This window comes from Pan troglodytes, chromosome 13 (assembly GCF_028858775.2).
Source record: "Pan troglodytes isolate AG18354 chromosome 13, NHGRI_mPanTro3-v2.0_pri, whole genome shotgun sequence".
NCBI classification, from domain to species: domain Eukaryota; kingdom Metazoa; phylum Chordata; class Mammalia; order Primates; family Hominidae; genus Pan; species Pan troglodytes.
Window position 1 is genome coordinate 30863377 of NC_072411.2, and position 68922 is coordinate 30932298.

General features: G+C 51.2%; 3 protein-coding genes, 1 long non-coding RNA gene and 1 pseudogene across 23 annotated transcripts; 2 read left to right on the forward strand and 3 right to left on the reverse strand.

The window, feature by feature from the left end:
- Positions 1-1938: 1938 nt before the first annotated feature.
- On the reverse strand, positions 1939-30591 carry LOC104004656 (sphingomyelin phosphodiesterase 4). 19 transcript variants are annotated; one of them, XM_054679730.2, is made up of 19 exons: positions 30300-30361; positions 26431-26514; positions 24770-24856; positions 23382-23524; positions 23147-23222; positions 22658-22766; positions 22496-22548; positions 22220-22371; positions 16993-17123; positions 14811-14899; positions 7697-7842; positions 7040-7130; positions 6491-6591; positions 5557-5720; positions 4864-5069; positions 4233-4466; positions 3850-3981; positions 3574-3702; positions 1939-3415 (listed from the first exon to the last, which is right to left on the reverse strand). In XM_054679730.2, exons 2-19 carry the CDS (start codon positions 26467-26469, stop codon positions 3086-3088), a joined length of 2412 nt encoding a protein of 803 aa, XP_054535705.1. In that variant the 5' UTR covers positions 26470-26514; positions 30300-30361; the 3' UTR covers positions 1939-3085. The 19 variants fall into 19 exon arrangements, with proteins under 19 accessions (XP_054535705.1, XP_063646487.1, XP_054535693.1 ...); XM_063790417.1 differs by lacking the exons at positions 16993-17123; positions 22220-22371 and having other exon boundaries at positions 14811-14882; positions 30300-30591; XM_054679718.2 differs by lacking the exons at positions 16993-17123; positions 22220-22371 and having other exon boundaries at positions 7040-7268; positions 14811-14882; positions 30300-30591.
- Positions 30592-30886: 295 nt separating this feature from the next.
- Positions 30887-39445, forward strand: LOC749210 (mitotic-spindle organizing protein 2B). Of its 2 annotated transcripts, XM_054679733.1 has the most exons (4): positions 30887-31231; positions 31411-31559; positions 32532-32711; positions 39201-39445. In XM_054679733.1, the coding sequence occupies exons 1-4, from the start codon at positions 30909-30911 to the stop codon at positions 39356-39358; spliced, it is 810 nt and encodes a 269-aa protein (XP_054535708.1). In that variant the 5' UTR covers positions 30887-30908; the 3' UTR covers positions 39359-39445. The 2 variants fall into 2 exon arrangements, with proteins under 2 accessions (XP_054535708.1, XP_054535709.1); XM_054679734.1 differs by lacking the exon at positions 32532-32711.
- A 1042-nt stretch (positions 39446-40487) lies between these two features.
- On the reverse strand, positions 40488-47299 carry LOC107973630 (tubulin alpha-3 chain). The gene is made up of 5 exons (NM_001328304.2): positions 47214-47299; positions 45031-45253; positions 43961-44109; positions 42669-43349; positions 40488-40871 (listed from the first exon to the last, which is right to left on the reverse strand). The coding sequence occupies exons 1-5, from the start codon at positions 47214-47216 to the stop codon at positions 40575-40577; spliced, it is 1353 nt and encodes a 450-aa protein (NP_001315233.2). The 5' UTR covers positions 47217-47299; the 3' UTR covers positions 40488-40574.
- An 8824-nt stretch (positions 47300-56123) lies between these two features.
- Positions 56124-59114, forward strand: LOC134807975 (uncharacterized). The gene is made up of 2 exons (XR_010149727.1): positions 56124-56228; positions 58364-59114. It is a non-coding gene; the product is annotated as an uncharacterized LOC134807975 (long non-coding RNA).
- Positions 59115-61692: 2578 nt separating this feature from the next.
- On the reverse strand, positions 61693-62583 carry LOC104004146 (rho-related GTP-binding protein RhoQ-like; annotated as a pseudogene).
- Positions 62584-68922: the final 6339 nt, after the last annotated feature.

Sequence of the window (68922 nt, forward strand, 5' to 3'; positions counted from 1 at the left end):
CATGCGCCACCACACTAGCTAATTTTTGTATTTTCAGTAGAGATGGGATTTCAGCATGTTGGCCAGGCTGGTCTCAAACTCCTGACGTCAGGTGATCTTCCTGCCTCAGCCTCCTAAAGGGCTGGGATTACAGGCGTGAGCCACCGCGCCTGGCCAAAAGTAGGAATTCTTGACTGGGAAATAATTTGATATATTTCGGCACCTTGTGACTTGAGAAAATTATGCTAGGAATTCTGGTTTTGGGAGTCAAGGGAAGCTAGCTTAATTTTTACAGTGAAGGCTACATAAGAGGCCTCTCTCCAGCGTGGTGGCTCACACCTGTAACCCTAGCACTTCAGGATGCGGAGGCGGTCCCATCACTTGAGCCCAGGAGTTCAAGATCAGCCTGGTAACACAGTGAGACCCCGTCTCTACAAAAAAATTTAAAAATTAGCAGGGTGCGGTGGCGCATGCCTGTAGTCCTGGCTACTTGGGATGCTGAGGCGGAAGGATTGCTTAAGCCCAGGAGTTAGAGGCTGCAGTGAGCCGTGATGGTGCAGTGCACTCCAGCCTGGGCAATATAGCAAGACCTTGTCTCAAAACAGAGAGTTCTCTCTCATTTATATTGGAAATGTCAGGGTTATTGGTGAGAGCTAGCCTTTAGGGGATCTAACTTGCTCTTGGATGTCCAAAGGGAAAGGTATGGATTTCTCCTGACTGCACAGGGCCTCTGCTTGTGAGTTGCTTGCACAAGATGATCAGAATCTGACTTACCTCGGATCACGGGGGCGCTGGTATATCCTAGCGGTAGATCATGGAAGGGAGTGGGCCACGAATGGGATCCAGGGAACGGGATTGCCTCGGGGCAAGGAGGCCGATGCGGAGGTGCAGGGGGCAGGGGTGGTGTCAGGACAGCCTGAAGCTGCGCTGCCAGGGGCTCTGGGCCACGTGGTCAGAAAAGCATCAGATTTGGCCTGTTAGCAGGGGAGTGTGGCCCAATGGCAAAAAGTCAAGGGCATCCTAGGAGCTGAGGAGGCGGTGGCAGTGGCAGTTAGGGCAAACCACTCTGGAAGCATCCAGGGGTGGAGACGAGAATGTGCAGGAGCTCCTGCCTCCAGCCTGGCGTCCCTCCTCCTTGTGCCCCAGACAGAACTGCTTCCCGAGTTGCTCCAACTCCAGTCTTTCCCCGGAAGTCCCTCACAAGTGCCTCCTGGCCGGGCCCCCCCAACTGCATTTTGCTCTCGTCCCAGCAGTCCCATTTTCTCTACAATGAAAGTTCTTGGCAAAATTTAAATCCCATTTTATTGGCGAGGTCCCTACCCCCCTACCTGGAAGTGGCTGGAAGCTAACTGCCCGCTGCTGCCCGCTGCTGCCCTTGCTCCCCAGGCAGAAGCCACTGAGCACCAGCTGGCCTTGTGGCCATCGCTGTCCAGGTCCCAGCCCCCAGGACCCTGACCCCTCACTCAGCTTTGCTGTTCTTGGTTCTCAATGCATTTTTGTCTGCCCCCCACTCCTGGCCAGACAGTTCAGCCGCCAGCAACTCCCGCAATCCTCGGAGCTTCTGGAAGCCATAGACTTGGCGGCACATGTTCCCGGTGGTCAGCTTTTCTTTGAGAACAGGGTCTCACTCTGTCACCCAGGCTGGAGTATAGTGGTGTGATGAAGGCTCACTACAGCCTTGATCTCCTGGACCCTGACGATCCTCCAAACTCAGCGTCCCAAGTAGCTGGGACCACACATGTGAACCACCATGCCTAACTTTTTGAATCTTTTGTAAAGGCAGGGCAAAGTCTACTGTGCCTCTGAGAGAGGAAAGCATAGGAAGCCTGAGGCCCAGGCCTGTGGACACTGGGGGGGAGGGGCCGACAGGGTGCCCAACAGTTGTTTCTGCAGCCCCCATGTGCTCAGGGACTCTGTACAGGTGAACCTCCTAGAGACTGAGCCCAGGTGCCAGAAGACTCAGAAGCAAGGACAGGTTTATTCAGATCCATGGTCGTTACAAGCTTGATTTTTGGTCACAGGCCCTAAAATGCCATTATTCTCAGTTTACATCAAAATACAAAGCCCAACATTTACAATTTTAAAAACATTAAAGCAAACCCCCAAAACCCCACACCGAAAACAAAGGCTTGGTTTGGAAATCACCACTGAGATGCTGTTCTCCCTCGCAGGTCGTCTGTGGGGTGAATGAAGGTGAAGACCCCGTGCTGGTTTCTGTCAGAGAATCTGTAGTTGTATATTTTGAATACTTAAGTACCACTGAACGGTTGCCATGTCTTTGAGCACTTGATGTTACTGAAGTGACAATGCTTCTGACCATCTTTGGCTGCAGAGCAGAAACTGGCAGAATCCGACCCCATCGACCCAGCAGTGTCCCCAACGCCTGAGGACCAGCACCCATCTGTGACAAGGCACAGGGGTCCGCGATGTTGGCCACTGCTTTGGGTGATGTGCTCAATGGCTTGGGGTCTGTGGTGAAGCACCTGGGCTCTGGGAGGGTCTTAGGCTCCTGAAACATGGAATTCTACGGCCCAGTCTTGGAACAGCTGGGAGAACACGAAGAACGCCCCTCACGGTGAAGAATCAGGACAGCCACTCTCTAGTTTTCTCACAACTCTAGAAACTTTGATTCTTTCCTGGAGTGGAGACTTGAGCCACCGTCCTGGTCCCACACAGAGAGAGAAGGCGCCACAACCCACTCTGCCCACCTCAAGGCCAGCCAGTGGGGAGGCCAGGCCCAGGCGGGTGTTGGCAGGCTGGCTCCCAAGCTTGGTGCAGCAGAGTAGCCAAATGGGCACTGGAAAAAAGGCCCCGAGAGCTGGCTTGGGCATGAGTCCTTGGCGGAGGGAGGGAAAGGCCGGCGCTGAGCTCTGCACTGTCACAGAGCGTGGCTGTTGAGCCCTGGTAGCCACTCCTTTGCTGGGGCCCACCTGCCTTCCCTTCTTGGTTGCGTTTCCTCCAGATGCCTCTGTGGCTGCAGGAACCCCGCTCCAGAAGCCCGAGGATGACCGTGTTCCCTCCTGGAGGGGCTTCCCAGGTCCTCTCAGCCCAAGGGTGGGGCTGTGTGGCAAATCCCTCCAGCCTGCTCTGAAGGCAGCTGACACCTTCAGGGCTGGTGCAGTTTCCCCTGCTCGGTCAGCAGTGGCATGGCAGAGGCGTAGAGGACGTAGCCCAGGGTGAGCAGCAGCGTGCATGGGAGGGGCCCGACGCAGAACAGAGAGGCCACGAAGAAGGCCAGCAGCAGCGAGACCAGCGTCCGGTAACTGCCCAGGAAGCGCAGGCTGAGCCTGGGGCCGCGGGTGTGGCCGGCCACCTGCCTCCGCCCCACAGGGCTCAGCAGGTGCCTGCTGGCCAGCCCAGGTTCTGTGAGGTGGTAGCGACAGAAGCTGCCGAGGAAGTCATCCCGGGAACACAGAGCCGCCATCTGTCCTGCAAACTGAAGCACAGACAGAGGCACGGGGGTGTGGGGTGGTGGCACCACAGGCCTCAGGACAGCAGTACCCCACCCTCACAGGCCACCCCAGGACTGCACCCCAGGCAGGAGCATCGAGAACCCTCTCTGAAGACGCCAGGCCAGCCCTCCTGCCCACTCACTCTGTGGTTGATGGCAGACGACAGCCTGAAGAGTGTGCGGACCAAGCTGGCGATCTCATAGCTCTGGATGGGCTGCAGTTCCGCATCCCCCTGGTACTCAATTTCAAACCTTCGCAGCCCACTGATGATCTAGAAAGCCAGGCCATGGGGACGGGTCAGAAAACACAGCCCCGCACACAACTCAGAGAAGCCTGATGGCCTCTGCTCACGAGGGAGGAGGGAGCTGGGGACGGGTCAGGGCCCAGCCCATGCGCCTCTGAGACACGGGCCTCTCACCTGGTACCGCCCCAGGGGCGTAAGGATGAGTCCGTTCTCACCCACGATGCAGTCAAGCAGCTGCTTTTTTCCATTCTCATCCTGGGTGGTGCCCAAGGCGAGTGTGAACTGCCTAAGCTGCGCTTCGCTGAGCTGCCAGAGAGAAATGCCACTGCCCTCAGCATCAAGATGAAGAGAGGGGACCAGTCTTCACCTCACCAGCCTACAACAGTGGCAACAAGGGGACCCAGATATGCCGCTCGGGGTGTGGGCCTGCCTCCCACAACACTGGGTCCATATGTGTGGGGCCTGGGACTGGTACGTGGCTGACCACAGGCTGGGTGGAGTGGATCCTTCAGGGAAGGGGACCCTGATGGCGGTGGGGCAGGCCCCATAGCTCGTACCCGGAATATCTGGCGCAGGTACTCCAGGGCCTTCTCCAGGTATTCATCTGTCTTCCGGACGCTGTCTTGCCCCATCTCGTCCAGGTCGTTGGCTGTGTAGGAGCCGTTGGTGTCCATGGAGCTAAAGCCCAGCCATGAGAGGAAGGAGTGGCCAGCCGGGGTCTCCGCACACTGGTCGGAGATGGACTTGGCTGTGTGTTTGGCCTGTGTGATGAGCTGAGCCAGGCGCAGGACCTGCAAGGGAGGCGCGGGCAGGTCACCAGCAGGACAGGCCTGTGCTGCCACAGGACCTGCAAGGGAGGCACAGGCAGGTCACCAGCAGGATAGGCCTGTGCTGCCACCCAGGCAGCCCCAAGAGCAATGCACAGCCAGACTGCTGAGCGTCACGAGGAGTGGCTTCTGCCAGAGGACTTTTAAAGACTAAAGGATGATCTTCTACATTTGAAATTTCCCAACAAACACTGCCTTCGTTATCAGGAAAAAATTAGACTTTACTAAAACGGGGGAAGGAGATGTGGCGTCAAATCTACACCCAGCCTCCCTCCTTCCTGCCGGATCATAGCACTTCCCGGGTTCTGCTCAGCCCCATGGCTCCAGGGGCCCTGAGGACAGGCACCGCCGACCCACTCACCAGGGTGCGGGCCTCGGGCCCAAACATCGGGGTGTACTTGCAGTCCTGGCCCTCCAGGCTGTAGACGTGGCTCTTCACCTTGAAGGAGGCATCAGTGACCACTGGTGGCCAGGGTGACAGGAAGCTCCCAGTGAATGTGGGGGCCGTGAAGAGTCGGTGCTGGCGGTGGGGGATGACCAGCTCTGGCTCCAGGAATAGCTGCTCACCTAGAAGGCAGGAGACGAACCTGGCACCCACTTCCCGGGGGCAGAGTACCCAACTGCTGCCCTTAGGATTCTGGGGTGTCTAGCAGTGTCTGCAGGAGATAAACAACAGGAGGATCGACACAAACCAACGCCCAACCCAGCCAGGATGAATGCAAGGCAGAGACCAGGCTCACCTCCTGAATCGGCCACCACGAGTTGCCAGGGAGAAATGGCGGGGTCATGGGGCCGCAGCTTGGACCACGCAGCCCCGCTCTGTGGGCACACCTGCGATCCCCCACCCAGTGCCTGGTGGCTGCAGGGCAGGCAGGATCCAGCCAGTTTCAGACTTCACCGCACAGATGTGTCCCAGGAGTCTCCACAGCACCCTTTGCCGGGGCCCACTCTGGGCATGTGGGTCCCTCTTAAAGACCAGCCACCCCCAGCTAAGGGCCTGGCCCTGGTCTGGCTGGGCTGACGTCTACCCGGCTGGCCCAGGCTGTGGACTTACCTTTCTGAATCATCTCAGCCAGGTTGGGCTGGGCAAAGACTTTGGCCACTCGGAACACCATGAGTGCGTGCTTGGGGCTGACCAGGTCTGTGCGGAGCGCGCGGTTCAGGAAGCCCACAAACAACTTGGTGTACATCAGCAGGTTCTCCTGGACAAAGGGCGCCCTGGGGACCAAGGTGGCAGGTTGGCGCCAGCCTTCCAACTGGAGGCGGGGTCTGCGCCAGTCCATGCCCCTAATGCCCTTGCTCACCCTTGGGCTTTCAGACTCTCCCTGGCCAAGGTGACAAGCTGTCACAGATGACAGCTCAGGGGGCCACGGGCAGGCAGGGAGGGCAGGACAGAGGCAGGTAAGACCCAGGCCCTCTGAGGACGCCACATCCTTAGCAAGGCTGAGGCCCCTTTCCAAGTGGATGGAGGCCACCATGGCAGAGGCCAGCCCAGAGCCTGAGGGGGCTGAGGGAGGATCCCCCAGAGGGTCCAAAGGGGAATGCCTTGGGCAAGGAGGGGAGGGGTCAGTGGCCATGCCAGGTGCCACAGAAGCCTGGGGTCTGCTGTGAGAATCAAGCAGGGGATGAGGGGAAGACGGCTTCCCTCATCCCCTGCTTGATCACTGCTGCTCTGCTCTGTGCTGATGAAAATCAAGGGATAGTTTCGGGGTGGCTGAACACTCATCTGGGACAGAAGGGAGAGGGGACAGGGCAGGATGGGTCACCCATAGCTTCCATGAGAAACCAATTCTAGGGCCTGGCAAAGTTGAGCCTAGAAAGGGCTGGTCTGTGTTCCATTCGGCAGGGGCTGGGAGAGGACTTCAGGAGGCCACGGGGGCCAGGGCCAGGCTGACCCCAGCACAGGCCGCTGGCTTGGCCTCCACCCACTGGAAAAATATCCACCTGGGGGAGCCGGTGGCATGTCTGTGAGAGGAGCTGAGGCTCACCATTTCTCCAACACACACCAGGGCTGGGAGTCGCTGCCCGGAGCCTGCTTGTCAGGTGCGTACCGCCACGGCTGCAGGTAGCTCAGCCACATCTCCAGGACCTGTGGGGAAGGTGTGTGCTGAGGGCTCAGTGGCTGGGGGCCAAATCCTCCGGTGGCCTGGAGCCCAGATACCAGGCGGCAGCTGGGTGGGACTGACTCTTCCCACTTCCCCCAGAGGGCGCAGGAGAGACATGCACAGCCCTGTGAGGTTTGGCTCTCTTGCTGGCCCTCCAGAAGCCAGGGTGGGCTTTTCCCAGCCCAGGGGTCAGAGTACTCCCTGGTCAGGTAAGGGTAGGAACCTGCCCTGCACCAGACAGGTGGGACAGGGCAAGCCTTTCCTGAGAGTTGGATTTGGAAACTCAAACAGAACAATGTGGCCCTCCAAGACCCCGTCCTTGCCAAGGCCTCTGTGATAACACTTGCTCTCCTCCTTTATCTGCCCCAGAGGACCTCCCACCTCAAGGCACACAGAGGACACAGGCACATGTGTGACGGAGCCAACACTCACAGCTCTGAATGATGCGTCCAGGGGCCAGTGGCCAAAGCAATGCTCCAAGAAGAGGTAGAGTTTCTGCTGGACGAACCTCGGGACAGCAGCCCTGCAGGGGATGGGGAGGGTCACCTGCTGCTTGCCCAGTAAGGAGGCCCTGCTCACAGATGACCCCAGGGCTCCCATCAGTGAGGGTTGGCTCCGCCGGTGGAGAGCACTGGGCACCTCCGGGAGGTTCAGCCCCATTCTTTAGAGGAAGAAACCAAGGTTCAGAGAGGCTAGGGAACATCCCAAGGACACACAGCACGCAGGCAGCCAAGTCAGTGCAGCTCCTGCACACACCTCACCCTCAGTCCCATACAGACAGCCCACTCTGCTGGCCCTGGTAGTCAGGGCCACCCCAGCTCTTCTGACAGGGTTGAAGAATATGAGATGCAAGAGATGGCAGCACAGTGGGGCCTCTCTGGCCAGTCTAGAGAGAGAGGCTCTGGGAGCCAACTGGGCGGGGCGAGAGGACACCTGCCTAGGCCTGGAGAGGCCTCACGTGCTCTGTGAACAGAAAGGGACTCCCCTCACCCTGCCCTCCATGCCCTGGGGAGAGGTCGCTGTGGGCGACACCTTAGGAGGGGAAAGTGGGGGAGACGGCAGCGGTGGGAAGCCGCAAGGGCCACCCACCGTTTGAACTCCTCCAGGGGGCTGGTGGCGTGGGAGTGGGCGGAGGGTGACGCCTGCTCTGGCTTCAGGCTGTTGACAAAGGCGTGCAGGTGCTTCAGCAGCAGGCGCACCACCAACACATGCTCCTCAGTAGGCGTGAACGACTCCTGGGTGGAGAAGGAGGGGTGAGGGCCTGGGAAGGAGCGCGGCACCCATAGCACTCGGCCTCCAGGTCTGACCACATCCCGCCCCGAGCCAGTTGCTCTGCTTCCCCACGGGAGGCACGAGCCAGGCCGGGAGTGGGGCCACCCCATGGGGCACCACTGTGCCTGGCACCCAGCAGACGTGCCTTGCACTGCTTGGTCTGAACTGTGACCAGCTTGTGGTATGGAAGTGCTTGGCCCAGCGCCCACACAGCCCACCCTGGGGAGGCCTCACTAAGACAGTCACATCTGCAGAGGGCCTCCCAGCCCTGCTTCTGCACCGCTGCAAATCTGCAGCGGGTGGCACAGGCTGTGCCCTTGGGCACTGGTGCCTGTCTTGATCCCCAGGGCAGGAGAAAGCCAGCATCACCCACAAGCTCTGGATCCAGGGTCTCCCACCTGCCTCCCAAGTGTATGCAGAAAGCACATGGAACCCAGGTGTGGTGCCTCAGACCTGTAATTCCAGCACTTTGGGAGGCCGAGGTGGAAAGATCGCTAAGAAGAAGTTCGAGATTAGCCTAGACAACATAGGGACACCCTGTCTCTACAAAAAAATTTTAAAAGTTAGCTGGGTGTCGTGATGCACACCTATAGTCCTAATGACTCAGGAGGCTAGGGTGGGAGGATCAGTTCAGCCCAGGAGTTTGAGGCTGCAGTGAGCTAGGATCGTGCCACTGCACTCCAGCCTTGGTGAGAGTTAAGATCTTGTTCAAAAATAAGAACCCCACGGCTTCACTTTCCTCCCCAATTCCTTCCACCTGCTCCTCATCCTGGACACAGCCAGATGAGAACTCGGCCCAGTAGAAGCCCCGGGCTTCACTTCCTCTGTTGCCCAGGGACCTGTGGTCAGGAAAACCCCAAGACAAAAGCACAGTCAAGCATATTAGGCCAAACTTTTTTTTTTTCTTGAGACAAGGTCTTCTTCTGTCGCCCAGGCTGGAGCACAGTGGCGCGATCTCAGCTCACTGCAACCTCCGCATCCAGGTTCAAGCGACTCTCCTGACTCAGCCTCCTGAGTAGCTGGGACGACAAGTGTGTGCCACCATGCCCAGCTAATTTTTATTTTTCATAGAGATGGGGTTTCACCATGTTGGCCTGACCTCAGGTCTCCCAAAGTGCTGGAAATACAGGCGTGAGCCACTGTGTCCAGCCTAGGCCAAACTTTTTGATTTGTAACATACAAGCAGGATCCTGGAGATCTAGCCGGAGAGGAAAGCCTTTTTGGTGGCCATGGGCTTCCTCTGGTTGCTTAGCGCTGGCAGGGCAGGTGGGAGCATCGAGAGTAGACAAGGGCAGGGAAGTGGGGGTGCTGAGGGCAGGACCCTGAGTCTGAGTGGACACGCTCGCCTCTCCACACTTGTCCGCTAGCCCTTTGGGCCTTAACACATCTGTGCTGCTGAGGCTGATGCAGGGCCCAGCCTCTGGGTATATCCTGGGATGCTGTAGACCCCACACGGGCCACTGCCCATATTGCTATCCACTCAAGTCTCCCCGTCAGGAAACTGTCCCCACAGGTCCAAGTGACACACCCCAGAGATCAGTGGCTGAGTCTGAAGATGGAGCTATGGGGTGGGAGGCATTCTGTTTTTTGAGACAGGGTCTCACTCTGTCACCCACGCTGGAGTGTAGTGTCGTGGTCTGGGCTCACTGCAGTCTCTGCCTCCAGGGCTTAAGGGATCCTCCCACCTCAGCCTCCCGGGTAGCTGGGAACACAGGCACACACACCACCACACCAGGCTAATTTTTGTATTTCTTTGTAGAGACAGGGGTCTCGCCATGTTGCCCAGGCTGGTCTCAAACTCCTGAGCTCAAGCAGTCCACCTGCCTCAACCTCCCAAAGTGCTGGGATTACAAGCATGAGCCATCGTGGCTGGCTATTTTTCTCTATCTGTATCGTTAAGTCTTTGGGCAATGAATTTGCATTGTTTTGGAAGAAAGGGCCGGGTGCAGTGGCTCACACCTGTAATCCCAACACTTTGGGAGGCCAAGGCAGGCGGATCACTTGAGGTCAGGAGTTTGAGACCAGCGTGGCCAACATGGTGAAACTACGTCTCTACTAAAAATACAAAAATTAGCCGGGTGGGTGGCACATGCCTGTAATCCCAGCTACTCAAGAGGCTGAGGCAAGAGAATCACTTCAATCTGGGAGGTGGAGATTGCAGTGAGCCGAGACTATGTCAATGCATTCCAGCCTAGGCAACGGAGTGAGACTCTGTCTCAAAAAAAAAAAAAAAAGACGGAAGGAGAAAAGTATGAGACATAATACCTGTACCTATACTGCCCAACTAGTAGGGCACCAGTGGGGTGGGAAGTTAGACCAGGATCTTTCTCCTCCTCCAGTCTCAGCCCAGGCCCTCCCTCCAATCCTGGCCTGGGATCCTGAGCCGTAACATCCTCCCTGCAGCTCAGGGGAGGGGAAGACCTCCACATGGGAACCGGAAAACTGCCTTCCCCTGCTGGTGCACTTGACCCACCTCACCTGGTCCTTCTGAAGGGTCTGGAGGGCCCACTGTCGACCCCTGCCGCCGGCAGTCACATGGAACCCTCTCAGGCTATTTTCCCACAGGTTTGCTGAGCCAAACTTCTCCCTCAGCTCTGCACCCCTCCTGGGCCATGTTCCCACATGGAGTCCCTGGCCACAGTCACCTGCTTGCTTCTTAAGGATGTGTCCCCAAAGCTGCACATTTCCCACTGGGCTGAGACTCACAGCACCTCAGCTCACCCCACCTGGGTCTCGCTGGTCACCCTCCCACCATGGGGTTTGCCAGATGCTTTCTGGACACTGTCCTCCCTCCCTGGCACAAGCCCTCGGGTCCCTCCTCTCCTCTGCAGTGGCTCCTGCGGAATGAGGTGCCCCCGTGTGCTGTGGCCGCCATCCAGCCCACCAGCGCTAAGGGGCCAACACATTTTCTCATCTTGTGCTCAAATTCCTGTTCAATCATGTGTGCTCCTTCCCAGGTGAACGGGACAGATCACTGGCTGTGAGCACAGCCCGTCTCCCCCGGCTCTCACAGATTCCTCTGTCATCCCTGAAGTTCCCTAGAGGTCTGAACTCTGCTTCACTGACCTCAAATCCATCCACACACTTGTCATTTCTGCCTAGGCAGCTGCAACCTCTATGAGGTCACCACCCACTCTAATCTGCCTCTGGAGGTGTGTATGAGCGGCCAGGGCTCCCCAGGTGAAGGCCGGGTCCTGGCTGGGCTGTCAAGGACTGACAGCTTCTGTGGGCTATAGGGTCAAGCCCCAGGTCCTTCCCACCCCCCTGCCTCACATGCAGGCTCTGGGTCACAGCACCTCCAGGCTGGGTGACAGTTCTGAACAAGGCAGAACCCACACCACCCGTTAAGTCCCAGGCCTCTGCGTCTTCAGCTCCTTCCTATGCGCCAGACCCTGCAGAGTGCAGTGAACCCAGCCACTGCTGAGGCCTGAGGACTCCAGCTCTTCAAACCAGGGCCAAGCACGGGGCCTCCAACACTGGAGAGCTTGTGACACCTCCACTGGCCGGGAACCTGGACAGCCAGGGCCACATGCCCACATGCCTCGTTCTGCCACACAGTCACCACCCCCACCCCCAACCAAACTAGTCTACAAAGCCAGGGCCAAGCCAGGCTGGAGGCTGACCCCTGCCTCCCCCCGACACAGGGGCTACACTCTGCTTGGAACTAGCCTCTGAGTCACCAGCAGCCGGCCCCGGCGGCCCCTTGCTTTGCCAGGCATGGACATGCACTCTGGGCAGGGGGAAGGGAACGAATGAGCCAGTACTTAGTAGGCCTGGAGGGCCTGGAGGCTGGGTTGGGCAGGGCTGTAGAGGGCGCTGGAGACACTGAGTCGGTAGTTGAGACAAGGAACAGAGAGATGTCAGAAGAGGCAGAAGAGCAGAGGACAAGAGGGCGGGGTGGGGAAGGGGAGAGATAGGACCAGACACGGGAGGGGGAAGCGGAGAGAGAAAGAAAGCAATGAGAACGAGCCCAGGAGTGAGGAGAAAAAAACAAAAACAAAGCGCGGTCAGTGAAAATCCAAACAATTGCAGTCCCAGCAGCCGCGGGTCAGCGCAGCACCCGCCTCCGCAGCCAGGCCAGGGCTGTGGCCACACTCTCCTCGCTTTGGAGGCCCGGGCAGAGGGGCCTCCAGGTCACCTGGGTGGCCCCTCAGTATTGCTGGGGCCTAAAGGCCTCTCTAGCTCCTTGGAAGGGCCCAACTCACTGCCCTTCAAGATGGGACCCACTCTCCCCAGTGACTCTGAGGTCACACTACGTGTGGCACATGCAAACCAGAGCCCTCCAAGAGCCCAGGGCCCTCGCTGGGACATGCTGCCAGCCACCAAGACCTCAAGATCCTGAGGCTCAGAAAAGAAACCAGCAGAGCATGTTCCAGGAGGAGGACTCTGCCCAGAAAACACACGTGGAATTGACTGGATTTCCCTGGGTTGTCTTAAGAAATTTACCAAATTGGTATAAGACATGATCAATTCCTCTGTGTCTAAAACTCAATCAATGTCCCCTCCATGACTGGCTCTCTGAGAACTGAGGGCGAGGACAGGTCCCCAAGGGTAGCACAGAGACGAGGAGCACAGGCTCAGGCCACCAGGCCCTGCCCTCCACCCTCACAGTGCGGATGTCAGCTAAGGTGGTGTGCACATCAGCTCTGACTCCTGGAGGCAGCCTCTCCTACCGCACCAGAAACTCCCACCCTCCAGATACAGCGGGTTCCCAAGGGCGGGAGCCCCTGAGGATCTGGCCACAGCCACACACACCCAGAGGCAGCAAGAACCTGAGGCTGAGCTGGCTCCTAGCCAGGACCCTCCGACCTGCTGCCCTGCAGCACCACGGCCTGCCGAAGCACCCCTTCGGCCCAGTGCAGCCACAGCCGGCCTGGTGCACATCCTGCCCCGCCAGCAGCATGCCTCCTGCCCAAGCAGCACACCCACTGGGCTCCACACAGGAGAAATCAGAACACACGCCAGTCGCCATGACACGCAGAGCAGGGAGTGAAGGAGCAGGGCAGGGAGGTGTTGCCCTCCACAGCCTTCCTCTGTGCCAGACCTGGGGCTCAGGGAGGAATCAGACACATGGAGTGTGGCTCTGCCCTTGCTTGCAGGAACACAGTGGCCTACAGTGCCATAGCCATCCTTACTGCCCACAGGGCCACTGGGGAGCAAGCACGCATCCTGGACCCAAGCAGGGTGAGGAGGATGACCCCAAGAGCCTCACTTCCTGCATCTGAAAATAAGGGCTAGTGGGGACGGACAGGGATTTCTGTATGGCAGTACGTGTAGCACAGGCCTGGGCAAGCGACAAGAAGCCTTAGGAGACACAGACCTCCACAGCTGCCTTTCTCTGACTCCCACCCACCAAGTTTTCTTGCGTTTTGTGTTTTGCCTGAACTGGAAGAGGCGAAGAGTGGAGCGTCTCTGGGTACTTGGTCCAGCTACTGCAAGGTATTCTGGGCAGGGCCCACCTACCCCAAGGTCTGGCCAAGAGGAAGCAAATGTGGGGAAGAAGGGAACTGCACCTCCTGCCCTCCACAGGGACAGCCCCCTGCCCTTCCTCTGACCCGTGAGGACACAGAATCCTCACAGGTGACAGCCCAAAAGAGCCTTTCTGGCTGACTCTTGAAAGTAGGTGTGCTTACTACACTCCCTCAGAAGGCAGAAGGAGCAACAGGAACACAATGCAGTGCAGTGGCCCCTGCCCCTGCCAGGCCACGCCACGCCACATGCACGAGTGCTGAGTGAGTGTCCCAGAGCCCTGTGGGAGGAGCGGGCCCGGGGAATAACCAGGCCCCCAGGCACCAGCCAGGGACATGCAGCAAGTCTGCTCTGGAAGCAGGAAGGGCACTGCAGGCTCTTCGTGACTCAGGAGGCCCAAGATGGGGTCCTCAGCTTTTCCCCACTCTCCACCCATGTGATTCTGAGGGTGAGGATTTGGGGGACCCTATGCTCTGAGAGAGCCTCCACATGGCAAAGCATGGGGCCATGGAACTGGCTGCAGACTGTGGCAGAAGCAGACCCACAGCTCTTTGCCAGAACCAGAGGAAAAGTGACAGGATGCTCTTCTGAAGTTTAACTCCATCACCCACATTCTGGAGGAAGCCCTCAATAATTCTGTCAGTGACAAAGCCAAAGTTTCCCAAGTATACTGATGCACAGATGCCATGGGCACCAGACTACGTGGCTGATGCCACTTCAGGCAAGGGCACGGATGGGCATGAGTCAAGCTGCTCCATGGAGATGACTGACTGGAGATCTAAGGTTCACCTAGCTGCTTTCTCACTCTGACCGGTCCAGGGGTGGTGCTAGCTCCAGGAACGGCAACAGCAGGAACGACCCAGGGCCTCCGCCACCTCCATGCATCTGAAGGCAGCATGCTGCCCAGAGAGAGAGTGGGGAGAGGCGAGGAGGAGGGAGAGGAGGCAAGCCAGGCTGCATGCAGGAGGCACCAGGTGCCACTCGCCACGAGAAGGGCTGCTTGCTCATGCTCTGGAGGAGGTGGGGGAGTAGGGGGAGCAGGCAAAGAAGGCTCCAGGCCACCCCTTCATGGGAAAGCACAAAGGCACCGCTGATGGTCGAGGAGACAGACAAAGTGGCTCCCAGAGGCATCGCAGCTCCCCCACCCCCCGAGCAAGAGCACCACAACCTCATCTGTTCCTGCTGCCAGGGAGGGGGCTCAGGAAGCTGCACAGGGAGGGCCCCAGAGAGGCCAGACTTCCAGGCCTCAAGTGTCTACACGTCAGTGTGCAACGCCCCCTGCCCGCCACCGGAAACTAGAGAATGATGCCTACTTCTTACTCGGCTTCTGAGTGACAGGTGGGTGGTGGGTTTCTGCTTCCCACCATCCAGCCTGTGAAAACTCGCTCCGAGGCAGGATAAGAAGCAGCAGGCTGAGCAGGGTCAGAAGCAGGAGGTGGGAAGAAAAACTGTGGAAACATACCTTGGTGTGAGGGGACTGCATTTTTTGATACATCTCCAAGGAATAGTGATGAAGCCACATTTCAACAAAAACCTGCAAAAAAGCATTAGCTAGTCAAACCATTCTTGACGATGGTGCCAGACCATCCAGTGGGGAAAGGACAGTGTCTCCAACAAGCAGAGCTGGGAACTCATTCCATGTGCAGAGCAGCGAAGCTGGGCCCTTCCTTCACACCATCGCCAAAAAATAACTCAAAATGGGTAAGCAACCTGAGGATAAGCACTAAAACCATACACTCTCAGAAGAAAACATGTGAGAAAACTTCATAACACTAGATTTGGCAATGATTAATTAGATATGATGCCCAAAGCACAGGCAACAAAAGGAAAAAAAATAGACAACTAGACTACATTAAAATCAACACTCTTGAGCATGAAAAAATACTATTGATAGAGTAAAAAGGCAACCAACAGGCATGGTGGCTCAACCCTGTCATCCCAGCACTTTGGGAGGCCGAGGTGGGTGGATTACCTGAGGCCAGGAGTTCAAGACCAGCCTGGCCAACATAGTGAAAATCTGTCTCTACAAAAAATACAAAAATTAGCTGGGTGTGGTGAGGCATCACACCTATAATCCCAGCTACTTGGGAGTCTGAGGTGGGAGGATTGCTTGTGCCCAGGAGTTTGAGGCTGCAGTGAGCCAAGACTGTACCACTGCACTCTAGCCTGGCAACAAAGTTAGACTCTGATTAAAAAAAAAAAAAAAAAAAAAAAAAAAAAGGGCTGGGCACAGTGGCTCACGCCTGTAATCCCAACACTTTGGGAGGCCAAGGCAGGTGGATCACTTGAGGTCAGGAGTTCGAGACATGGTGAAACCCCATCTCTACTAAAAATGCAAAAATTAGCTGAGCATGGCAGTGGGCACCTGTAATCCTAGCTACTCAGGAGGCTGAGGTGGGAGAATCACTTGAACCTGAGAGGTGAAGTTTGCACGGAGCCAAGATTAAGCCACTGCACTCCAGCCTGGACAACAGAGGGAGACTCCATCTCAAAAAAAAAAAAAAATGCTTTGGTCCAGGGAACAGCAGAACTTTCCAGTTCTGCCCTATAAGCCCTGTGTCATGATCTTCTGCCCTCTTCATGGCCAGCACAGCCCACGGTCTACACAGCCAAGAGCCATCTGGGCATCATGGTCCCCTCTGTGAACAGGGGCAACGGTTCTTACCATTCCACCCTGCGAGGATGCTGTGAAATGGTATGGAGGCTTCAAAAAGTGTAGCACCCCAAATACTAGGAGTTATTATATACAAGATGGGAGATAGAATCCTATCTTATCTACATGTCAGGCTGTAAAGCAAGGCTGTGGCTACCAAGTCAGCCCCAGGATCCAGCGTCAGAAGCAGCACCTGCTGAATCTCTCTGATGTGTGCCTAGAAGATACAGCCAGGACCTGGGAGTTGGCCAGCACTCAGGAAGTGAGCCAGCCCATACCATCCTGACAGGCTGGAGCCCCTCTGGGCAGACAAGGAAATCTGTCACCTACTACTTGGATCCCTTGAATCAATGGAAGGCCTGTGGAGGCTGCACAGACCCCTCACCATTCAGTGTCATGGAAACCAAAAGACTCTGCAACAATTATATCACCACAGGCAAAACGAAACAATTTCCATGGACAGGGGATCCTGGGGTGAAAAACACCATCAGTGACATTCAAGTTAAAAGGGTGGGCAGATTTATTTTCATGTTTTCTAAATGTCACAGCAGGAAAATACCAACAATTTAGAATCAGCCCCAGGCTGAGGGGCCGCCTCTGGGACTCTGCCCCACATAGTGGAAGGTGGCTAAACAGTTTCTTTTTTCTTTTCTTTTCTTTTTTTTTTTTTTTGAGATGGAGTCCAGTTCTGTCACCCAGGCTGGAGTGCAATGGCACTATCTCAGCTTACTGCTGTATCCACCTCCTGGGTTCAAGTGATTCTCCTGCCTCAGCCTCCCAAGTAGCTGAAATTACAGGCGCCTGCCTCCGTGCCCGGCTAATTTTTGTATTTTTAGTAGACACATGGTTTCACCATGTTGGCCAGGTTGGTCCCAAACTCCTGACCTCAGGTGATCTGCCCACCTCGGCCTCACAAAGTGCTGGGGATTATAGGCATGAGCCACCGTGCCCAGCTGGCTGAACAGTTTCTTTTGACCAGCTCAACTCTCACCTGGAGCAGTTTCTGACCTCCAGATCTCGTGGGAGGCGGGGTCTGCATTCACAGACCTCTGATGAGAGATGTGTCGCTTCAGGAGGCTAGTGTGGTGGAGGCCATAGGAAGCAAAGGGCATGGTTGGTGTCCTGAGGGAGACACAGAAACAGGCCCGAGTTTACAGGCTCCCGCTGGCCTAGCCAGGGGCAATCTGGATATCAAAATCAACGAGAGCAGGGACAGATTACAACTTGTTCAATAGCACAATGCATACCTCCCCACCAGCCCCCTGATCCACACTGATATACCTGAATAAAGAGCAAAGAGAGAAGTCTTCCTTACCGCAGAGTGACCACTGACCCACTAATCAATGAAGGAGGGATAAGTTAGAGAACCACCATTTGGTAACCGCCCTATTAATAGCTGATTTGGTCAAGAATCAATAGTGAGGTTGGGCATGGGGGCTCACACCTGTAATCCCAGCACCTTGGGAGACCAAGGCAGGAGGATTTCTTGAGGCCAGGCATTTGAGATCAGCCTGGGCAACAAAGTGAGAACCCATCTCCACAAAAACATTGAAACATAAAACAGCTGGGCCTGGTGGCATGTGCCTGTAGTCCTAGCTACTTAGAAGGCTGAGGAGGGAGAATGGCCTGGGCCCACGAGTTGAGGCTATAGTGACAAATGATCATACCAACTTCACTCCATCCTGGGGTGACAGAGCAAGACCCTGTTTCTAAAAAATTAAGAAATTTCCAGCCTGGGCAATAGGACAAAACCCTGTCTCCACAAAAAAATATATAAAAATTAGCCAGGTGTGGTGATGCCTGCCTGTAGTCCCAGATACTTGGGGGGTTGAGACGGGAGGATCTCTTGGGCCCAGGAGGTTGAGGTTGCTGTGAGCAGAGATCGTACCACTGCACTCCAGCCTGGGGTAAGAGAACAAGACCCTGTCTGCAAATAAAATCAATTTGAAAAAACGGGAGAATCAAAAGTGGATGTTAATACTACTGATAATTACATGGTCTCCATACATCTTCCTGGTAAATTCTCATTATCAATTTTTTTTTTTTTTGAGACAGGATCGTATCCTGTTGCCTAGGCTGGAGTGCAATGATGCAATCACAGCTCACTGCAACCTCAATCTCCTAGACTTAGGCCTCCCAAGTAGCTGGGACCAACACCACCATGCCTGGCTGATGTTTTTCTTTTTAGTAGAAACAAGGTCATGCTATGTTGCCCAGGCATTCACTATTAATTTTTTGTTTTGTTTTGTTTTGTTTTTTGAGACGGAGTCTCACTGTTACCCAGGCTGGAGTGCAGTGGCACGATCTCGGCTCACTGCAGGCTCCGCCCCCCAGGATTCTCGCCATTCTCCTGCCTCAGCCTCCCAAGTAGCTGGGACTACAGGCGCCCGCCACCTTGCCCGGCTAATTTTTTTCTGTATTTTTAGTAGAGATGGGGTTTCACCATGTTAGCCAGGATGGTCTCGATCTCCTGACCTCGTGATCCGCCCACCTCGGCCTCCCAAAGTGCTGGGATTACAGGCGTGAGCCACTGCGCCTGGCCAATTTTTTTTTTTTTTTTTTGGTTGAGATACGGTCTCTCTCTGTAGCCTAGGCTGGAGTACAGGGGCATGATCTCGGCTCACTGCCACCTCCGCCTCCTGGGTGCAAGCAGTCCTCCCACCTCAGCCTCTCAAGTAGCTGGGATTACAGGCGCACACCACCACACCTGGTTATTTTTAAATTTTTGGTAGAGATGGGATTTTGCTATGTTGCCTGAGCTGGTCTCACACTCCTGAGCTCGTGATCCGCCCACCTCAGCCTCTCAAAGTGCTGGGATTACAGGCATGAGCCACCACGCCCAGCCTCATTACTATTTAATCTGGGCACAAAGTAATTATTTTACAATGGAAAAACCTGACTGGCACCTTTTTAACCCAGTGATAAAAGGGCACCTGGCAAGAACCAGGTGTCCCACTACAGTGCTCCTCCCAACAAAGCCCATGCTGGGCCTAGTCACCAGCAAATACCAGACAGCCTAAGGGGCGGCCACATGCTCTGGAGGGGTCAAGGTCAGGAAAGACAGAAAGGCAAGGGACCATTCCTGACTGAAGGGGACTAGAAATATCACTATATACAGTGGGTGAGCCTGTGAAACATCACTGCACACAGTGTGAGGCCTGGTGGCAATACTAACTTCCTGCTGTGGTTACAGGCACTGTGACTAAATAGGATAATGCATTCGCTTCTAGGAAATACACTGAAATATTAAGAGGTCAAGGGGTGTCATATCCTGTAGCTTACTCATATTGGCTTAGAGAAAAAAAACACATACAATAGAGGTGGAAAACAACAGATGCAGCAAAGTGTTAACCATTTGGAAATCTGGGTGAAGGGTCTATGAAAGTTTTTTTTTTTTTTTTTTTTCCCTGAGACAGGATCTTGTTCTGTTACCCCAGGCTAGAGTGCAGTGGCACACTCACAGCTCACAGCTTATTGCTCCTGGGCACAAGAGATCCTCCCACCTCAGTCTCCTGAGTAGCTGGGACCATAGTTGCACATCATCACACTTGGCCTTTTTTTTTTTTTTTGTAGAAACGAGGTCTCCCAACGTTGCCCACGCTGGTCTCGAATTCCTGGCCCCAAGCGATCCTCCCGCCTTGGCCTCCCAAAGTGCTGGGATTACAGGCGTGAGCCACTGTGTTCGGCCTGCAAGTTATTTTTATTATGTGTGGAAACTTATCTGTACGTCTGAAGTTACTTCAAAATAAAAAGTTAGGTGTGGTGGCTTGCACCTGTAATTCCAGCTACTTGGGAAGCTGAGGCAGGAAGATTGCTGAGGCCAGGAGTTCAAGACCAGCCTGGGCAACACAGCGAGGCATCCCCATATCTCTGCAAAAAAAAAAAAAAAAATTAGCTGGCTGTGGTGATGCATGCCTATAGTCACTGAGGTGACAGGCTGGCTTGAGTGATGATTGTGCCACCAAGTGATGATTATGACACTGCACTCCAGCCTGTGTGACAGAGTAAGACTGTCTTTAAAAATACATAATGGCTAGGCCAGGAGCGGTGGCTCACACCTGTAATCCCAGCACTTTAGGGGGTCGAGGTGGGCAGATCACTTGTGGTCAGGAGTTCAAGACCAGCCTGCCCAACATGGTGAAACCCTGTCTCTATTAAAGATACAAAAATTAGCTGGGCGTGGTGACAGGCACCTGTAGTCCCAGCTACTTGGGAGGCTGAGCCAGGAGAATCACTTGAAGCAGAGACAGCGCCACTGCACTCCAGCCTGGGCAACAGAGAAACACCCTGTCAAAAAAAAAACAAAAAAAGCCCACAATGGACCAGTACGGTGGTTCATGCCTGTAATCTCTGAACTTTGGGAGGCTAAGGCAGGAGGATCGCTGGAGCCCAGGAGTTCTAGAGCAGCCTGGGCAACACAGCAAGACCCATCTTACAAAAAAATAAAATAAAAGCTAGGTGTAGGGGTGCATGCTTATAGTACTAGCTACTTGGCAGGTTGAAGTGGGAGGATCACTTGAGCTCAGGAGGTTAACGTTGCTGTGAGTTGTGATCACAACACTGCACTCCAGGCTGAGCAACCCAGCCAGGCCCTGTTTCAAAAAAAAAAAAAAAAAATGCTGGGCGCAGTAGCTCACACTTGTAATCCCAGCACTTTCGCTGAGGCCGAGGTGGATTGATTGCCTGAGGTCAGGAGTTTGAGGCCAGCCTGGCCAACATGGTGAAACCGCGTTTCTACTAAAAATACAAAAATTACCCGGGCACGCTGACCTGTGCCTCTAATCCCAGCTACTTGCAAGGCTGAGGTGGGAGAATCGCTTGAACCCAGGAGGCGGAGGTTGTGGTGAGCCAAGATCGTGCCACTGCACCACTCCAGCATGGGCGACAGAGCGAGACTCCATCTCCAAAAAATAAATAAATAAAATAAAATAAATAAACCCAAACCATACGTATGTGATTTCTCTTCTGTGTGTGTGTGTGTGCGTGCGCGCGCACGTGCGTGTGCAATGGTGTGATCTCAGCTCACCACGACCTCCGCCTCCTGGGTTCCAGCGATTCTCCCGCCTCAGCCTCCCGAGTAGCTGGGATTACTACTCGGGCATGGGTGCACCACCATGCCCAGCTAACTTTTCTATTTTTAGTAGAGATGAGGTTTCACCATGTTGGCCAGGCTGGTCTCGAATTCCTGACCTCAGGCGATCCCTCCACCTCGGCCTCCCAAAGTGCTGGGATTACAGGCGTCAGCCACCACTCCCAGCCCACATATACAATTTCTAAAAGAAAAAATTAAAATAAAAAATGCAAAAAGTTAAAACAAGCAAAAAAACCAGGCATCAAAAACTGCTTGGCAGCTGAATTCTGCATCTAAGAAGGTGTGAATCTGCCTCACCTCCAAGTCCTCCACAGGATCAGCGACATTTCAGGGTCACTGATCACTGCCGCCACCTGGGCAGCATCTCCTCCCTGCCGCTCCCTTTCTCCACTCCACCCTCTGGGGAATCTGTCCACACGTGAATTTTAGGTAAAGGCCTGGCCTGCCTTACACATGCCAGCAGATCTGGGGTGGGCCAGCATCTGCAGGAAGGGGCCTGCATGCAGGTTCCTGGGGAAGGCGATAGGCCAGTGAGATTAAGGAGGGTCAGAGGTGCACAGGCAGCTGATGCTGGGGCAAGAGGGTCTCCTGGGAAGTCGGCCAAGAGGCCCTGCATTAGTGCCCACTGAGGACCCAGGACAGCCAGGCATGAGAGCCCCTGGTTTACACTCCCGACCTGTGCAGGCACGCATCAGGCTCAGCCTGTTTGGACTGGCAAAACAGGCTCTTTGGCCCAGGGCCTCCCCTTCAAGACCTGCTCCAGGGGCCCATAGAGATTTCCATTTTTTTTGCTCATAGGACAACCTTTCCACCCTGCTCACTGCCTCAGACACCGCCTGTGGGGAGGGCTGCTCCACACACAACACAGCCCATTGCCATGCAGGCCGTGGAGGCCTCCAGGGACCTGATAGCTTCAGTGATGGCCAAAGACACTGAACACTAAGGACAGATTGCCCTCCACACCCCACCCTCCAGTCTGTGCTAAGACAGCTGGGGATGGGGAATGAGGCATAAGAAAAATTGGGGAACCCTGGACAAAGGGTGGCAACATTGTCCCCGTGGGCGATGCAAGTGACCAGGCCACTCCCTTATGGAAGGGCCAGGTCTTAACAAAGGGCAGCCTTACCTAGGAGGTGGTGAGGGGCTGGTCCCCCCTGGGCTGGAGGAGAGTGGTGGGGGCACACTGCCTTCGGTGGGCAGGAACCATGACAGGTACCTGTCCACCAGGATGAAATAGGCACAGTCTGAAGTACGGACGTGGAGGGACACAGGGAGTGGCTGGAAAACCAAGCTAGTTGTTAGCGTGGGCTCTGGACACTGCCAGGCCACCAAGCACCAACAAGTGCAGGGAAGCCCTGGGCCGTGGCCCCACCTCTCCCAGCAAAAGGCATCCCTTCCCTACCTTCTGAGTGATGAGGCTCAAGGCAAAGAAGAATATGTAATACTCGAACGGATCTGAGAGCAGCGTCAGGGGCAAACACGCAGGGTTGATGAGCCACCCCCTGCTCAGTGTCAAGTGCTGGGCCACCCACAGCCTCCCTACCTCAGGGCCACCAAAGGATACTCAGGGCCAGGTTCAGACCAAGGCCCCCAGTAGGGGTGAACTGGACCTTGTTGTGGTACAGAGGACTGTCAGGGAGGATGCATTCCTGGATGGACGCCTTCACAGGACCCTGCAGAGAGAGGCAGTGAGGCTTGTGGGCAGGTGCTGGCGCGTAGTGCCCGATACGCAGTGCCCCACATGCACGGCAGCACTTTGGGAAGGCTGCTGGGGAAGAGACCCAAACACAGAACCCACCTGTGGGGACAGTGCCCTGCCTCTGAGCAGTGCCTGAACAAGAGTCTTTGCTTAGAACTTCTCCTACCATCTCATAAAGAGCTGCAGACAGCAAGGGTAGCAGCCATGCAATACCCATTTCCTTTGCCTCTCATATCCCCAGAACAAATCGCTCCTCAATTTGCCCTCAGAGGACTAAAGGAGATTGCCCATCACCACAGGGCTGTGCAAGGCCCACTGCCCCGAGCACCACTCCTGTCACTGTGGTTTACTTACAGGCAGGTAGGAGACAGGAAAGTCAAATTTACAGTCTTCAGCTTGAAGCTTATAAACCAACTTCATCATTGGGCCACTGAACATGAAATTGAACAAACAAACAAAAACAGGGCAAATGAACTGCGAATTATCTTGCTTTGATTGTTTCTTAATCTTAAGAAATTCAGAGAGTGGTTTAAAGGTGGAATCACCATGAGGAATCACCCAGCCTCTCTCCGGTGACCAACCTACCTACCCAGGGTCAAGAAATTCCATCACGATGCTGTACTCCACAGGATTCACACGCCCCTGTAAGCAGCTGAGGTTCCAGCCAACGAGGACACCATCTAGGCTGCCGAAAATGCTCTCTACCAGCCATGGGAAGATGGTGTGCAGCTCCTGAAACAATGTGTGGTGAGGCCGCGGGCAGGACCAGCACCCACTACTGCCCCGGCTCTAGTCCTGCACCACCTGCTGCCCAGCTCCTTCTGAGGAGGCCACTCCCTGGCTGAGACCTACGAGATCAACCCTGCACCCAAAGGAACCCTGGTGCCATGGTGCCAACGACAAGAGCAGCTTTGGGTTCTTCCAATGGGGTACATGGCATACCAAGCAGTGTTGCTTTAGGCTTGGGCCAGCTAAGTCAGCCTCCAATCAAAATACATTTTTTGTGTGTGATAGAAGACTAAATTAAGAGAAATAAATAAACATAAACAATGAAGAAAATTAAAAAATATAAAATAAAAAATACATGAAATACATATTTTTTGAGACAGGGTCTCACTCTGTTGCCCTGGCTGGAGTGCAGTGATGCAATTATGGCTCACTGCAGCCTTGACTTCCTGGGCTCGAGCAATCCTCCCACCTCAGCTTCCTGAGTAGCTGGGACTATAGGCACACACCACTACACTCAGCTAATTTTTAAATTTCTTGTAGAGATAGGTTCTCAGTATGTTGCCTAGACTGGTTTTGAGCTCCTGGGCTTAAGTGATCCTCCCACCTCGGCCTCCCAAAGTGTTGAGATTACAGGCATGAGCCACCACAAAAAAAGATTCTTTAAAAAGTGATGGAAACTTCTGACTTGAAGGATGCTCTATCAGAAAGGAAAGCAACATCCTTTCCAGAGTGAAGCCCCTGAAACCTAACTGACCTATTGCCATTTGGTATTAACTCCTTCTCTAGGCCAGCTTCCTGGGCTTGACAATTCCAGGTGTGATTTAAATACATATTTTTAGTATTTACGTTAGGGTTTCTGAACCTTGGTGCTATTGACGTTTTGGGCTAGATACTTCTTTGTTGCAGGGAGCTGTCCTGTGCTTTGCAGAATGTTTCCAGCAACCCTGGCCTCTACTTCCTAGATGTCAGTAGCACACACTCCCCATCTACCTCCAGATGTGACAACCAAAAATGTCTCTGACATTGCCAAGTGTCCCTTGAGGGACAGAGCACCTGTGGCTAAGAACCCCTGATCTACAAGTTCACATGTTTAAATGTGTCCGTAAACATAATGGTCATGATAATGGCCAGGCCTCTGTGCCAGGCAGTGCTCAGGGTTGGGGTGGGGAGGGAAATTAGGAATTATAATAAAGTTCTTTAACGAATGTATAAGACATGCTCCAAAGAGAGACATTAGCAGAGCTATACCTTTGCTGGAAAGTCCTCAATGACTTTAATCAAGTCTTGGCACTGCTGTGCAAAGGGCTTATTTATAGAGTCAGCTTTCAGGCTAGCCTAGAAAACAGAACAAAGCAAAAAACTCATGAGGACATTCACTCTGCAGCTTTTAGTGATACTCTGGCTTGAGTCAAACTGTGGCTTGAGTCAAACAGAAATCCAAGCAATAGGTTATGAGTCAGACCCATAACCACTGGCCTGGTTCCCCAGCCCCTCATGTGTGTCAGTGGCCCAAAGAGTACTCCTAGGAGAGGCTGTAGTTCTATGCTCTCTGGACCAGGAACTATCAGCCTTGTTTCCCAGTACCCCCTCAGAGTGCTGCACATGATCAGAACAGGATTGACTTCTACCAATCCATAAGTAGGGGCTGGTCCCAGAGTCAGCCCCAGAGCCAGAAGAGGATCTTGATTGTGTAAGGGCACCCCTCACAAACCACAGAGTACCACTGAGTTTGTACGCATCAACTGGAAATTTCCAGCCTGATGGACCACCGTGATTACACCGTTGTGATCATCAGTAAGAACGCCCAACAACATCACGGCTATGGCAGAAGCTCTCTTAAACGAGCTGTCCTTTATTCAATAGACACTGAACCTACTAAACCAATGATCTTAAAACACAGGGCAGACAAAAATTATAGACCGCTTCAGCCAAGTAGACACTAATCATGACGGCAATGGAGAGGCCAGAAAAGACTCAGGACAAGGACTAATGAAATCTACCTAGTCGTGGGATGTGAGGAAAGCACCCTGACTACAAGGAGAAAAAGGGCATCTGTGCGAATGGATTAAGATCAGGAGAAACAGCTAGAATTTCAACCTAGAGAGCTTTGCCAAAGGATATCTAAGGCCTTGTCTACCTCCAAACGACGGTGGATTTCACAGTGATTGAGACAGAGATGGAGACCTGAGCTGTCTGGCCATGGGCCAGACCTGTTGACTCTAGTGGGGTGCACTGAGGAAGAATGTCCTTCCACATAAATGTTTACAAAAACACCTCCTAAGAACTAAAATTAGGAACTTTCATCACCAATACTTGCCTTATATCTAACTTCTCACCTCTCAGTATCATTTTTTTTTTCCTTTTTGAGTCTTTACTATGTTGCCCAGGCTGGTCTCAAACTCTTGGGCTCAAGTAATCCTCCTGCCTCAGTCTCCTCAGTAGCTGGAACTCCAGGCATGAGCCACTGCACCCAGTTCTCAGCATCATGTTTAATACTTAAAGTGCAACCTAGCAGCCCCCCGCACAACAGTGTCTCCATTTTTCACTGATGACAGTTATGACTGATTATTAGAATGCTTCGTATCTATTTAAGAATTTACAAGTTATGAACATTCTGATATACATCCTTCTCACTTGCTCCTCCCCCTCGTACCCTTGGGAAGTAGAGAAAATAGAATTTGAATGAACTTGTCTTGTATGAGAAAACCCAGAGCCCAGAGGTTGAGTAACCCCAAGGTCCTGTAGTAATAAGGAGGCACAGTCAAGTTAAGGAGTCTGCCATTGTTTCCATCACATGCCCCTAAAAAACAACCACTACAGAGTTCTTCAAGTCAATGGGAAGAACACTCAAGTCCCACAGCTACAGAACTATGGCCACACTGACACTCATGCAAGCAGCTGATATTTACCAGTAGAAAGCTGGGCTGCTGCAGGTGAGGGAACGCCATAGCAGCCTCCAGTGGAGAGTTGAAAATGGCCTTCTTACCAAACCACTGTGGAAAAACAAAGACAAAATCTCAACATCTGCAACACAGCAGAATCTTTTTATATTTTTCTTTAGAGACAGGGTCTCGTTCTGTTGCCCAGGCTGGCATGCGGCAGCACGATCATAGCTCACTGCAACCTCAAACTCCTGGGTTCAAGCAATCCTCACACCTCAGTCTCCTGAGTACAGGCACATGCCACTATGCCTGGCTAATTTTCCTTTTTTTTTAGAGACAGGGTCTTGCTATGTTGCCCAGGCTAGTTTGTCAGGCTGTGATGCCCAGGATCCTGGCCTCCACTGATCCTCCTGCCTTGGCCTCCTAAGTGTTAGGGTTACAGGTGTGAGCCACTGCACCTGGCCCTAACAAAATATTACATAGTTTCACAATGCCCAGGAGAATATCACACATTACATTACCAATTCGCAACACACATTACATTGCCAATTCTCATGTCTTACTTATTGATTAGAGACAGGGTCTTGCTTGCTCACTCAGGCTGCAGTACAGTGGTGCGATCATAGCTCATTGCAACCTCAAACTCCTGAGCTCAAGTGATTCTCCTGCGTCAGCCTCTCAAGTAGCGGGAACTACAGGCAAACATCACCAAGCCCAGCTAATTTTTGTACTTTTTGTAAAGATGGGGGTTTCATCATGTTGCTCAGACTGCTCTTGAACTCCCAGACTCAAGTGATTTATCCGCCTCAGCCTCCCAAAATGTGGGATTACAGGCGTGAGCCACCACGCCCGGCCAGCAATTCCCATCTTTTATACAAATGCTGTTCTCAACCGGGCACGGTGGCTCCTGCCTGTAATCCTAGTACTTTGGGAGGCTGAGGCAGGAGGATCACCTGAGGTCAGGAGTTCAAGACCAGCCTGGCCAACATGGTAAAACCCCGTCTCTACCAAAATACAAAAATTAGCCGGACATGAGGGTGGGTGCCTATAATCCCAGCTACTCAGGAGGCTGAGACCCGAGAATCCCTTGAACCCAGGAGAAGGTGGTTGCAGTGAGCTGAGATCACGCTACTACACTCCAGCCTAGAAGGCTGAGCAAGACTCTGTCTCAAAAAAAAAAAAAAGAAACACTGTTCTCCTGCAGCCCATAGTGGCCAGCTTCAGAGCCAAGTTTGTGGTACTGAATCCCTGGTAATGCTTGTACAGCATTTGTTATATACCAGGACTCGCTCTAAATGCTCTCTATATATCTCCTCATTTAATCCTCAGTGGTAGGCAGAATTCTAAAGATAGCAGCCCAAGATTCCCGACCCCTGTTTGTTCAATCAAATACTCATCTAGGTACTGCTGTGAAGGCATTTTGCACATCCAATTAGAGTCCTAAGTTAGTGGACCTTAAGTTACAGAGTAGTCCCCAGCTGACAGCCAGCAAGGAAACAAAGACCTTAGTTCTACAACTCCAAGGAACTGGATTCTGCCAGCAACCTAAATAAACCTGGAAGCAGCTTCTTCCCTGGAGTTTTCAGATAAGAGCAAAGCTGCCAACACCTTGATTTTAATCTTGTAATGCACAGCTGAGCTTGCCTGGACTTCTGCACACATAACTATGAGATAATAAAAGGGTGCTGGTTTAAACTGCTAAGTTTGTCATACAAGAATAGAAAAACCAACCTCACAACAACCCGATGGGTACAGATGTACTATGACTGCAGGTCAGTACAGATGATGAAGGAGAGGCAGAAATGGGATAACTCACTTACCCCCACCCAGCTAGTAAGTGGCAGAACCAAGATTCCAATACAAAGACCGCCTCACAAAACTGAGACAGGGGCAAATCCCCTCCATATTACCCGTGCACTATGCAATGAACAGAGGGGAAGAGCAAGCTCTGCCAAGGGAGCCTTTGAATAAGCCATCAGAAAACTAGGATCAAAGGCCGGGCGCCATGGCTCACACCTGTAATCCCAGCACTTTGGGAGGCCACGGTGGGCAGATCACTTGAGGCCAGGAGTTCGAGACCAGTGTGGCCAACAAGGCAAAACCCCATCTCTACTAAAAATACAAAAATTAGCTGGGTGTGGTGGCGGGCACCTGTAGTCCCAGCGACTCGGGAGGCTGAGGCATGAGAAATGCTTGAGCCCAGGAGGCGGAGGTTGCAGTGAGCCAAGATCACACCATTGCACTCTAGCCGGGGTGACAGAGGGAAACTCTGTCTCAAAAAATGGAAGAAAAATAAAAGAAAAAAAGGAAAGAAAACTAAGATCAGCTTTCCAGATTCCTACCTCTCAGCTCACCCAGGTCAAAAATAAAAAATGCTCAGACCTAGACTTCACAGACAGGAAGTCTGCCAAGTCCCACTGGTGGCCTAGTTACAGTTTTCCTGGCCCAGCTCTGCCCACTGCACAAGTAACAGCACTGGGGTGGCACCTGGCAGTCTGTGGAGGAAGAGAGGCTGGGTGTAAAGACGCCATGTAGGCAGTTGTAGAGTGAGAGGAGACAGGAATCTCTGCCTCTCTGCCACTTGGCAATAGGAACATCTCCCAAGTTTTTTCAATTTTTTTTTTTTTTTTTTTTTTTTTTTTTTTTTTTTTTTTGAGACGGAGTCTCACTCTGTCGCCCAGGCTGGAGTCCAGTGGTGCTATCTTGGCTCACTGCAAGCTCCGCTTGGGTTCACGCCATTCTCCTGCCTCAGCCTCCCGAGTAGCTGGGACTACAGGCGCCGGCCACCACGCCTGGCTAATTGTCTTTTGTATTTTTAGTAGAGTGGGTTTCACATGTTAGCCAGGATGGTCTAGATATCCTGACCTCGTGATCCGCCCGCCTCAGCCTCCCAAAGTGCTGGGATTACAGGCGTGAGCCACCGCTCCCGGCCTCAATTCTTAACCTAGCTATCAATTGCAGTGTTAAAGAAAAACGCCTCAGTCCTAAGGCACTTGGTCAAGAAAACACTGCACTACTGCAAAATGATCAAAGCAGCATTAAACTGTGGACTGCTGGGTAAGTGCGGAGCTCTAGAGATGATGAAGGGGAGAGCATCTCTGCTCAGTAAAAGCTTTCATGGGCAGCGACTGAAAGAATGAGGCCCAGAGGAATTTCTAGGAACTTTCAAAGAGAGGAAATTCAAACCCGAGAACTCCCAAAAGGTGTCTCCCACACCCCTGTTCTCTGACCCTGCCATGGCCACCCTCCCCCGTCACAGGTCTCTGCGTGCCATGCACCTAGAGTCCACTTCGTCGCGACTCTCCAACACCTATTTTCTCCAGGAGCTGCTTCGGACCCGTTTGTTTTTTTGTTTCGTTTTGTTTTGTTTTTCTGACAGCGACAGCCCTTGGGCAACGCCAATCATTCCAAGCAAATTCTGTCATGCCAAAACCTCCCTTAACAGCACGCGCCCACTTGGTCCCAACTCTCCTGCGAATTGGGCTTCGGGAGCCTCCGAAACCAAGGCTCGGAGAAGTGGAGCACACAGGGGAAGGGTCGAGCTGGGACCCACACCCGGCTCTTCCTCCCACACCGCCTGTTGAGCCCAAGGCTCAACTTCGACACAAAACTCTCCTTCCCTCAATTCCTTCAACGACGGGTAACCTTCAACGAACACCTACCGGACCGGAACAGAGTGTACGAGCCGCGCGGGAAGGTGGCACAAAGGCATGGCCCAGAGGGGTGGCAGGAAGACTCAGCCGGGGCCCTCCACTCCCCAGCCTGCCCGGCCTGGGCAGAGCCGCCGGGCCGCCCGAGTCCTGGGGCTCGCGGAGGAACGGAGATGGCCTCGGCAGGGGCTCGGGGAAGCCCCCAGGGCGCCGGACCGTCTCACGCGCGCGTCCCGCGCCACTCACCTGTGGGACCCATAGCGTCGCCCGCCTCAGAGGTGGAAGCCGCCATTCCGCCACCGCGCCAAAACGTCATCAAGCTGCGCGCAGAGCCACGCCCCGCGGCCGGGCGGGAAAAGCGCTTCTACCTCTTTGGGCCGTTACCTCAAAAGGCAAGTGCGCAAAGCGAAGAAGGCCGGCCGGCCGTGGAGGGGAAATGGCTAGGCAGGAGTGCGGGGGGAGGGAGTGGTCCTTAGCTGAATGCGCCTGCGTTGTGGCGGCCTCTGGCGCCCCAAGGTAGGGCTCACGCACTTTCTCCCTAGCAAGGAATGCGCGTGCGCGTAAGCAGGGTTGTTGATTAGTGCCCCCCACCCCCCCGACCCCCGAAAAGCGACCCCTAGTGGTGCACCGGTGCGGACCAGAAAATGGCACGCTTTCTTGAAACAGGTATTGACTGAGCGCCCAATGTATGCCTGGTACTGGGCTGGGTGCTGCCACCTAAGCGAGCACGACCAATGCAAGTCTATCAGGGACGCCCTGACCGCCAAGCAGCTGGCCCCTGCAGTCCGCCATGCCACTCCCGACGCCTAGCGCGCCGCTCAGCCACCGTGAGCGCCCACTAACTGTTGGGCTCCAATGACGCCGCGGAGGCGGCCCCGTCCCCGCGCTCCCGCCGCTCCCGCCAGGGCAGCCCGGGAGGCCAGACGCTGGCGCTGCAGGGAGAGGGCGGTGGGCGCATCCGCTAGGGGGCGCGGCGGGGCGGGGCGCACCTTTCGGCGGGCCGCGGGGATGGCGGCGCAGGGCGTAGGGCCTGGGCCGGGGTCGGCGGCGCCCCCGGGGCTGGAGGCGGCCCGGCAGAAGCTGGCGCTGCGGCGGAAGAAGGTGCTGAGCACCGAGGAGATGGAGCTGTACGAGCTGGCTCAGGCGGCGGGCGGCGGTATCGACCCCGACGTGTTCAAGTGAGCGGGGCGGGTGGGGGCCGCATGCTCGCCAGACACCCCCGACCTCTGCTCTCCGGGTACGCCCGGCCCGCTGGTCAGGAGGAGCCCCCGCCCCCGCCCCCGTCCTTGTCCGGTCTTCAGGGAGGTGGCCGCGCCGGGCGGAGAGGGCTCACCGGCCCCGCGTCTGTCCCCGCTGGGATCCTGGTGGACCTGCTGAAGCTGAACGTGGCCCCCCTCGCCGTCTTCCAGATGCTGAAGTCCATGTGTGCCGGGCAGAGGCTAGCGAGCGAGCCCCAGGACCCTGCGGCCGTGTCTCTGCCCACGTCGAGCGTGCCCGAGACCCGAGGTCAGAGCTGGGCCCGCTGTCCCTGCCCCAGTGGCGGGGGTGGCGGGCGGGGAGGGGGCAGGCGCGGCACAGCGGCGGCGTGGCCCTGAGTGGCCAGGCCTGTCTGTCGGTCTAGGCCCAGCACCTGCAGGGCCCATCCGTGGGCTCTGCTCCTGGGCTTCGCTGCCAGCCTTAGGAGGCACGTCCAGGTCAGGTGGACGCAGAGTGCGTGCCCCAGGGTGGTCCAGGCTGGGTAGGGCTCCTCCGCTTAGCTCCTCCCCACCTCTTCACTCAGGCCTTCATCCTAAAAGTCGGGAATCAAGACGGTTTGGGGCTGGGCGCCGTGGCTCACGCCTATAATCTTTGGGACCCTACGGCGGGAGGATCCTTTGAGGCCACGAGTTTGAGACCAGTCTGGGTGACAGGGTGAGATCTTGTCTCTAAATGTTTTTCAAAAGACAGTCTCGATCTCTGTCCTGTGGTATACAGCATCCAGGGAAGTGCCCAGGGAGCAGGGCAGGCAGAGGTCTTCCTGCCTTTACCCCACCTGGGCCCAGTTCCTGCCTCTGATGATTGCAGGAAGAGAGTCAGACGCGGAACTCCCAGGGTGCAGAGGCCTGCGGGGTCTGAAGGGCCTCCTCCCTCTCCAGTGTGGTGACTGGGCTGAGGAGATGCTGGGACTGAGAGTGTCATGGTGGAGCCTCTGTCCTTGCTCATCCTCTCCGCATGTTGCTTCTGCTCCCGATGGCTCTCCCTGAAATGCAGCACAACCTCCCAGGCCAATGGAAGGAGGCCCAGAGCTGGCTCCCTGCCTGGAAGCACGAGGAGACCCGCACAGGCATCCTGAGAAGGCGTAGAGAGCAGGCTGCCTTCATGGGGGGAGTGCCAGGGCCTGGGCACCCACGCCCGCTGACCCAAGAGGGCACCTGCATGCTGGCCTCTTCACTGACCCTCGCTCTGTCTGCTCTCTTTGTGTCTCTCTCTGACCTCCAGAGGCCTCCTTTCTCTCTGCCAGGAACAGTAGCCCCCCTGCAAGGCCCTCGTTTTCCTCCAGCCCGCAGCCTGCGGCCTCTCCGGTTCTGCTCCGCAGCCCAGCTGCCACACACTCGCCTCTCTCTCCAGGCCCCCCGGGTTCCCTCCGCCTCTCTTGCTGCCTGTTCTCTCCTTTTGCAGGTTGCGTTTATTGGCTTATCTCTGGGGGTTGGTGCTCTCCCTTGTTTTCGTGGAAACTGCATGGCCCCAAGAGGCCCAAGCAGCTTTGAGCTGCAAGGGCAGGATCATGCAGGCCACCACTGCCCTGCCGCTTAGCCACAGGGCACTATTTCTGACTCGGTTTCTTAGAGACATGGTGTGGCAGTGTCTAGACCCCACAGTCGGGCTGGCATCCGGGGACAGGACCGACACCCCCACACCCCAGAGGCGAGCTAGTGGTGAGTGTAAAGAGCCCCTCTCCAGGGTAAGACAGCCGGCCGGGTGCAGTGTGCTCTGCTGGAGAGCACAGCCCCAGGCGTGACAAACACCTTGGCCTCTTAGAAGTTGTCCCCTACCTGGACAGGAAGTCTGGAGGCTGAAACAGAGACTCCCACCTTCCCAGAGTCTCCTGGGCAGTGCCACACAGATGCCATGTGCTGGTCCCATGGCCACACTCCAGCACTCAGCCCCCTTGCCCGCCTCACTCCTGAGTTGGGACACTTTCCAGGTGTCACCAGGTGTGATCAGGGGCCCAGAGCCAGGGGCCTATGAGAGCCCAGGGGTCTTTGGTCGCGCCTCCTGCATGCGCCTCCTGACAGCGGCCACCTCCCTGCCACCCAGAGCTCAGGCCCAAGAGAGGGTGGAGAGGGCCTGAAGGACAGGCCTGGAGTAGGGGTGTATGGACTGTAGGCTGAGATGAGCAATTGAGGGGCAAGTGTCCAGCAGGAGGGAGAAACTGGGAGCAGAGTCCTTGTCACTCCAGGAGACGTTGCTGCTCACTCAGCACTCACTCAGGGCTCTGGGTGCCAGGCCTAGCTCTCAGGGCAGAGGGCATGGCAGGGAAGTGAGATGATCACACTCAGTCCAGTGAGAGGCAGTGAGGAAAACCACCAGCAAGACCAGTGTGGTGGCTCACACCTGTAATCCCAGCACTTTGGGAAGTCAAGGCAGGTGGATCCCTTGAGCTCAGGAGTTCAAGATCAGCCTGGGCAACATAGCAAGACCCCATCTCTACAAAAAATACAAAAACTAGCCAGGCAGGGCCCAGCGCGGTGGCTCACGCCTGTAATCCCAGCACTTTGGGAGGCTGAGGTGGGCGGATCTCGAGGTCAGGAGATCGAGACCATCCTGGCTATCATGGTGAAACCCCGTCTCTACTAAAAATACAAAAAAAATTAGCCAGGCATGGTGGCAGGTGCCTTTAGTCCCAGCTACTTGGGAGGCTGAGGCAGGAGAATGGCGTGAACCTGGGAGGTGGAGCTTACAGTGAGCCGAGATCGCGCCACTGCACTCCAGCCTGGGCGACAGAGCGAGACTCCGTCTCAAAAAAAAAAAAAAAAAACTAGCCAGGCGGGCGTGGTGGTGGCACCCATCTGTAGTCCCAGCTACTTGGGAGGCTGAGGTGGAGGATTGCCTGAGCCTGAGGGGGATGTTGCAGTGAGCCAAGAGCTTGTGACTGGACTTCAGCCTGGGCAACAGAGCAAGACCCTGTCTCAAAAAAAAAAAAGAAAAGAAAAACCGCTAGCAATGTAGTTGGGAGGAGGCTTCAGAGCCCAGAGAGCAGCAAGGGTTACACAGGGTGGAGCAGGAAGGGTCGGCAGAGCCCCACAGGTGTGAGCTGGGGCAGTGGGAGGGCGTGGGAGAGGCAGAGTGCTGTCCAGGTGCTGGTAGGCCCAGGGCAGGAGGAGGCAGGTGGGGGGCACAGTCAAGATGTATATGGGGGTTGTGGCACTGGAAATGCAGGCATAGAGGGGCCGGGAGGATTAGGGGGTGCCGTGTGAGCGAATGGGGGCTCCAAGAGAATTTACCCGAGGACAGGAGTGGCCTGGAGTGCTGGGCCCCTCAGGGTCATTTGTTTCTCGAGGGCTGTGTCCTGGAAGCATAGCCCAGGTCCTGTAGGCTGGGTGGCAGAAAGCCATGACATGAGGGCACCGAGGCCCCGTGGGGATAGAGTGGAACCTGAGGAGGAGGTGGAGGGAAATGGGGCAGACTTGTGTTGCTGAGTGAGAGGCAGAGGCCACAGATGGAATGCTGAGAGCTCTCTGAGGCCCACATATTACAGCATCTGACCACACAGAGCTCCAGCTGCCCTGGTAATGGCAGAATCTGGGGTGGAGGATTCTGCCACCCCAGATGGCAGGGGGGTTGTCGGAGTGATCTGGCTGGGGGGCATGGAGGCCATAGGTTTCCCACAGGACTCGGGTGTGGAGTTCTCCAGGCTGTGGGCCAGGCCCTCTCGAGCTTGCCTCTGTGAGCCGCAGCAGGCACCCTGGGTCCTCTGGATGCCTGTCCCCCAGCCATCCAGACGGCCTGTGGGGACAACCACCACCAGATTCACTCATACCCACAGGGAAGGGGAAATAGAAAACCCTAGAAGCACAGAGGGGCGATGCTTGTCTTGGTAAGAGTCTGGAGTCATTGAGGGAAAAATAAATTCAGTCAAGCATTATACTTAAGTTTAGGGAAACTATACGTTTTTAAAGTTGTCCAGAGCATGCGTGTAAGATGACGTTTGGAGTGTGGAAGCCGTGAGTCTCACCTGAGCTGTGCTGCCTGATTACAGGAACCTCGAGCCACACATGGCTGGCGTGGTCATTGCACTGCGTGTGGTATGCACAGCAGATGCCAAAGGACCGGTACAAAAGGGAATGCAAAAAACCCACCACACCTTGGGAGGCCGAGGCTGCTGGATCTCTTGAGCTCAGCAGTTCAGGACTAGCCAGGGCAACACAGGGAGACCCAATCTCTACAAAACACACAAAAATTAGCAGGGCATGGTGGCACACATCTGTAGTTCCAACTACTTGTGAGGCTGAGGTTGGAGGATTGCTTGAGCCTGGGAGGTTGAGGTTGCAGTGAGCTGTGACTGCACCACTGCACTCCAGCCTGGGTGAGAGAGTGAGACCCTGTCTCAAAAATAAACAAAAAACCCCAAAGTGAATGAGGCTGGGCATTGGTTCACACCTGTAATCCCAACATTTTGGGAGGCTGAGGCAGGAGCATCACTTGAAGCTCAGAGTTTGAGACCAGCCTGGGCAAAATAGCAAGACCCCACCCATTTCTACAAAGAAACAAGAAAAAGAACAAAGGTGAATGCAACATCTTATGAATAACTTATGTACTGACTACATATTGAAATAATACGTTGGATATTTTAGATTAAAGTATTTGAGCTAATTCTGCATTTTCTTTTACTTTTTATTTATTTATTTTTTAGACAGTCTTGCTCTGTCACCCAGGCTGGAGTGCAGTGGCACACTCATAGCTCATTGCAGTCTCAACCTCTTGGGCTCAGGCAATCCTCCCACCTCCTCTTGAGTAGCTGGGACTACAGGTGCACACTACCACACCTGGCTAATTTTTAAATTTTTTGTGGAGATGGAGGTCTCACTATGTTGTCCCAGCTGGTCTCTAGCTCCTGGCCTCAAAGGATCCTCCCACCTTGGCCTCCCAAAGCACTGGAATTACAGGCATGAGCCACTGACCCCTGCTGAGCCAGGCTGTTTTTAACATTCAATGGTCATTGACTATCTTTGGCGTTTAGGAGGGCCCTCCAGGGACCAGGCGTAGGGGCATCAGTCACCCCGCCCTCACACCCCAACCTGCAGCCACACTTGGTTCAATCCCACTGTCTAGCCCGTCTGACTCAGTAGCCCCTCCTGAGGGAGCAGGGCTAAGCAAAGCTGGTTTTGCCACTGCAAGGCACTGCAGGCCATTCTATTCTGGGCCTTCTCATCCTTCATAAAGTGAGGAAGCCTGAACAGGGCTCCCCACTAGCCCCGAGAGCACGCAATTCCTGAAGATTTCCAGGATTTTCTTAATATCAGTTATGGCTTACAGTTATGTTGGTTTCACATTTCCAGGGTTTGTCAACCCTGTCAGATTTAAAGATAAGCATTATTAGCCAGGTGTGGCCCCATGCTTGTAGTCCCAGCTACATCGAGGCTGAGGCAGGAAGATCCCTCGAGGCCATGGGCTCCGGGCAGCAATGAACTGTAATTGCATCACTGTGCTCTAGCCCAGGTGACAGAGCAAGACTCAGTCTCTAAATCCCCCTCCCCCACCACTCTAAAAAAAAAAAAAAAGCATTATTTGCTCTTTTCTGCTTTGCTCTCATCCTTGTTTCCAGAAGGGACTGGGTCACTACTGAGGGGAGGAGAGGAAGCTCAGATGGCAGCAAGCTGAAGGGAAGCCGACTCTGAGTCAGGCCTAGGTCTGCGGCCTGCCATGCCGTGTGCTGTGGGGAGCTGAGAGCGCATGGGCACCTAAGCACCCAGATTAGGCTGCGGCTACAGAAGATCTGACTCTGTCTGGCCTGGCCTGCGGAGGGACTGTGGCCTCAGAGGAGGATGCTGGCTCAGTGTGGGAGCTGCTGCAGGGTGGCGGGGCCCGTCTGCTCATGGAAGACAGAATCCTTGCCCCTTGACCAGTCAGTGGGGACTAGAATTATGGCAGTTTGTACCACAAGAGATGCGTGGTGGCCATTGTCTGCTTTGTGCCTTTTTCACGAGTCACTGCTGGGCTGAGGTGGCCAATCATCACCCACCAAGTGTTCCTGACTGCGCTCCTCCTTGGCTCAGGGCAACCCTGACTCCATCTTTGTTGAGTCAAGTGTGACAAGCTGACAGAGTTCCCAGCATGACACCACTGTAACCCTCACCACCACCAGGCAAGAATGAGCAAAGATCTCATTCTCTGAGGAAGAACTCCCCGGAAACTCATAAGGAGGGCCGTCCTATCCCTGCAGGGTATGGGGAGAATTTTGTGGTATTAGCATAGAAAGGGAGCTGGAGGTACCTCTGGAAGAGCGGGGGTCCACGGCATCTCAGACACAGGAGTCTCTGCTTGTTCAGGGTGACAGATGGTGAAACAAATGACCTAATGGATCCCTAGACACCCGGTTGCATCTTTTCTCCAGGAATCCAGTTTCCCTTTGCAGGGTATTTGACTACACTTGATAAGAGGCCAGGGAAGGACCAGGATTGAGGCTGGGTGTTCTGTTGGCTGAACCCTTGTCTGGAGTCACCCTAAAAGTGATGGCAGGGGAGTTCCCGCAAGAGACTGCCCCAAACCTTTCCAAGATGAGAGCCAGTTGGGATTCCAAAGGAAGAAACACTTAATGCCAGGGAGGTCAGTCCAAAGCATTTGTTAGGGAGCTTACATACAGAGGGGGCTGCAGCGTGCCCTCACGAGGGACAGCCAGGAAAGAGGTTGTGCCTAGGCACACCGCACTGAGGGGGTGGGGTGTGGAGTTTCTATGAGGGTGCAAGGAATTTGGCTGGGGTGGGACCAGTTTCCACGTGCTTAGCAACATGTCAGATCTTTCAGTGTTCCAGGCAACAACCTAAACGTGTATCAGTGTCTGGGAACATGCAAGCCCCAGCCAGGGTTTGAGCCTGCAGGGGGAACATGTAGCTGATTAGGTTGGAGTGGTCAAGGCACTTCCTCAGTCAGGACAAAGGAAACGCTGGGGGGATGAAATGGGGGACCCAACACTGAGTCAGGCAGGGGACACATGCCCTGTTTAGAGCCCACGGGCCAGACCCCACCAGGCCAGAGCAGGGGAGAGCCCTGGCCAAGGCACTCCGCATGGGGGGCTGTGACCCCACGGGCAAGCCTGCTACCCGGGCACGTTTGTACCTTGGAGGGTCCTCTCAGTCTTGCCGATGCTGTCAACACCCTGAGTCCAGGGAAATCCATCCCATTAAAATAAAGCTCTGGCCCAAGTGTGGTTCCAGATTTTTCTTGGCTATCTTAAAGAGTAAAGTAAGCAAATTGCAAATCAAAGAAACTCTGAACCAGTGGTCTTCATCCAAGAGAGCCTCTGGTGGTCAGAAGGAAAGTCTCAAGCATTCAGACTGTGGCAGGAACCCTGTCATGGAATCTGGCAGCTAAACCCGAAAGCAAGAGGCTTGACCACTGCAGAACACTCAGGTAGGTAGGAAACAATGAAAGAGCTACCAAAATCAAAATCAGAAACCCAATTCCAGGACTTGGTGACTGCAGTACTTCCTGCCTGTCACCATCTGGGGCAGCTCAGATGTGCAGTCCAGCATGAACACACCTTGAGGATGAGGCAGCGCGTCCCTGCTGCTGCTGCCGCTGATGGCACCATCAGGGCAGACTAGGTTTGCTGACCAGGCTAGGTGTGGACCAGCACACCTACCTTTCCCTAAATGGGCCCGTGGCATGTGTCCTTTCAAAATGTTCCCGTGGCAGTGTGCTCCTTGCGTGGCTTCGCTCCTAGGACACATCCAAAAGGGTCCCCTGCACACTGCGAAGGGCTTCTGGGATGTGACCTGTCTTTAGTGGTTCTGAGTCTCAGGACTTGAGGCTGATGCAGGGCCTCTAGCTGAAGCGACTTTGATGGAAATGTGTAGACACAAATGTTGGCCAAGGAGCACGAGTACAGCAGGTGCTGCATTTACAGGGCACGTCCATTCCTAATCATTGTGCTCTGTGTCTCCTTAGGGAGAAATAAAGGCAGCGCTGCCCTCGGGGGAGCATTGGCCCTGGCGGAACGCAGCAGCCGCGAGGGATCCAGCCAGAGGATGCCACGGCAGCCCAGCGCTACCAGGCTGCCCAAGGGGGGCGGGCCTGGGAAGAGCCCTATGCAGGGCAGCACCTAGGATGGCGCAGAGACTTGTCACATCTTTGTCCCCAGCAAAGGCTACGTGTTACCTCCTTCAGTTGATAATAAACCTTTCTGAGATGCAGAGGGTCCAGGTCAGATGCTCTCTACCGTTTTCTTTTTTTTTTTTTCATATTAAGGCACACTTAGAATGAAGTTTCTGTGCTGGTCCTGGTTGTGCCACAGTGAACTAACCAGGTCCCTTCACCATGGGTCAACTTCCTGAACCTGATTTGGGTTCTGAGAAAAGGTGTCTGGATTGCCAGGTCTTTTATAAATAGACATCAACAAGCTTCACTTGGAGTGAAATGTGGGAGGTTTTTTTGTTTTGTTTTGTTTTGTTTTTTTCTGAAACGAAGTCTTGCTCTGTCACCCAAGCTGGAGTGCAGTAGTGCGATCTTGGCTCACTACAAGCTCCGCCTCCGGGTTCATGCCATTCTCCTGCCTCAGCCTCCCAAGTAGCTGGGCCTACAGGTGCCCACCACCACGCCCGGCTAGTTTTGTTGTATTTTTAGTAGAGACGGGGTTTCACCATGTTAGCTAGGATGGTCTCGATCTCCCACCTCATGGGAGGTTTTCTACCAAGACTGTTGACAGTGCTGAGGGACAGGGTGGCTGTGTGTGTGCACAGAGGGCGAACGCTGCCTTCCAGGTTACCGTGGAGCACTGGGGTCAGCATGGGTGTGTTGTAACCTTCTGTGGGTCACGAATGCTGTGCGGAACTCGGTTAATATTCTTTCCCCCTCTAAAATGTCCTGACCTTACACATTTGACCCACAGCTTTAGAGACTTCATGGACAAGCCCCATCCACAGACCTCCAACACTTCTAGTCTCCCTTTTAGCCAGCATGACCCATCAATAAAGAAGCCCGAAAAATCACAGATTCAGTTGAAAACCCTGACTCTGCTTTCCTAGAATTTAGGAAATCTATACATTGAACGCCTGGCTTTGAAGAAACACTGTTTTCCCCTGGTCAGGTTACTTCTGTGGCAGCTGCTTATGTACAGACCTGCTGCACCCAACCCCACGCCAGCAGGGCAGGCTGGCACCCCACCGCTGTCCATGCAGGCTCTGGGGTCCCACTAGCTCCTGTAGGCAGAGCTAAGCTGCACGACACACAGAGGTCTTGGTTTTTATACAGAACCTTTAATTGCAAACAACTTGGAAGCAGCCATCCCGGGGGTGGCAGGGGAGAACCCACCACACCCTCCCATCAGTATTCTTCGCCTTCTTCAGCCTCAGCTTCCACGGAATCCACACCCACCTCTTCATAATCCTTCTCTAGAGCTGCCAGGTCCTCGCGGGCCTCAGAGAACTCTCCCTCTTCCATGCCTTCGCCCACGTACCAGTGCACAAAGGCCCGCTTGGCATACATGAGATCGAACTTATGGTCCAGGCGGGCCCAGGCCTCCGCAATGGCCGTGGTGTTGCTCAGCATGCACACAGCCCGCTGCACCTTGGCCAGGTCTCCCCCGGGGACCACTGTGGGGGGCTGGTAGTTAATGCCCACCTGCCAGAGAAGGGAAAGAAAGCAGTCCGTGAAGCTTATATCAAACCTAGAAATGGTAGCTACTTTTCCTCAAACAGAAGACACCCTGTAGGTGACACGGAGAATGCTCAGTTCACCTCACAAACATCACTAAGCCCTTCTCTGCACCAGGCAGGGTGATAGTTCCAGACGAGGAATAGAGAAAGGAACCTTGGAGGTAGCCACCCTGGTGGGATCCCAAGCTACCTAAAGGGCTGTGTCCTAGTACCTGTGACATGTGATAGGTGCCCAGGTGAAGACAGTCTTCCCTCTGAAAATGTATGCTGCTTGTCTTCTTTGTAGATTACAATTAAATTCTGTAGCTAAACTTCTTCCACCCAGATAGATTCAGAGTACACAACTCTTGCCCATGCTATCACAAGGAACATCATACCCACTTCTGACCCACAAAACAAGCCACTGTGGATATGCAAAGGTAGCAGATCCTGGGTCAAGAGTCATATGAATGCTGTTACCACAGCAGCAGGAAGTGGTCAAAGTGGTCCATGTGCCTGCCTAAGTAGGGGGTGACATTCCAAGGTGGTAACCAAAGGGGAAGCATTCCAAGTTTCAGAACTCGGGAATAGCATGACCTGAGGTCCTGGCAGCAGTGCACAGGGTCAACTAGAGCAGGGATCAGCAAACTTGTTCTATAAATGACAACATCAGGCCAGGTGTGGTGGCTCAAGCCTGTGACCCCAGCACTTTGGGAGACAGGCGGGCAGATCACGTGAGGCCAGGGGTTTGAGACCAGCCTGGCTAACATGGCAAAATCCCATCTCTACTAAAAATACAAATATTAGCTGGGTGCAGTGGCTTGTGCCTGTAATCCAGCACTTGGGCGGCTAAGGCGGGTGGATCACCTGAGGCCAGGAGTTCCAGACCAGCCTGGCCAACATGGCAAAATCCCATCTCTACTAAAAATACAAAAATTAGCCAGGCGTGGTGGCAGGTGCCTGTAATCCCAGCTACTTGGGAGGCTGAGGCAGAGAACTGCTTGAGCCCGGGAGGTGGAGGTTGCATTGAGTCGAGATCACGCCACTGCATTCCAACCTGGGTGACAGAGCAAGACTCTGTCTCAAAAAAAAAAAAAAATTACCCGGGCATGGTGGTGCATGTCTGTGGTCCCAGCTGCTTGGGAGGCTGAGGTGAGAGAATCGCTGGAGCCTGGGAGGCAGAGGTTGCAGTGAGCCAAGATCACACTACTATACTCCAGCCTGGGGGACAAAGCGAGACCCTGTCTCAAAAACTAAATAAATAAATAAATAAAGCTCACCACAGATATATAGTGTGATGACTCAGAAAGAGAGTTCAAAAGACATCACTGAGCTGGGTGCAGTGGCTCACGACTGTAATCCCAGCACTTTGGGAGGCTGAGGCAGGCAGATCACCTGAGGTCAGGAGTTCAAGACCAACCTGGCCAACATGGTGAAACCCCATCTCTACTAAAAATACAAAAATTAGCCGGGCGTGGTAGCGGGTACCTGTAATCCCAGCTACTTGGGAGGGTGAGGCCAGAGAATTGATTGAACCCGGGAGGCAGAGATTGCAGTTAGCTGAGATCGCACCACTGCATTCCAGCCTGGTTGACAGAGCAAGACTGTCTCAAAAAAAAAAAAAATCCACTGAATCAATTATCAACTCTGGTTCACTAATTTATGCCCACATGCCTAGCCCATGGAACAGGGATAATCTCCCCAAAGGACGTGGGCCTTCAGGGCCAGTGTTATTTTGTGCATCTGCTGCTTGCTGAAAGGCCTCCACATCACCCAGTCATACCTTAAATCCAGTCGGGCACCAATCCACAAACTGGATAGTGCGCTTGGTCTTAATGGTGGCGATGGCCGCGTTGACGTCTTTGGGGACCACGTCCCCCCTGTACAACATGCAGCAGGCCATGTACTTGCCATGGCGGGGGTCACACTTGACCATCTGATTGGCTGGCTCGAAGCAGGCATTGGTGATCTCGGCCACAGACAGCTGCTCATGGTAGGCCTTCTCGGCTGAGATGACTGGGGCGTAGGTGGCCAGGGGGAAGTGGATGCGGGGGTACGGCACGAGGTTGGTCTGGAATTCCGTCAAGTCCACATTCAGGGCCCCATCGAATCGCAGGGAGGCCGTGATGGAGGACACGATCTGCCCAATCAGGCGATTGAGGTTGGTGTACGTGGGACGTTCAATGTCCAGGTTGCGCCGACATATGTCATAGATGGCTTCATTGTCGACCATGAAGGCACAGTCAGAATGTTCCAGGGTCGTGTGGGTGGTCAGGATGGAGTTGTAGGGCTCCACCACGGCTGTGGAGACCTGGGGGGCTGGGTAAATGGCAAACTCTAGCTTGGACTTCTTGCCGTAATCCACTGAGAGCCGCTCCATGAGCAGAGATGCGAACCCAGAGCCAGTGCCGCCCCCAAAGCTGTGGAAGATGAGGAAGCCCTGCAGTCCTGTGCACAGATCCGCCTGAGAGAAACCAGACAACGTGAGCCAATGCCCGTGGAAGCCACACCACCAACCTCCAACAAGCCAGGGCCGCTTCTCTTTGCTTCTAAAGAGTTGATATGGATTCAAATCATCCATAATAAACACGCAGTACACTTTGAAGCAAAGAAAAGCAAAGATCTACGGACAAATCACCATTGCAGACTCAGTAGGACTCAAGATGCTGGTCTAAGTTTTTGTTTGTTTGTTTGAGACGGAATCTTGCTCTGTTTCCCAGGCTAGAGTGCAGTGGTGCAATCTCAGCTCATTGCAACCTCCGCCTTCCGGGTTCAAGCAATTCTCCTGCCTCAGCCTCTCAAGTAGCTGGGAGGACAGGTGTGTGCCACCACACCCAGCTAATTTTTATATTTTTAGTAGACATAGAGTTTCACCATGTAGGCCAGGCTGGTCTCAAACTCCTGACCTCAGGTAATCCACCCGCTTTAGCCTCCCAAAGTGCTGGGATTACATGTGTGAGCCACCGCGCCCGGCCAAGATGCTGGTCTAAGTGTTGATAAAATGACTTCCTTTCACATTCCAAGAACTACCTCTCCCATGCAAGACAATGGCCACATGAAACCTTCTCTTCTTACCAGTTTGCGGATCCGGTCCAGGACTAGGTCAACAATCTCCTTGCCGATGGTGTAATGGCCCCTGGCGTAATTATTGGCTGCATCTTCCTTCCCGGTGATCAGCTGCTCCGGGTGGAAGAGCTGCCTGTAGGTCCCTGTGCGCACTTCATCTGCAAAAGAGACAGTGTGTGCTGTGAATTTTTAAGGCCTGTACTCACCAAGATGGACACATTCCAGGAGTGTTCACTTCTACAGAGCACATGCTGTTCAAAGTACATGACCTACATGTCATAGGTCAACAGTGGCAGTGTCTGGTAGAAAATGTCTCTGTGTGATAACCAAACTGCATATGCAATTTATGACTCTACAAAGTTAAACTCAGCTTGTTGTATAAATGTCAGCACAACCAGTTCCCAGTGAAAGGAAATAAGCTCTTGCACTCCTACGCAGGTACATAATTCTTTCCTACGTGTAGCTACATCAAAGGCTGTAAGTTAGAAACTCTTACAACCTGGGCAGTCACCAGGTCAGTGTGACTTCTGCAGGGCAGTCCCATCAGGGCACCCTGGATGACCTGGGTCCCACAGGCTTTCAGGTGATGCTGTCATCTCCTGGGGGGCCACTGAAAGGTGCTGCCTCTTTGTAGCTCTCCTTGGAAACTACCTCAGGCTGCGAATCTGAAGGAAGCAAATGACTGTTCTGTACTTACCTTCTATGCCTAAGACGCAGGTCAAGACTCTCATGCACCAGCATAAGAGAATGCACAGCATTCGGGAGGGAACCAATGCCACTGCACCCTGCAGGCAGGGCCACCTGAGCAGGGCTGAGGCACGCACAAGGGAATCTCTTCACAGCCCATCTTACTGCTGGCAAAGCAGCTTTTCCCTGTAGGTCAGGTTTTCCTAAATTAGGAGCCGAGTCTCACAGACACTTTCATTACGAACCTTTCAGTTTCTCTCCTAACAATGCCATGGGCATATGCCTGTCTATCCCATCCTTTCAGCAGGAGGATTCAAAGGAGCCCACACGGGGCTTTACCAATGCTCTCCCACCCTCTCAGGAAAGCTGCCATCCAGTGCCCAGGCACCTACCGACCACAGTGGGCTCCAGGTCCACAAACACTGCTCTGGGCACGTGTTTGCCAGCTCCAGTCTCACTGAAGAACGTGTTGAAGGAGTCGTCCCCGCCACCAATGGTTTTATCACTTGGCATTTGGCCATCGGGCTGAATTCCATGTTCAAGGCAGTACAGTTCCCAGCAGGCATTGCCGATCTGGACACCCGCCTGCCCCACGTGGATAGAGATACACTCGCGCTGTGAACAGGAACATAAAAGTGAACCCATTCATTTCAAGGCAACTTGAAACTATATGGCATGCAAAATATTCTAATTTAATATTTATATAGTGCTTCAGTATCTGGCGCTTTCACAATCGATATTTCCTAGGAGGGTTAGTGACTGATCCCTTTGTCGCTGTGAAAACTAATTGCTGTAAACCATACTAGCTAGTAAGTTCTAGAGGTAGCCCTAGAACCTGTTTGCCCCTACACAAAACTTAGGTTATTTTAAAACTTGGAAGCCATGTAATGTCAATAATCAACCCCACATTATAGCCCGTCACAGTAATTCTCTGAAGAATATGTAGCAGTTTTTGATTATGTCCTGATCAAAGGATAAGGTAGTCGGGTTGGGTAAGGAAATAGAGAGTAGGTCCCAGGTCACCATGGTCCAAGCCCAGGTGCTCAGTGTGTGTCTCTCTGCCCCCCAGATCTACCCCGTCCATCATTCACCACCTGCTCTGTGCTCTCGAAGGCTGACCCTTGAGAACAGCATCAGAGGCCTTCCTCGCCCTCTGGCTTCTTGCTGGTTTGGTCAATGGCAGGCAGCAGTGGGATACTGGGGGGCTGGAGGAAAGCAGTGCCAGGGTACTCCCTCCTTGGCCCCTTCCTGCTCAACTGCTGTGGGTGACCTGAATCCCTCTCAAGGCCACACTTTTGGCAGGCTGCCCTCTTCATAAAACTACCCTCCCAATTTCTTGTAACCACTCCCTCTCTCTACCCCTTGAAGCCTGTAATGGCTCCCAGACGTCATCAGTGCTGGGACACTGCACTGTCCTTTGGTGGTTTCTTTAAACCCTGCCAAGCTGGGTGTGGTGGCTCATTCCTATAATCCCAGCACTTTAGAAGGCTGAGGTGAGAGGATCACTTGGGACCAGTTTGAGACCAGCCTGGGTAACATAGTGAGTCCCTGTCCCTATGAAAAATTTACAAATTAGCCAGGTGTGGTGGCACACACCTGTAGTACCAGCTACTCGGAAGGCTGAGGTGGGAGGGCTGCTGGAAGCCAGGGGTTCAAGGCTGCAGGGAGCCGTGATCCTGCAACTGTGCTCCAGCCTGGGCAACACAGCATTTGTTGAGTGATGTCTCAAACAAAAAAAAGAAAGAAAAAGAAAGGAAAAAAAGGATAACTGACAAACCACAGCTATTCAGACTTGGGACTTGGGAATCTGCTATGTTAATAGGCTGCTTTTTTTGTTTGTGTTTTTTGAGGCAGGGTCTCTGTGGCCCAGGCTGGAGTGCAGTGGCGCCATCACGACTCACTGCAGCCTCAAAGTTCCAGGCTCGGTTGATCCTCCCACCTCAGCCTCCCGAGTAGCTGGAACCACAGACTCGCATCACCATGCCCGGGTAATTTTTGTATTTTTTTGTAGAGACCGGGTTCCGCCATGCTGGTCAGGCTGATCTTGAACTCCAGACATCAGGTGATCCGCCCGCCTCCACCTCCCCAAGGGCTGGGATTCCAGGCGTGAGCCGCCGCGCCTGGCCTAACGGTTGCCTTTAGGTGAACGAGGCAATGTTGCAGCAGCGTCTGAGCCTTAATTCCTCATCTGACCAATGTCCACAGCCCCAACCCCCGTCAGCGAAGGCTCCTGGGGCTCCTCAGTTGTTTCCAGTAGCACAAAGACGTGTGAAGTGGGAGCAGCGCCCTCCCGTCTTCAGGAGGCGACGCCACTATTTGCTCTCTGGGGGACGGGACACCGTCAATGCTCCCGTTCACTAAAGGCCGGCAGCTTCATCTAAAACAAAAGCCGCCGTCCCTGCTCTGGGACCCAAAGATCCAGGAAACGATCCCGTGTCCTCCTGTCCCGCACTAGACCCTGCGTCCTTCTCTGGCCTCCTGTCAGCGCCCAGGCCCGCAACAACGTCCCTCTGTCCACCCGAGGCCAACTTCGTCTGCCTGGGCATCAGCGGGGCGGGAGTGACCCGGGTCTTACCATGGCGAACTCCGCTGCTTCAGCCCAACGCTACTTCCAGACGTCAACCGGCTGCCACAGCTGCTGAGCGCCCAACTGCAACCTCCGCCCCGTGCGCGCTGCACGGGATTGGCCCGCCGGTGCCAGGCCGCCATTGGCTTGGAGATCCTGGGAGGCGGGCTGAGGGCTGGATCCCAGTTCTGATTGGCCATTGCTCAACATGTGTACTGGGGACGCTCTCTGATTGGATGTAGGATTGGCGGGAAGGCAGCGGGGTCATCAAACGCTGCGCGGTTGCTGAGGCATTTCCGGGGTGTCTTCTGACCAGGGTTGGAACAGCTACTGCGCTGCCTCTGTGGGTCGGGGAACATTGCCTTGCTCCCAGTGTGCCACTGCCCCTCCCTGATTGCCCCAGGCCTGCTCCTCTCCCTGCCTAATTCAGATCTTTGCAAACAAGGCCACCTCTGAGAGGCCTTGCCGCCATCTACCCAAGTCACAGCAGCACCGCAATTATCCCCCTCTTCCCTGTTCCCACCCAGCACCCGGGAAGTGGCAGGATTCAATCACTTTTGTGACCCAAAAGGAGAAAACGGGCCGGGCGTGATGGCTAACGCCCGCAATCCCAGCACTTTGGGAGGCCGAGGCGGGTGGATCACCTGAGGTCAAGAGTTCCCGAGACCAGCCTGGCCAATATGGTGAAAACCCGTCTCTACTAAAAATACAAAAATTCCCCGGGCTGGTGGTAGGCACCTGTAATCCCAGCTACACAGGAGGCTGAGGTAGGAGAATCGCTTGAACCTGGGAGGCAGTTGTTGCAGTGAGCCGAGATTGGGCCACTGCACACTCCAGCCTGGGCAACAGAGCCATACTCCGTCTCAAAAAAAAAAAAAAAAAAAGGAAGAAAGGAGGCAAAATTAACGTAAGTGGAGAGGTTGGGTCAGGCACACCAGCTCATGTCTGTAATTCCAGTGCTTTGGGAGGCCACAGCAGGAGGATTGCTTCAGGTTAGGAGTTCAAGACCAGCCTGGGCAACGTGGTGAGACCCACCTTGCCCGTTTTTACAAAAAATACAAAAAATAAAATAAAATTAGCAAGGCATGGTGGCTCATGCCTGTAATCCCAGCTACTCAGGAGGCTGAGGCAGGAGAATCCCTTGAACCTGGGAGGCAGAGGTTGCAGTGAGCTGAGATCACGCCACTGCACTCAAGCCTGGGCAACAGAGCGAAACTCCATCTTGAAAAAAAAATAGAGTTTATTTGGGCCAAGTTTGAGAAGTGCAACCCTGGAGATGCAAGTTGTCTTAATATATTGGCAGCAGTTATACGTGGGTTTTATAAAGGAAAAGAAGAGGCAGTTCCTAAGTTGTTTACCAAGAATTTTGAAATTAGAGAGGAAGTCTTGCTGTGTTGTCCAGGCTAGTCTTGAACTCCTGACCTGAAGGGATCCTCCCACCTTGGCTGGCCTAGCCTGAGGAATTTATATGAAAATAACGTAAGCTATTTATTGGGTCAGGCGTGGTGGCTCACACCTGTAATCCCAGCACTTTGGGAGGCCAAGGTGGGAGGATCACTTGAGGTCAGGAGTTCAAGACCAGCCTGGCCAACATGATGAAACCCTTCCTCTACTAAAAATACAAAAATTAGCCAGGCATGGTGGTGAGCACCTATAGTCCCAGCTATTTGGGAGGCTGAGGTAGGATAATCACTTGAACCTGGGAGGCGGAGTTTGCAGTGAGCCGAGATCACACCATTGCACTCCAGCCTGGGCAATAGAGTGAAACTCCATCTCAAAAAAAAAAAAAAGAAGAAGACTGGGCGCGGTGGCTCATGCCTGTAATCCCAGCACTTAGGGAGGCCAAGGCAGGCGGATCACAAGGTCAGGAGATCGAGACCATCCTGGCTAACACGGTAAAACCCCGTCTCTACTAAAAATACAAAAAATTAGCCGGGCATGGCGGCGGGTGCCTTTAGTCCCAGCTACTCTGGATGCCGAGGCAGGAGGATGGCATGAACCCGGGAGGTGGAGCTTGCAGTGAGCCGAGATAGCACCACTGCACTCCAGCCTGGGCAACACAGCGAGACTCTGTCTCAAAAAAAAAAAAAGCTATTTATTGTCTCTACATTGTCTGCATTGTCTTTGGTATCACAAATTCCAGGAACAGGAAGATAATGGGTTGAGCTAGTCAGGAACAAAATGCCTTTAAACAGTCACCCCAGGGCATGAGTACAAGGCGTGTGACTGAAGTCCATATTCCTGTCTCTCTGGGCCTGATAAATTCTGCACACCTCGCATAACTCAAAGTGCTGTGAACACTTTTTCTTTTCTTATTTCTTTGGTGAGAGGGAGTGGGTTTATGGCCAACAAGAAAGGGAAAGGCACACCCCTGTCCCGGGAAGAGCAGAGTGGGGACCCAATACCCATTTTGGAGGAGTTTGGAACAGTCACCTGATTCTTCCTTTTTATTTATTTATTTTTTTGGCATGGTTCTCACTATGTTGACCAGGCTGGACTCAAATTCCTGGGCTCAAGTGATCCCCCAGCCTCAGACTTCCTTGTAGGGTGGGACTACAGGTGTGTGATTCTTCCCAGTTTGATTCTTCCATCCCTAAAGATCATCTTAGTGTGTATTCAGTTCTGGGAAAAGCCCTGGAGGAGACGTGCTGGCTTACCCCCAGCTCATCACCAGGATGCAGCATCCCACCATGGCATCTCCCTGGAGGGTGGCCAAGCAGGCCCTTAACTTTCCCTCCTGAGAGGAGAGCAGAGAAGAGAGAGGGAGCTCCCCCAGTGGGATGGGACTCATGAGGTCCAGGAGTTGAGACTTTTCTGTGGCCTTTGGGGACCTCTGAACAGTGCAATCAGGTCTTCCCTTAGAAAGATGCTTTGGCAAAAGGAGGAGGGGCAGGGACGGAGTTCTGCGGACAGCCGAGAAAATCAGAGGAGGCCACTGGCCCCTTCTCCCCAGGAGGGTGAATCCTTCTGTATTAGCCCCAGGCACCCTAAAAAATACCACTGACTGAGTGGCTTAAACAGCAGGGTTTTATTTTCTCACAGTTCTGGAGGCTAAAAGCCCCAGAGGCCTCTCTTCCTGGTTTGCACACAGCCACCTCTCACCATGTCCTCCCACAGGGAGGTAGCACCCAAGCTCTCTGGTCTCTTATAAGGACACGAATCCTGTTGGATCAGGGCCCACCCTTATGACCTCACTTAACCTTCATCATCTCCTTATAGGCCCTGTCCCCAACTAAAGTCACATTGGGGATTAGAGCTTCAGCGTCTAATATTGGCTGGGGGGGACACCATTCAGTCCATAGCCCCCTCTTCCTCAGGGCTCCAACCACATCATGCACAGAACTCAGCTGTAGCCCGCATCACACGGTGCTCTTCAGTCCAGCCACGCGTCCTTCAGCGGCTGGGATACGTTCTCGACAATGCATCATCAGGTAATTTCGTTGACGTGAGAACATCACAGAGTGTTCTTAGACCAACCAAGGTGGTGCAGCCTACTGCACACCTAGGCCACATGGTATAGCATATTGCCCCTTGGCAACAGACCTGTACAGCAAGGATTTATGTATCTAAACACAGAAAAATGTATCTAAACAGGAAAAATATGGTATTATAACTTTATGGGACCACTGTTATATATATGCTGTCTGTTGTTGACCGAAACATCATTATATGCTACATGGCTGCAATATTTATTTTTCTGATTATAAAAGTAACACATATTCCCAGTAGACAGTGTAGAAAATTAGCAACAAACTATTTATTCTACTGTAAATGACAAAAGAAAAATTGAGCCTTGGACATGCCCATTTTTACTGTAAGTTATGATTCCATAACTGACTTGTAGTAAACAGCGTTTCTGGCCCCTAAGTATTGCTGCCTTGTGTATTTTATTTAGTATACAGCACTAAAAAGAGTCCTGTGAATTATTAAATCATTTCAATAAGTCAGCTAACAACGTTTACATATAGTTGCTACACAGAAAGGAACACAAATTATTTCCTCTTTTGCTCATATTCAAACAGGCTTGAGTGACAACTTGAGGACAAGGCGGTGCCTCAACAAGATTTCACACAGCAGCTACGCGGGCCAGAGAAGCAGCACCACATGGTGTGGCAGGAGAAGGAGGACATGCACAAGGTAGGCAGTTCGGTTCTGGGTGAGAAAGGCTTAAGAGGCTTTGCAGAGTTTTGTAAGGTTCAGTTCATACAGATGTTTAAAGACCTCCTTGGGACTCCCGCTCATGGACTGTCCCTGCTGCACGCAGGACACCAGGGCCAAGCCTGGTTCCAGGGCCCCTGCTGTGCCCAGTTGCTACACAGCCCATGTCAGCTAGCTGGGCTTGGCTCCCTGCCATGGGTGCCTTTCAGCATGCTGCCTGCAGCAGGCACCCACTTCACAGTCATCATCTGCCATCTCCAGTTCAACCCCGCAGAGTAAGCAGCAACTCCCCCAGCCCCGCCCATTCTGAATGAGGAACGATGTCCAGAGGGCACTGTGTTATCTGCAGTGACACGCTGCGCCTGACACCAGTGACCTCGTCCTTCTCTCTACACCATGCCCCCTGCTCTTAGAAGGGGCATCTTAGTAAGGACAGGGAATTGCAAAAGAGGACATATGTTAAAATGTGGCTGATTCCCCCGTAACTCCTTTATAAATTTGGTTTTTAGTAAGATATGTGAACTTTATATTCAAATGCCATTAAGTATAGTAATAACACAATTAGGTTCTTTTTTCTCTTTTTTTTTTTTTTGAGACAGAGTCTCTCTCTGTCACCAGGCTGCAGTCATGCGATCTCGGCTCACTGCATAGGCTCTGTTTTCTAAAATACATTCATTTATACACTGAAGTCCTTGGACCTGTAGTTTGTGATCTGTCCTCTAAAATGGGGCAGATTTTAAACCCAAATTGCTTCTTAAGATCATCTGTGGTATCATCCCCCTGCATGACTTGTCTGGGATTGCAGTGTGGGCTGGGCGGCATCTCATTGCTTGACACAGTCACAGTGACTCTGAGCTGGACCCAGAGAGGCCTGGGGAGGCCTTTCCTCCCCATGTGGGAGCCACCCTGCCAGCTTGCTCCAGGTCTCATCACCTCCAGTCTTAGTCCAGCAAGTGTGACAGTGACTAAACAGCCAGACTGTTGGCCAGATCAGCTGCAGGGAGGTCAGGGTCATCAGTGCAGCAAGTGGTAAGGTTGGGTTGTCAGTGCAGCTGAACTTGTGGTAAGTCCTACTTGTGGCCCTCCACCCAGGGAGTCTTTGATTTAAATCTCTTTCTTCTTAATTTTCTTTTCTTTCTTTTTTAGTTTTTTTAAGAGATGAGGTCTCACTATTTTGCCCAGGCGCTGGTCTTGAACTCCTGGGCTCAAGTGATCCTCCCACCTCAGCCTCCCAAAGTGCTGGGATGACAGGCATGAGTGCCTGGCCTGATTTAAATCTTCAGCACTTTGCCTATGTATTTTTTTCTGCTTCTGCTTCTTCTTGTGTTTAAGTAACTAGATTGAGTGCCCAAATGCTTTATTCACCTTTGCAATTGTGTAGAAGACCTCGGGCAGAGGTTGGCATTACAGAGCCAGCTGTCCTGCTGTAAGTTACTCCATGCAGTTGCAGGGTCTTTCTTGGTGTGGGGTTGTTGCTCAGCACCTGAGCCCAGGTGGTCTTCCCATTGAATGTTTGGCTGGGGTGAGGTGAGCACAGGGCTTTTTCCAAGCAGGGGATTTCTCCCATCTGTGGCTTTAATCTGTAACCAGCATTGGCTGTCACTTGTAACTCTTTAATATAGTGTAAGACTAAATGTACAGCCTTCCAGACCTTTGTTAAGCAAACATAAAACATCTGTAATTTTTTTTTCAGCAATTGGTTGAAGCTTCAGAGACATTGAAATCCCAAGCCAAAGAACTGAAAGATGCCCATCAGCAGCAAAAGCTGGCCCTGCAGGAGTTCTTGGAGCTCAATGAGCTCATGGCAGAGCTCTACTCCCAGAAGCAGAAGGTGTGGGACAAGGAGGAGGAGATGGAAGTAGCCATGCAGAAAGCTGACATGATGTGGCAGGAGATCTGAAGATCCAAGAAGCTCAGAAAGAGGATGCTGTTTAGCCAGATGCGGTGGCTCACGCCTGTAATCCCAGCACTTTGGGAGGTCGAGGCGGGCGGATGGCCTGAGGTCAAGAGTTTGAGACCAGCCTGGCCAACATGGTGAAACCCCGTCTCTATTAAAAATGCAAAAATTAACCAGGCATGGTATTGGGTGCCTGTAATCCTAGCTACTTGGGAGGCTGAAGCAGGAGAATTGCTTGAACCTGGGAGGCGGAGGTTGCAGTGAGCCAAGATCATGCCACTGCACTCCAGCCTGGGCAACAAGAGCAAAACTCTGTCTCAAAAAAAAAAGGTGGGGGGGGGAGGAAGCTATTTAGATATTTCAGTGATGGTATTGACTGGACTTTTGTATGACCTTAATAAAACATCTTTGAAAACTTGGGCTGTGTTATGTAAATTACTTTAAAATCATCTTAAGTTTTATGTGAACCCAAGTAAGTTGATCTGCCAAGCATTTATTTTGTGCTCATCCCTCAATATCTATTTGTGAAATTATTAAAAGAGGTTCCTAGTCCTAAGTTTTTAAAATTCCCTTTTAAGTAAGTAGAGGGTATTTATGCTGAGCTGTGATATGGCCCGGCTTAATTGAATAAGAGCACCTGCAGTCCATAAAGGGCCAATGGCAGTAGAAAGACAAATCTTAGTCTAGGACGCTTCAAGCCACTTGCTTTAGACCAGTGCTTCTGAAGCGTCTTGGCCTAAGCACTCCTTTACACTCTTGCAAATTACTGGGGATCCCAAAGAGCTTCTACTTAGGTAGATTACAGCTCTCAATATGCACCACAGCAGAAATTAAAACTGAGAATTCTTTCAATACAACAAAAACCCATTACATGTTAACGTAAAGTTTGTAATGAAAAGTAACTATTTCTTTAAAAATCTAGTGAGAAGAATGGCATTTTTACATTTTTTTTATTTTATTTTAAGATGGAGTCTTGCTCTGTCACCCAGGCTGGAGTGCAGTGGCACAATCTCCGCTCACTGCAGCCTCTACCTCCCGGGTTCAAGCGATTCTCGTGCCTCAGCCTCTTGAGTAGCTGGGATTACAGACATGCACCACCATTCTCGGCTAATTTTTGTATTTTTAGTAGAGATGGGGTTTCACCATGTTGGCCAGGCTGGTCTCGAACTCCCGACCTCAGGTGATCTGCCCTCCTCAGCCTCCCAAAGTCCTGGGATTACAGGCGTGAGCCACCACACCCAGCCGCATTTTTACATTTTTTAATGTTTCTTTAATATCTGGCTTAATAGAACGTGCTCGGGTTCTCATGTCTGTTTCTGCACTCAATCTGTTTGGATACACTGTTCCGGATGAAGTACATGAAGAACTCCTGGTTCCCACAGATAGCTAATTAATTATTAAAAGAGATTCCTGTGGTGCTAGGTTTTACAAATTCCCTTTTCAGTAAGTAGAGGGTATTTATTCTCTGACAAAGTCTCAGGATCCCAAGGTTCTCAGCCCACAATTTGAGAACTGCTGCCCTAGGTATTCTGAATGTTCTGCTGTTGATGAGTGACATGTTTTAAGCAATGCTTACTTTAAAATTCGATTAAAGGCCAGGGGCTGTGGCCCACACCTCTAATCCTAGGTCTTTGGGAGGCCGAGGTGGGCCGATCGATTGAGCTGAGGAGTTCAAGACCAGTCTGGGCAACATAGTGAAACCCCATCTCTACCAAAAATACAAAAAGTTAGCTGGGTGTGGTGGCATGCACATCTAGCATGAAGTACTCAGGAGGCTTAGTGGGAGGATCACTTGAGCCTGGGAGGTGGAGGTTGCAGTGAGCCGAGATTGTGCCACTGTACTCCAGCCTGGGTGACAGAGTGAGAATCTGTCTCAAAAAAATTCTATTAAAATTTACTTAACGAATCCCACAAATGAGAAGGTCTGAAAGCACATGCTCAAGTTCAGGGCTCTTTGCTGTTTAGCCACAGGATATCTGTTTGTTTTCTTCTTAGTTTATTTTGCAACCTAAATATATTTGTAGTTGCAGCCAGTTACAACTCAAGTTAATGAAACCCCTAACTAAGGATTACCATTCCACATCGGATGCAGTGATACGTTGCCTGGGATTTGTTCTCAAGCGGTTTGTGCGTAGGCAGAGATGAAGCAAGCTCAGCTCAAGCTGCTCACGTCAGCCGACTACGGTGGCTTGCCTGTAATCCCAGCACTTTGGTGAGGCTGAGGTGGGCGGATCACCTGAGGTGGAGTTTGAGATTAGCCTGGCCAACACAGTGAAACCCCATCTCTACTAAAAAAAATACAAAAACTAGCCGGGCGAGGTGGTGTGTGCCTGTAATCCCAGCTAAACTGGAGGCTGAGGCATAAGAATCGCTTGAACCCAGGAGGTGGATGTTGCAGTGAGCTGAGATCACACCACTGCATTCCAGCCTGGGCGACAGAGTAAGACTCTTGTCTAAAAAAAAAAAAAAAAAAAAAAAAAAAGGTCCTCTCCTCACTGTCAAAGCTGGGTGCCAGGCACAGGAGATTCATTACTCTCTCCTGTTATTCTGTGTGTGTGTCTGAAATTGTCCATTTAAAAAATGAATCAGTGTTTTACAGAAATCAGAAGTACTTGTTTTCACAAATCAGTACCCTTTCTTGAAATCTCATCTCAAAATATCAACTTAAATTCGAATTTAAACTTGTTTTATTACTAACCAACCACTTCAGCTGAGCCCTGCGGTGTATTTCTGAAACTTTAATTTGTGATAAGATTTGATAAAGGGTGAAAAAATACAAAGGTCCTTTAAGGTCTTGCTCTCTTACAAGTCCTTTGGGGAAGATCTAACTGGTAAGGCTGTGCTTCCTTTGTGTTAATGACAAGTGTGTCTTCGTTTTGTAGCTGGAAGCTCAGCTCAAGGACACTGTTGCTGAGGCCTCAAAGGAGTGCAGACTTCCTGAGCACATCGCAGACTTCAAGCAACAGAAAGTGAGCCTGAAGCCCTCGAGGTGGTGCTGGGTTAGAGTCTTTACTCTTACCCCAGACAGAAAGCTCATCCTTACTGATCCCGGCACGTGGACATTACCTTGTGTAATGTGCTGGTCCCGGCTGAGCGTTACCCAAGGCAGCTCCAGACAAAACAGGGATGTGGGGAGGTAGGGAGGGACCCTGCCTTCGTGATTGTTTTCATTTTCATAGCCAAGTGTATTAGTCCATTCTCACACTGCTATAAACAACTACCTGAGGCCGGGCGCGGTGGCCGACGCCTGTAATCTCAGCAGTTTGGGAGACCGAGGCGGGTGGAGCACCTGAGGTCAGGAGTTTGACACCAGCCTCGCCAACATGGTGAAACCTCGTCTCTATTAAAAATATAAAAATTAACCAGGCGTGGTGGTGGGCGCCTGTAATCCCAGCTACTCGGGAGGCTGAAGCAGAAGAATTGCTTGAACCCGGGAGATGGAGGTTGCAGCGAGCCGAGATTGCGCTACTGCACTCCAGCCTGGGTGACAGAGCAAGACTCCATTTCAAAAAAAAAAAAAAAAGAACTACATGAGACTGGGTAATTTATTAAAAAAAAAAAAAAACCAACAGGTTTAATTGGCTCACAGTTCTGCAGGCTGTACCGGCTTCTGTTTCTGGGGAGGCCTCAGGAAACTTAACAATCATAGCGGAAGGGGAAGCAGGCACATCTTACATGGCCAGAGCAGGAGGAAGAGAGAGAGCGGGGAGATGCTACACACCTTTAAACAACCAGATCTCATGAGAACTCCTGACCTCGGGTGATCCACCTGGCTCGGCCTCCCATAGTGCTGGGATTACAGGCGTGAGCCACCATGCCCAACCCTATATTTTAATTTTCAAATGAAGTAATGTATTTGGTCTTTTATATAGGATGTTTTTATTCAGTTAAAAGATGCTAAATAGGCCAGCCCGGTGGCTCACCCCTGTAATCCCAGCACTCTGGGAGGCCAAGGCAGGTGGATCACCTGAGGTCAGGAGTTTGAGACCAGCCTGGCCAACATGGTGAAACCTTGTCTCTACTAAAAATACAAAAATTAGCCGGGCTTGGTGGTGGGTGTCTGTAGTCCCAGCTACTTGGGAGGCTGAGGCAGGAGAATCACTTGAACCTGGGAGGCAGAGGTTGCAGTGAGCCAAGATTGTGCCACTGTACTCCAGCCTGGGTGACAGAGCGAGAGTCCATCTTGAACAAAACAAAAACAAAAACAAAAAAGAATTAATCACCTGAAATCATTAGGTCTATCAGTTTTAGATTTAGATTTGAATTGAAATGTCGCTTAAATTAGATACAATTTAAAAATCCATATCATGAACTTAGTTTGGAAAAATCTCATGACAATTAAACTTTCAAAATCTTCAAAAGAACTTCCAGTGTTAATAATGCTAGCATACCACAGGATGCCGCGTGAGCAAGTTATGTAGTGAAATTGTCTCATCTCAGCTTTGTTCCTTGTGGATAAACTCACATGCCAGAGGGTGTGGTCAGGGCTGTGAATTACAGGTGAGGCCAAGTGACCTCCCACTGCTAGTGGTCACTGTGACTTGTCAGACTCCACCTGCCCATGCAGTCACCACTTTAGCCAAGGATGCCAAGGGCAGTGGTGCTTGGGTAGGCGGCCAGCTGGGAGTGGAGTAGGGGTCTGTGTAGAGACAGGAGGGGTGATAGGATCCAGGAGTAAGAACCACGGGAACCTCTAGACCAGACAGAGTGCATTTTTTTTTCTTTTTCTTTTTTTTTGAGACAGAGACTCACTCTGTTGCCCAGGCTGGAGTGCAGAGGCGCTGTCTTGGCTCACTCTACCTCCCAGGTTCAAGTGATTTTCCTTCCTCAGCTTCCCGAGTAGCTAGGACCACAGGCACGTGCCACCATGCTCGGCTAATTTTTTGTATTTTTAATACAGACGGGGTTTCACCATGTTAGCCAGGATGGTCTCGATCTCCTGACCTCGTGATCCTCCTGCCTCAGCCTCCGAAAGTGCTGGGATTACAGGCGTGAGCCACCGCGCCCGGCCCAGAGTGCGCTTTTTAAGTAAAGAACTTGTAAGTAGAGTCTGAATCCTGTGGAATATGTCTTCACCCCACTATTCATTTCTTTGTTATTACAGACCAGCTGAGCTAGTGAGCAAGAAACACAAGCACTGAAGCTGGAAGCGTCCCCATCAATTTCTGTGGCTGCCAGCACAGAACCGCAGGAAGTAAGACAGCGTTGTCCTACTGATGCTCTCACCTGGGATCTGCCCTCATGTCCAGGTGACACAGCTGCCCTTGGTGACCAGAAGCCACTCACCTGTTCCCTGCATGCCAGCTTGCAGTGAGGACATCTGTCCAGGCACGAGAGCCCACCTTCCATTTTGAGAATTACTGTCAGTAACTCAGTTAGATAAGCTAGGCTTCTGCAATCATACTGAAGTGTAACATCCATACAACAAATTGCACAAATCACAGCATGTAACTTGGTGAATTTTTACACAGTGAATATGCCCCAAAAACCAACACCCAGTTCTAGAAATAGAACATTAGCAGCCCCTCAGAAGCCCCTCAGAAGGCTGCTTTCTCCTTTCCTGACACTAGCATTCCTTGACTTTATTCTGCTTTCTAGCACTGTAGGTTAATTTTACTTGTTTTTAAACTTTATGTAAGTGGGGTTGTAAATTATATGTTCTGTGCCTGTCTTCTTTTGCTGCAACATTAGGAGTCATCCACATTATTGTATCTGGCAACACTTTGTTCATTCCCATAACCTATGGTATTTTACTAGATAAATATGCTACACTTTACTTATCCATTGTACTTCTGGTGAATATTTGTGGCATTTCAAAATTTGGGATATTACAAATAATAAAGGAATAAGCATTTTTACATGTCTTTTGGTGGACATATGCAGGCTTTTCACACACTTTTAAAAAACTGTTTAATAAACACCCTGTTTTGCAAGAAGTTCACATGCCAATTCATGTAGAGTTGCTTGAGTCTGTAACAACTGAATAGAGGTTAATTGTATGATGTCTTGTAATATGTTTCCCTGTTGGTCATTTAGTCATGTGGCAGAAACCACTAGTTGTTTGCTAAAATTCATTCTCTGTTTCCTCTATGGTAAGGACCCTCCACATTTTAAGCTAGGCAGATGGCTGCCCAGAATAAAGACTACCAATAAAGGTGCAATCATGTTCCTAAGTTCTTAGTAACAGGATGTAGTAGAAATACGGCATGGCAGATTCCAAGATCTTTCCTAAAGGGACACACTTTGCTTTCCTATCTCCCTTCCTCATTGCTGTGTATAAACACATACTGCCATCTTCCACCTTGGGGTTGCGGCTCATACAGTGGCCACAAGACAGAAGGAACCTGGGCCCTGATAAAATCAAGCGTTATATTTACCTTAGACTGCCTATGCAGGTTTTGACAAGAGCTACAATGGTTTTTCTACCACTCATAACTGAAATAAATTATAACATACAAGTTAGTTTCCAATTTTTGATATTGTACACTATATAGCAGTGAACATTGTGCAATATATCTTTTTTTTGGAAATGTATAATAGTTTACTGTTGTAATTCATTTATAACATGTGTTGGACAACTTAGCTAATATGTTCATTGATTTATACAATTCCTTTCAATTTTATCTAAAAATAGCAGACCAAAATTAAATAAGAAAGTTACATAAGATTCCATTTGAGCATACATAAGGCCATGATACTTTAATGTGAACCACCATTTCTTGGAAGAAAGAAGACATCCAAATGTCTGATTCAGAGAGAAAGTTCCTGGCCAGTCATCCAGTAGACTCTCTCCACTCTTCAATGTGAAGGTGATGCTTATATTTTTAAAAATCTCTGCAAAGCTCACATACAACAAGACAGTACATCCTGGATTTGTGACTGATATGAGCATTTAAGCCTGTCATTTTCAAGTATAAAAGTTTAGTGTTCCATTACCCAATCTGTGCAGTAGACACAGCTATAAACTCAAGTCATGTGAATTAACAGAAGCCCACCAAAGACATTTTAAAAATTATGATTTAGGCAACAGCAAGTTTAAATGTAGGAAAGGCTAGAAAAAAATGTGTAGATGAGATTGTTTCTCTAAAATGCATTAGGTTGTTCACAATGAAGCTTTGTCTAACACCATTATCTGATGCATGGCATATGCAATAAGGCAGATCCACAGCAGACCAAACAAGGAAGCTGAATTAGGTAACAGAACTAGTAATTAAGATGGTTCACCTCTAACACAGTTCTGCGGCCTGTTCCCCCCAGAGAAAGATTAGAAAAGGCTCCAGTGTACCAAATAAGCTTCACAGAAGAACATGAAAATTTTTCTCCAACTTTTTTTTTTGAAGCAGAGCCTGTCACTTAGGGACCAACTGCTTGTAGATGAAATAAATCAACATTAATTACTTCTAGCCTAATGTAATATGGCTGGAGAAAATGGGTCTCCCGAAGCCGGTATTTTGTTTAACTTACATTCTAGGTGTGTATGTAACTATAACTTCTGCTGTGGTTCCAACATCTATATCTGAAAGGTGGAAGCAGCTGCTCTGTTACCATTTTCATGTAACATGCTTGGATTCTAGGTCTTTCCTCTTTAACACAACTTAAAGAAAGTTTCTCGTGGTTTAGTCAGCATACACACTTCTCATTTCATTTGATGTACACAGCCAAAGTGGGAATTTAAAAAAAATTACCATCTAGTTCAGAGAGCTAAATTGAGTCCAGCATTATGGCAAAGTCTGACCCAAAATTTTAATTTGTAATTTTAGCATGTGTCTCATGCACTTTGGGGAGCATCAAACTAAATCTACAATTGCCCGAAGCCTTGTTACAGTTTAATGCACGTGAACTAAAATGTGTACATTTTTAGTGTTCATGATAAATGCAGTTATGACCTTATTACACTTCAGCATTCTTTAAGAAAGCACATTAAGCTTTAATATAGAAATATTTAGGTTACACTTGTGCTCAAGTAATAATAAAACATTTGTTCTTTTTTGATCTCATACATTCTCTCCTCAGGTATGGCCCATCTCCTGTACGCTTGGAGCGACCTTTGGCTATGTGGCTGGCCTTGTTATTTCACCACTCTGGATATACTGGAATAGAAAGCAACTTACATACAAGAACAATTAACCGGAACAAAGGGAGATATTTCTTTGTGCAGATTCTGTAAGGGCTGTGCAGAAATGTATATGGTCAAAGCCAAGCAGTTCCATTTACAGCTCTGTTTTTTATGTAGTTACAACATGATGTGATTGTAGCTTTTTAAACTATGAAACCTCTGAGAGATTGTACCTTCTAGTTGAAATAAAGTATTTATAATAGATTGTGGCTTCAGATACTGCTTACTGCTTCTTAAACCTTTAAGGAACATTCTTAATAAACTTTATAGAATTCTGAGGACAGGTTTTGTTTTCTTTCAAGTTTTGAACTGCTTCATTACCTATAAATGGTCTGGGTATAGCTGTAGCATTTCATTTGCTTTCTCAGAGAAATGGCCAGTTTCCTTGGCCACTGAAGATGTTTCTCACGTAATTAAACAACAGTTTATACATCTTGATCCTATTCTTTTTTTTACAGTGTGTTTCTTTGGAGTTAAAATGGCTATGACAGCCTCATCAAAAACAGTCTTCAATCCCTTCTGGGTTAAAGCTGAACATTCCACATAGCAGCATGCTCCTATCTCTTTTGCTAGTTTCTGTCCTTGTTCCACACATATAGGTTTTTCTTTCATATCCTTCAGTCTTGCTAAACTTTTGGGGTCATCTCGGAGATCAATCTGAGTTCCTATTAATAAAAAGGGTACATTTGGTGCGTATTCCTTAAGTTCCGGTACCCACTCCTCTTTCACATTTTGAAATGAGGCTGGATTTACCACCGAGAAGCATATAAGGAAGACGTCGGTCACTGGGTAAGATGAAGGCCTCAGACAGTCATAGTCTTCCTGTCCGGCCGGCCGTGTCATAGAGTCCTAGGAGGTACTGCTTGCCCCCCACGGTGACGCTGACTGCTTAGTGGTGGAAGACGGTGGGCACATACTCCTCCGGGAAGGCTTCGTTGGCATAGCTCATGAGTGGGCACGTCTTGCCCACCGCCCCGTCGCCGACCACCACGCACTTGAGCATCAGCGCGCCGGGCCCGTGAGCCATGCTGCTGCCCGCCGGCCTCCGGGCATGGTCCCCCCGGAGCCCCCGCCCCGGCCCCGGGCTCAGCCCCGGCCCGCCTGGGGGGTCCGCCGCCGTCGCCGCCGCTCTGCGCCGCAGGGCCGCCCCCCCGACCGGCCCCATGCAGCGGCTCCCCTCGCCGGAGGGGAGGGGGCGGCGGGCCCGGGGCGGTGCCGCCTCCGCGGTCGCCGCCAGGATCCCCGCCCCGGCCCCGGTCGCCGCGCCCGCCCGCTGCCCCCGCCACTCGGCGCCCGCGCCCTCTCCCCGGCCTGGCCAACCCAGGAGGATCCGCCGGATCATAAGCATCTTTTTTTTTTTTTTTTTTTTTTTTTTTTTTTGTGGCGTTTCGCTCTTGTTGTCCAGGCTGGAGTGCAATGGCACAATCTCGGCTCACCGCAGCCTCCGCCTTCTGGATTCAAGCGATTCTCCTGCCTCAGCCTCCCAAGTAGCTGGGATTGCAGGCATGCGCCACCACGTCCAGTTAATTTGGTATTTTTAGTAGAGATGGGGTTTCTCCATGTTGGTCAGGCTGGTCTCAAACTCCTGACCTCAGGTGATCCGCCCACCTCAGCCTCCCAAAGTGCTGGGATTACAGGCATAAGCCACTGTGCCCAGCCTATCTTTTATCTTTTTATATGTCTATTTTATATAAAAAAAAATTCTACAGGTGGAATTGCTAGGTCAAAAACTAAGAACACTTTTGGCCAGGCACGGTGGCTCACGCCTGTAATCCCAGCACTTTGGGAGGCTGAGGCAAGCAGATCACCTTGAGGTCAGGAGTTCGAGACCAGCCTGGCCAACATGGTGAAACCGTCTCTACTAAAAATACAAAAATTAGCCAGGCGTCAGGGTGTGCGCCTATAATCCCAGCTACTGGGGAGGCTGAGGCAGGAGAATCGCTTGAACCCGGGAGGCGGAGGTTGTAGTGAGCCGAGATCGTGCCATTGCACTCCAGCCTGGACAACAAGAGTGAAACTCCATCTCAAACAAACAAAAAAACTAAGAACACTTTATAGATACAGCCCGATGTTTGTTCCTCCAAAATTACATTAACACTGACATAAGTGACATTTCTGTCTTAAAGACACTGGGTGTCAAATTGTTAAACCTCTTATATGTAAAAGAGAAACCAACAAAACAAAACAAAAGAACCAATGATCAAACCCTAATTATCTGTTTCACATCTTTGTTGTGGGAAGAAAGTTGAGCAGCTTTTCATTTGAAGAGCCTACTTTTCTCTCTTTTTTTGTGACTTGTCTGTTGAAATGCTTTGCCTACTATTCCATTGCAGAAGGTTTTTATAATGATTTTAATCAATATTTATAATATAGCTTTTCCCTTAATTTTGTTTTGATTAGCTTTACATTTTTTGATACATAGTAGAGCAAATCTTTTCACATTCTTATCGAATATAAGGTATTCATATACATTTTTCTTTCAAAAGAAATCTGAAGTCAAGCACTGACGTTCCAAAAAAAAAACAATAATTTGATTAAAATTTTATAAAACATATTTAGTTTGGAGGAGGCTGAGATAATCAAGATATAAATAATGCTGGATATTCTCATCTAGTCAGATGATGTCTCTCCATTAATTAACTCTTGTAGTCCAAGTAACATTCTGTAGATTTATCCGCATAGGGAATACTCACTTTTTCTAAGTGTATATCAAGATATTTTAGAGTTTTCAATGTGAATAGAAACTTTTTGCTTGTACAAATTCAATTTTATTCAGTTTGATTCATGAGAATTCTTTTGAGTTTCACTTTATCTTTTATCTGTCCTCTTAACTCATTGTTTTTATTAATTTTTAATTTCATTTTCTGAAAATTATATCAGTGGCTGTGTAATTGATGTTTAATTCTAATATGTATATTTCATTTTTCCTGTCATATTGCACTGGGAATAAAACCTGAACAGTACTGAATACTCTCAGTGAAAGTAGTCATGCTTTTTCTCTTACCAACAGAAATTCCTTTAGTAATTCATCAAGATGTTTAATGTAGAATTCTTTAAAAAACCAAAACCACAATGAGATACCACGTCACGTCAGTTAGAATGGCGATCACATGGAGAGGATGTGGAGAAATAGGAACACTTTTACACTGTTGGTGAGGCTGTAAATTAGTTCAACCATTGTAGAACACAGTGTGGTGATTCCTCAAGGATCTAGATCAAGAAATACCATTTGACCCAGCAATCCCATTACTGGGATTATAAGGATTTAAATTTCCAAAGGATTATAAATCATTTTACTATAAAGACACATGCACATGTTTGTTCATTGCAGCACTATTCACAGTAGCAAAGACTTGGAACCAACCCAAATGCTCATCAATGATAGACTGGATAAAGAAAATGTGGCACATATACACCATGGAATACTACACAGCCATTAAAAAGGATGAGTTCATGTCCTTTACAGGGACATGGATGAAGCCGGAAACCGTCATTCTCAGCAAACTAACACAGGAACAGAAAACCAAATACTGTATGTTCTCACTCATAAGTGGGAGGTTAACAATGAGAACACATGGACACAGGGAGGGGAACATCACACACTGGGGCCTGTCGGGGGTGGGGGGCTAGGGGAGGGATAGCATTAGGAAAAATACCTAATGTAGATGATGGGTTGATGGATGCAGCAAACCACCATGGCACATATATACCTATGTAACAAACCTGCACATTCTGCACATTTATCCCAGAACTTAAAGTATAATTTTTAAAAAATCAAATTAAGATATTATAAAGTTTTTAGATGTTTGTCTTACTTCAATACTTTTTTTTCTTTAGTTTAGCATGTAACCATCCAAAACTAAATAATCCCCCACCTCAGTTAGGCATCTTAGTGTAAGTCCAGTTACTCAGAAGTCTCAGCTTTGCTTCCTCTTCCCCTACAACCCACTTTTAGAATGTAAGCAAGTCCTCTCCTGGTTTTCTTTTCTCCATTCCTACATCTTAGTTAAAGCTTTTACATCTTCACCATGCAGACCACAAAGACCACTAAAAATGAGATAGATAATAGACACAGGCTCCCATTTCTGGGTTCTGGGACCAAAGTTGAAATCAAAAGCGCAGCATAATGCTATTAATTGGTAGTGTGTTTGGGCCTTATTGAAAGAGCCTAACTCAAGTCTTGAGACAGAAATTGAAAATAATCATACAGGAAAATACTGTAGAACTCAGTAGTCCAGAAAGCTCTATTACAGGCTGGGCACTGGCTTATGCCTGGCTCATGCCTGTAACCCCAGCACTTTGGGTGGCTGAGGCAGGTGGATCATCTGAGGTCAGGAGTTCGAGACCAGCCTGCCAACATGGTGAAACCCCGTCTCTACTAAAAACCCCAAAATCAAGCCAGGCATGGTAGCGTGCACCTGTAATCCCAGTTACTCTGGAGGCTGAGGCAGGAGAATCACTTGAACCCGGGAGACGGAGGTTGCAGTGAGCCGAGGTAGCATCACTGTACTCAAGCCTAGTCGACAGAGTGAGACTCTGTCAACAAAGAAAGAAAGGAAGAAAGGAAGGAAGGAAAGGAAAGGAAAGCTCTATTACAGAAAGCAATGTGAATTGGAATTGCTTTATGGTCATAAAGGAAATATTTTGGCCACTCTGAGGGATGTTCCAGGCAATAGTTTCAGTCTTATTCTACCTATATAACCCTTTCAGGTCAGCAAAAAGGGTCAAAAAACCAGCCAGTGTTCAGAATGAACATGCATTTGAGATTTGTGAGAAGGAGAACTCACATCTAAAGTCTAGAAGAACAGGTCCTAGGTGTTCTGGCCGTAATTCATTGGTTACTGATACCATATGATTGCAATGACATTCTATGTTGTAAGGGCAATGCTTGCTGCCAAGACACAAAACCTTGTACAAAGCTTTCTGGTTTTGGCCCCTCGTTTAACAAAGATATAATTCTGGTTATTTTCTTTCGTTTTGTTTGTTTTTTTTTTCTTTTTATTCCTCCCAGAGCCTTGCCATTTCTTCCCCCACCCCCGTCCCCGTCCCCCGCTTTTTTTTTTTTTAAGATGGAGTGTCGCTCTGTCACCAGGCTGGAGTGCAGTGGTGCGATCTCGGCTCAGGGCAACCTCTGACTCTCTAGTTCAAGCGATTCTCCTGCCTCAGCCTCCCGAGTAGCTGGGATTACAGGCACACGCCACCATGCCCAGCTAATCTTTGTATTTTTAGTAGAGACGGGGTTTCACCATGTTGGCCAGGATGGTCTCAATCTCCTGACCTCGGGATCTGTCTGCCTTGGCCTCGCAAAGTGCTGGGATTACAGGCGTGAGCCACTGTGCTCGGCGGCCATTTCTTCCTTTAATCTCCAGCTGTTTCACCCCAAGATGGTCAAGACAACTTTTTTATTTTTATATTTTATTATTATTATTTTTGAGACGGAGTCTCGCTGTCGCCGAGGCTGGAGTGCAGAGGCGCGATCTCGGCTCACTGCAAGCTCCGCCTCCTGAGTTCACGCCATTCTCCTGCCTCAACCTCCGGAGTAGCTGGGACTACAGGTGCCCGCCACCGTGCCCAGCTAATTTTTTTGTATTTTTAGTAGAAACGGGGTTTCACCGTGTTAGCCAGGACGGTGTCGATCTCCTGACCTCGTGATCCGCCCGCCTCGGCCTCCCAAAGTGCTGGGATTACAGGCGTGAGCCACGGTGCCCGGCCAAGATTGCAAGAAGACAGGAAGTAACACTTTGTCCTCTAATTTATCTCATAGGTGAAGCTTTACTGCTTTCTTTTTTCTAAGAAGTACCACTAGAATATAATCCTAAAATTTAATGGTTGAGAGACTTGACTATAGAATTTGCTTTCTGTTGATGTTATAGGGGCTTCCTTCTAACTCAGTTGAATTTACTCTGAAAATGGCAAATGGTTCCCCCACCTACCCAAGGATGGAAGAATAGGTTATAAGTTGCATTCACTTGCTGAAGATAACTTAAGTATTTAGAATTGCGATGATGTGCTGAACTCAAATAGTTGAAACAAGTAACTTCTGGGGCAGCAGGTACTTATGTCAGCAATTCGCTTATTCCTTGACGCCAATGTTTTGGCTTTGTTTGGTGAATTGGTGGTTGACTTGATCCTTACTTGCTATTCAGACTGCCTCTGATCTTTCTGAGAACCAGAACCATCTGGATGGCTCATTTGACATTGGTCAGAAAGGTCCTTAATCTTTAAATACACCAGTTCAAGCACAGAGTCATAAGATGAGATGGGGAGATGAAAGGTGGCTCACTTTGGGAGGCTGAAGTGGGTGGACAGCTTGAGCCCAGGAGTTCGAGACCAGCCTGGGCAACATGGGGAAACCTCATCTCTATGAAAAACTACAAAAAATTAGCCAGACTTTGTGGTGCATGCCTGTATTCTCAGCTACCCAGGAGGCTGAGGTGGGAGGATCTGAGCCTGGAAGGTCGAGGCATCAGTGAGCTGTGGTTGCATCACTGCACTACAGCCTGGGCAACAGAGTGAGACCCTGTCTCAAAAAAAAAAAAAAAAAAAAAAGACCAACAAAACAAAAAAAATTCAAATAGGCCCCTCCAAGGATCAACCATTTGTCTACAAGGAGTAAGGAGACTTCTACATCTTAGCAGTACTTGATGATGGTGGGAAATTATCACGTCACATTCTGTTACAGTTTGGGGGCTACTCCAAAAGAAATTTCTTAATGCAACACTTTCACAAGAAAAGATAATGTGCTCCTAGTGCTACCCTTGTACGAGTGAGAGAAGGGGAGTGATTAATGTGTTACAGCTCTTCTCACTAGTATCTAAGAACATGAAATCTATGCAGCACACCCTTCCCTCTCCCAGCCACTTGGAATCAGTCCTTCACCATGTCCTTATTCACTTCACAAATTATCCATATGCATTGTGGTTACAACAGAAAGTGTAGATAAGAAAAGATACTTTACTGATGTCATAACTCATATAATTTCAAGTGTCTTACAGGGTCAAGTGTTCTTGTTCCAGTTATAATTGCTGCATAACAAACCACCCCAATCTCAGTGCCATACAATTGTATTAAAATAACAACATTTGTATTCCCAGATTTTATGGGTCAGGAGTTTAGTCTGGACACAGGGCAGACTGCTTATATGTCTGCTATGTCACATCTGGGGCATTTGCTTGGAAGACTCAAAGTTTAGGTGTGACAGCAGCTGGGAACAGGAATCACCTGTGTGTATCTTCATTCACATACCTGGTAGTTGATGCTGATTATTGGCTGGGACCTCAGATGGACTACAGGCCAAACTGCCTCTGCACAGCCTCTGCACACGGGTTATTCTGTCCTCCTCACAGCATGTATAGCAGATGGGTTCTAAGAACAAATGTCCTAAGTAGGCAAGGCAGAAGTGCAAGGTGTTCTTACCATCTAGCTTGGAGGGCACCATGGCATTACTTCCATTATACTCTATTGGTCAAAATAGTTACAAAATTCTGCCCAGCATGACACTACAGGTTTTTCTTTGGGGGCTCAGAATAAAAAGGCAGAACAGCCTC

What these genes read in the sequence shown, in the direction of transcription:
- LOC749210 (XM_054679733.1), top strand. Translation starts at nt 30,909, where the DNA reads ATGACGCCGCGGAGGCGGCCCCGTCCCCGCGCTCCCGCCGCTCCCGCC. An exon ending in ATCGACCCCGACGTGTTCAA is followed by an intron (nt 31,232 to 31,410) that starts GTGAGCGGGGCG and finishes TGTCCCCGCTGG; the next exon opens with GATCCTGGTGGACCTGCTGA. An exon ending in GAGCGTGCCCGAGACCCGAG is followed by an intron (nt 31,560 to 32,531) that starts GTCAGAGCTGGG and finishes TCTGACCTCCAG; the next exon opens with AGGCCTCCTTTCTCTCTGCC.
- LOC104004656 (XM_054679730.2), bottom strand. Translation starts at nt 26,469, where the DNA reads ATGGCGTTCCCTCACCTGCAGCAGCCCAGCTTTCTACTG. An exon ending in TTGAGGACTTTCCAGCAAAG is followed by an intron (nt 23,525 to 24,769) that starts GTATAGCTCTGC and finishes ACATTGTTTCAG; the next exon opens with GAGCTGCACACCATCTTCCC. An exon ending in GAGGTCAGAAACTGCTCCAG is followed by an intron (nt 14,900 to 16,992) that starts GTGAGAGTTGAG and finishes TGGTTTGACTAG; the next exon opens with CTAATGCTTTTTTGCAGGTT.
- LOC107973630 (NM_001328304.2), bottom strand. An exon ending in TGGACCGGATCCGCAAACTG is followed by an intron (nt 43,350 to 43,960) that starts GTAAGAAGAGAA and finishes GGTTTCTCTCAG; the next exon opens with GCGGATCTGTGCACAGGACT. An exon ending in GGTGCCCGACTGGATTTAAG is followed by an intron (nt 40,872 to 42,668) that starts GTATGACTGGGT and finishes CTTCTCTGGCAG; the next exon opens with GTGGGCATTAACTACCAGCC.